This window comes from Syzygium oleosum, unplaced genomic scaffold, assembly GCF_021117445.2.
Source record: "Syzygium oleosum isolate NSW1041296 unplaced genomic scaffold, Sole_v2.1 Sole_v2.01, whole genome shotgun sequence".
NCBI lineage: Eukaryota > Viridiplantae > Streptophyta > Magnoliopsida > Myrtales > Myrtaceae > Syzygium > Syzygium oleosum.
This window is the reverse complement of record NW_026607485.1, coordinates 33835836-33905975: the sequence shown is the minus strand read 5'-3', so window position 1 is coordinate 33905975 and position 70140 is coordinate 33835836. Positions and strand designations below refer to the sequence as shown.

The following is a 70140-nucleotide window of genomic DNA, read 5'->3' as shown; positions in this document are numbered from 1 at the left end:
TCAAGGAGCAGCGGTTCCACTGAAGGGATTAGCTCTACGCAGAAGGTACATAATGAAGATGGCGACGAAGTTCTTCGTCGAGTGGTGAGAGCTTGTACAAGAGGTCCTATGATTCTATTTTGCTAAGGTGCGTCGATGCAACCGAAGCAACACGAATTATGCGAATTGCATGAAGGAGTATGTGGTCCACACATGAATGGACACATGTTGGCTAGGAAAATAACAAGACTAGGCTATTACGGCTTTCCTTAGAAAGCGATTGCATCCGACACGTTCGAAATTGTTACCGTTGTCGATCCATGGAAACAAGATAAATGCCCCACCAACCGAATTACATCGCTTATCGAGCCATGGCCATTTTCAATGTGGGGCATCGATGTGATCGGCCCAATTAATCCGAAAGCATCAAATGGACATCGCTTTATCTTGGTCGCAATTGATTATTTTTCCAAGTGGATCGAGGCTACGTCATATGCCAATGTCGCTTTCTAATGTGATGAAATTCATCAAGCGGGATATAATCGCCCGCTATGGCGTCCCTGGAGCCATAGTTACAGATAATGGGACGAATCTGAACAACAAGATTGTTGATGATTTACTCAGTGAATTCAAAATCCGCCATCCGAATTCGTCTCCTTATCGTCCCCAAATGAACGGAGTTGTTGAGGCTGCCAACAAAAACATCAAAAGATCTTAGCCAAAACTCTTGAGAACTACCGAAATTGGCATGAAAGATTGCCTTTCGCATTAATGGCTTACCAACATCAATTCGGACATCTAAGGGCAACCCCTTTTTCCTTGGTATATGGCATGGAAGCATCCCGCTGTTGAGGTAGAAATCCCCTCACTGCGGGTATTGTCCCAAGTGAAACCGTCTGATGCGAGATGGAAGGCAAAGATTGGAGCACTGAATATGATTGATGAAAGCGATTGAAGGCTCTTTGTCATGGGCAATGCTATCAACGAGGGTAGCCGGATCGTTCAACCGGAAGGTACGCTCCGAGACACTTTGAAGCGGGCGATCTTGTCCTAAGAAAGGTGCTACCACTACCCCCGAGCTTGGAGGTAAGTTCGCTCCTAACTATAAGGGTCCCTATGTCGTGAAAAAGACACTCCCGGGAGGAGCTTTGATTCTGACCGAAATGGATGGACGCCAATTCTCCAACCCGGTCAACTCGGATGCTGTGAAGAAGTACTATCCTTGAAATAACTTCTGTGTCCCAACTTATAACAAGGGAATTGGCAGAAAAATTATTGACAAGGACATTCTTGGTGGCAAATCTAACCGGAAAGGATTTCGCACATGACAAAGTGACTTCAAGGCCGATCCTGACAATCATGGAAGTCTCAATGGTAGTCACGCCCATATCCGTCAAAGACCTTTAAAGCAGAAATTAGCTTTGCTGCGAAGTTCCCCATGCAAGCAATTGCACATGCCTGTGCAGTCGAGAATCGGAGCATCCACAAGAAACTCCTCAACATACGGAGCCGCATTGACATAGCATCCGCCGACAATAGAACCCCTATTCGGGAGTACCTCTAATTATAGAGGATCTCATTCGAGCTTCATGACCAAGAATATGGAGGAGCGGTAGACAGAGAAGGTTTGAACAAAGTAAAGAGGAGAAAAGACTTGCTAGCTTTGAAGGCAAAATGGAAGAAGGGTAATTTGTATCGTTCTCAATTTACCCTCAATCATCTCATTTCTAACATAAGCTCCTGTTTTTGTCAGAAGGGAATTATCGACATCCGAGGAAACTCAAGGAGCTGTCAATCTAATCTCAAATGAAGGGAATTACGAAGGGTAATGTTGTATCGTTCCCAATTCCGTCCCTCAATGAGCAGCTTCATTAACACGGTCTTTCTTATTACTTGGCGGGGTTTGTCTCGCCGCCATTGCGGCACGAGTAAGCATCTCTTTCCCTAAAACTCTTTTCATAAGAGTTGAAAGAATCAAAAGAAAGAGGAAACATGTTAAAGCAAATGAATGCTTAACCCTCCTCTAAGTGCATCGCATGTCATTTGGAAAGAATTTCGCATGATAATTTTACCTGTTTAATTCACCAATTCCCTGTGAAAATTTTGACAATTCGACGAATGGTGTCGAACTACTCCGAGGTATTGAACGAGGTGTGTCAGGATGATGAGAGGCAATCCTTAGCCTATACACATTCTCAAGTACCAAACCCATGTAAGATGAGCGAAAAGGTTCCACTTCTACAAGGTAAAGGGGTTTCTCGCATAAGGTACGGTAGCCAAAATGACAAGAGGCAGTTCATTTCTCCCGCCCCATACACTACCATTAATCCTTTGCTTGACCATTTGAGCCCATACACTTGGAGGTTCCTTTCAAATTACCCCTGTCAAGAACCACTCCACATTGGGGCAGCTTAAGGTAAATCAGCATCATAGGGAGAATTCAAATTCAGAAGGAGCAAGAAGAGCGTCCCTCCTTTCGATCACCGCCCGTGTCTTCGGCCTCGTCGTTTCACGGATCCGGTGGTCCTCAGAGTCTTCCAAGACAAGCACGTCATCGACGGCCGGACAATCGAGGCTAAGAGGGCTTTGTCAAGAGAGAAGCAGCAAACTAAAGCTTGTCCAAAATGTCAACATCTTATTGATAACAGTGATGAGCAAGACAAGAAGGATGAGAAGTTTGTAATATCTAAAATTTTCTATGATCATCAGCTGCAGCAGCTCACACAAGGTGAAAAGATGAATAGAAATTTTCTTGCTCTCATTTGCATTAATCTTGAGTGTTTTTATTGCAGATGAACTCTCACAATAATTTAAGTGCCCTAGGATGACGAAGAGCGGTTCTTCTTCTATCCCATACACTCATATCCCTTGCTAGCCCAATTGAGCCGGCAATTTCATTTCGTACCAACCCAGTTGGTGATCATCCCCTACACCGGGGCAAGGCAAAAGTCACTACAGCTTGAGCATCGGGTCCAAAGTACCGAATCAAGATGAAGACTCCAAGAGCCTAATAACATTGTCTCAGCTCAAACTTGTTTAGGCTAGTCCCGACAACACCAAAAGAGCATAAAAAAATGCTGAAAACTTGGGGCATGAAAAAGCGTGTGCTGGTAAAAGCAAGGCCAATGCCCATGAATAAAAAATCAAAGAAAAGAAAAAGGAGAAGAAGAAAACGATGAAAAAGACGACCCCAAAGGGTTAAACTTGAGTTCTTCTTCGATACAAATTCCTACTTTAGGAACTCTGTCTTGACAAAGATCTGTCACATGATAGATGAAGACAAGCCTATTCTTGAGAAAGCAATTGGAACAGGGATAGAATGGTATCCAGGAAAATGCTTGACGCAGAAGCTCCTCAAGAAAATGTTGTCAAAGATGCTAAAACACGGGATTACCCAGGGAGTTGTCCAAGAGGATCCTGATGATGAAGAAAAAGACAGGTGACAATGCCAAGATGATCACCAACTCTCACCCTTACACACATTTTTTAGCCTAACGATCCTTTCGTTTCTCAACCTATGAACCGAGCCTACGTTACGTCCCTCAGGAAGTCTCTTCTGACTAGGACACTTGAATTAATGTGGAATTTCAAATGTTTATAAACAACGCTCGAGGAAGTGCGAGCAGGACTATTTCTATCTCGTTTTACAGGGTTCTTGACTTGTAAATCCGGAGATGACTACAGAATATTTTCTTTCATGGCCTTGACTTGAACAGTCACCTTCATTAAGCCATTGACCAAGCCTACATTACGACCATGAAGAAGACCTCTCAGATTGGCAGCGTCGTACCGCTTGCGAGAAACTCGACCCTGCGGATGTGATAACGGTCGATTGAGTGTTTTCGATGTTCCCGCATTAATGGACGGGACAAATAGCCCTTTTCAACGAGAGCGAGTGGAAAGTCGTTTCTGACTGAGTATCCCTCGTTCAGCATCTTGAGAAGTCCACCTCCCGAGTGAATATTGTCTTGATTGACCCTCAGTGGATGTTTGGTGATGCAAACATGGCGAAATCATCATGCATGAACTTTCAAATACACATTCTGGGATAGCCTAGCTTGTCTATCCTTGATGAATGCATGCATGTTTGTGCTAACCCTCTTTGATAGCTCAGAGTTCTAATCCCCAGTGATAGAACACGAAAATTCGGGCACTGGAGAAGCCCTGATTATCATCACAAAAGAGATGCCCTGAAAAAGGTCGGGTATTCACAGATGATACATCAAACCTCCGGGTAAGAAATCCCGGTATTTCATCGATTTCTTTTCAAACTACCCGAAGGTAAACAGGGTGTTTCTTTGAAAAAGAAAAGCATCTTGACCAATGGTCAAGATATTTCATACGATATTCAAGAATAGCCTCGGTTGTCTATTTCTCCGATGAATACGTATGTCTTTGCACAAAAAACTTGTCTGACGGGAGACACGCCCTTAAGAGGCAGGAACGTGCCCAGGTAAGTACATTTTACCCATGCCGATTCCAAAAATCCAGGTACCTACGATTGTTATGGTACCCTTTGAACATCGGATTGACCCCATTGTTCACCTTCTGAACATCGGATTGACCTCATTGTTCACCCTCTGAACATCGGATTGACCCCATTGTTCACCCTTTGAACATCGGATTGACCCCGTTGTTCACCCTCTGAGCATGGGATTGACCCCCATGTTCACATCAAATCCTCGGGCGAGGACCCCCAGGTGCTCATCGTTTGAGCTTTTTCAAGACCTGCTGGCGAGGACCCACCAGGCGAATAATCAAATCCTCGGGCGAGGACCCCCAGGTGCTCATCGTTTGAGCCTTTTTAAGACCTGCTGGCGAGGACCCACCAGGCGAACAATCAAATCCTCGGGCGAGGACCCCAGTGCTCATCGTTTGAGCCTTTTCAAGACCCGCTGGCGAGACCCACCAGCAAACCATCAAATCCTCGGGCGAGGACCCCCGGTACTTTGTCAAAACAAAATTCAGGTCACCAAGGCGACCAAGAAAGGTTCGGGTCCTAGACAGGCAAAATCCATCGATCAAGGCGACCGAAGAAAGGTTCGGGTCCTAGACAGACAAAATGAAATCCAGTCAAGGCGACCGAAGAAAGGTTCGGGTCCTAGGCAAGCGATTTCCCCAGTCGAGGCAACCGAAGGTAGATTCGGGTCCGAGACAAATGAAATCCGTCAAGGCGGCCGAAGATAGGTTCGGGTCCTAGGCAAGCGATTTCCCAGTCAAGGCGGCGAAGAATGGTTCGGGTCCGAGACAAATGAAATCCGTCAAGGCGACCGAAGATAGGTTCGGGTCCTAGCAAGCGATTTCCCCGGTCAAGGCGACCAAGAAGAAAGGTTCGGGTCCTAGACAAAAGCAATTCTCGTCAAGGCGACCGAAGATAGGTTCGGGTCCTAGACAAACCATTTTTTCCGTCAAGGCGACCGAAGACAGGTTCGGGTCCTCGACACACAATATCAACTATCTAGAATTACTCTACCCTTCGGCAAGGTAAGTAGCCCCAGGTATGTTTTTACTTGCTTTAGCATGCATCATCTTATATCGCATCATAAAATTGGGACTCCGGTCTCGCCAAAAATAACATTCATTGAACATGCATGGGCCAAATTTAGGTGTCATTTTATCTTTGAACGTAACCTCTGCGAGCTCAATCTCTCGCGAGCTCACCTTCAAAGAGGGCATTGCGACACCTATTTTTAATTTGCCCAAAATTAATTGCACAAAATTTAGGAATTAATTTTCTTTAATTCCTAAAATACTATTTCAATTTAAATGCATTGCATATAGAAATTAGGTACATTTGCACTAATAGAGTCTATTATAGAGTTTAATTTAAAAAAAAATCGAGTCGAGTCGGGGCGGGGCGGACCCGGCCCATTTCTTTTTTCCTTTTTCCCCCCGGGCCCGGCCCCTTTTCCTTTTCTTTTTTTCCCTTTCGCACGGGCCCGGCCCGCTCCTTTCTTTTTCTTTTCTTCCTCCCCGCGGCCCAAATTTATTCTTTTTCTTCTTTCTTCCCGCGTGGGCCCGGCTTGGCCCGCCTCCTCCTCCTTCTTCCCCCGTCGCTCTCGCCGCCCCTATTCGCCTCGTGCTCGACGGCGGCGTGACGCACGGCGGCGCCGCGCTCCTCGGCATCGCTTATCCGGCCGAGCGGGGCCGGATGAGCACGCCAACGGGACCGGCATTAATTGCCGGCCCCGTCCTCCCCATCCTCCCGGCTCGCCCTTATCCCTCCTCTCTCTCCCGGTTCTCTGTTCTCTCCCTCCCGCATCCCGGAATCGACACCCCCTCGCACCGGCCTATGGCCGCGAAATTCGCGGAGCCTAGGCCGGTGCAGGCCATCGTCACGCGGACGCCACGGAGAGGGAAGCCATCGTCCGTCGTCCGGCTATAAATAGCCAGAGAGAGAGAGAGAGCCCCGGTCGGCGAAATTGAGAGAGAAACAGAGAGAAAAATTGAGAGAGAAAGAGAGAAAATAGAGAGAAAAAGAGGGGAGAGTTGGTTCTTGCGGGTTCCCAGCCGCGTCGCCGTCGCCCCGATCAACCTGGAAAGCCCCGCACGCGCCGTCGACGGCAGTGAGCTCTCCCCCACCCGAACCGCCTCGTTCCGCTCTGTTTTCTGCCGGTTTGGCCGAGACTCGCGCCGGCCGTTTCGCGCGAATCCCGGCCCATACCGTCATCCCCGCCGTCCGTGTGTCCTCACCGAAGGTAAGTTGGGTCGCCCGAATCCACCGGTTCGCGGAACAGTCGAATTTGTTGTTTTCGGTCGCGCACACTATCTCGCTCGACAAAAGTCCTCAATGAAACCAGTTTTGTTTTGGTCGCCGGCCGGCGGCGTGATCGACAGTGACCCGATGGGTGGAGAGGCTCGGTTTTACTCCCGGGAGGCCGATTTGGGGGCGGTCTTGTCCTGCAGGTCCGCCGGAGAGGCCGTTTTGGCTTCACGGCAGGCCGCTCCCACGGATTCGGCCGACTGGTTCAACCGATCGGCCCGGTTAACGAGCCGGTCGGATCCGTTGACCTCGGTTCGATCGATCCGGTTCAATTGATCCGGCCGGTCAACAACCGGGTCGGATTCGTTGACTGGTCGGTCCGACCGACCCGATTACTCTGATCCGACCGGGTCAACGACCGGGTCGGATCCGTTGACCCGGTCGGACCCGACACGGACCCGACCCGGTCCGGATCCGCTTCTTTATTATTATTATTTTTTATTTTATTTTATTTTATTTTATTTTTAAAAAAAAAATTTCAAAAAACTTTTTTTTTCTTTTTTCTTTTTTTTCTCCTTCCCTTTTTTATTTATTTTATTTATTTAAAAAAGGTTTTCGTTTTTTTTTTTATTTTATTTTTTATTTATTTATTATTTATTTTTAATTTTTTAAATTTTTTTTTTATGTGATATATTGTTGTTATTTTAATTTAATGTGATATTATTTTGTAAGTTTTTGTCTTGTTTAAATTAGACAAGCCTGAGGTTGAACGGTAGTATTTTGCATGTTAGTTTTTATTACCGTTGTATTGTTATGCATGTTTTTAATACAATTGCATGAGTGTTGTGTTTTTGAATGTCATCGGCTTAGTTAAGGTTAGAACCTTAGGGTGCATGAATTTTTGTGTTCCTGATCGCCGATCGTTCCCGATTATGCACTCGCTTGATCACCTCACATGTTAGGAGAAAGGTCCTAAAATCAATCCAAATTGTCGACAAATGTTTTCGAAATGAATAGGGTAAAATGGACCGAAAGGGCATTAGTTATCCAACTAGTGTAACCAAGTCCCCGAATTCGCTTAATCTCCGGTTCGTAGGAATAGGGTGATTCTCCCATCACCCTATTTGGGTTTCTAATCGGTCCACCCCAAATCGATTAGTGGCGACTCCTTGGTATAAACCACTTGCATGTTAAATACTTAAACCCTAAGTCGCGATATGGTATGGGCTTGGGAGGGCCCGAGTTAAGTCCCGAACCTAGACTTAGCACGTACCAGGCGAGCCCCCCTTTTTTGCATGTTGTTTAAAAAAGGGCTCGGGAGTTCGGTTGCGACAAGCGGTCACTTCAAGGTTATTTGAGTTGTTGCTTGTGCTTCAAAGATGCTTCTAATCCTCAATTAACAATAGCTCTCTCTCTCTCTCTCTCTCTCTCTCTCTCTCTCTCTCTCTCTCTTGCTGTGAGCCGGAGACTCGATAGGCAGTCGCGTCTATTCTATTGCCATTGGCAGAGTTTGCCCATCAAACACTCAACTAAAGTCACATACATTATCATCTCTTTAGAGGATTACTTTCACTATTCCTTCATTTTATAATGATGAGGGCAAATTCGAAAAGAACCTTCGGATTCAACCTTTTTTTTTTTCCTCAAAAGACCCCTCGAGTGGGATTTTTCTTAAAATACCTCCCAAAGGGTACCACACCTCGTCGCTCTAAAGCACCTTCCAGTGACCATGAAGTCAAGTGCCCATTGGGCAGGGGTAATTTTATGCCAAAAAAATCATTTTCTTCCCAAGCAAGTCATGTGAATGGCAAGATAAACCCTTAATTCCCCAATTGCTTGGCCGAGAAACCCTTTGTCGAAATTGAGAGAAAAGAAAAGGGCGATTGTAGATCCAATTGGAGCAATTGAGCGAGTCCTCAAAACAATCGAAGTTTAGAGCGAGTTCTCAAGCTAGGTTTCACTGGACTTGGATATGTTCGAAAAAATTCTTTACGAGGGTAGACTTGGATACGTTCGAAAGAACAATCGGTCCGATTTTACCTTCTATGGAGAGATAGGCATTCCTCCTGCTGTTCCAGGTCGACTAGGTTATTCTGTGGGACGCGGAAACTTTGCCCCCCCAGATAATACTTTGTTCAAATCTATAAAAAGACTATAGTCAATCGCATTGACCATGGCGATTACTCTACTGAAGCCATTCCACTTGCGGATATATGATAAGCACATCCTCAAACAAATTCCTTACAAACTTGTCTTAATCACTTATTGATCAGCATCATGCAAGTCTTACAAATAGAGGGTCATCTGTTCTCGCAAATCCGAGGAAGCTGGTTGAATTCATTGCTCCGCCCTCTGAGCATCCATGGCAAAGGTAACTTCGCGTGCATGTGCGTGCTCTCTTCCCTCCATGCGATCAGATCTTGCATTTTTTTTTTCTCAAACCAAATCAACCTTCCAAACACTGACGAACTTCTGCCGTCTCTTTATTGTTTTGCTGCGTCGTGATCGCACAGAAAACCGTGATAAAGGCGAGCGTTAACGACGAGAAAGAGAAGAGGGGAGTACTGAAAGCGGTCACCAAACTCGAAGGTATGAGGCCGTGCTTATCTCGGGCAAATCATAGTCGAAAAGTTCGAAACTGGTTAACCACATAGGTATCGGCTGCAGCGCACACAGTGAATGATGATATGAATGTGCAGGTATCAATGAACTATCGGTGTACGTTGAGAAGGGGACGCCGACTGTGATAGGTGATGCCGACCCAGTGTGCATCATCACGTGCCTGAGAAAGAAATGTGGGAAGTGTGTGGAAATCGACGCTGTCGGACCGCCGAAGTCACCAGAAAAGCCTAAACCTAAATGCCTGTCCCCATGCCGGCTCCCACCAGGCCCTCCGTGCAGGCTCCCACCGTGCCCTCCGTGCCGGCCCTACCCATATTCTAGCTGTGGCGAATACGACACCAACACTTGCTCCATCCTTTGATGAACGCTTAACAATCGATTTGTTTCTCCGGAATCCATCCTTCAATGGAAACATGAGTGGCTTTACGTCCATCTTATTTGGTCCCAAATTTGTAATTACTGTTTTGAGATTGTGTGTTCCTTGGTTTATTCTCCTGTAGCATATAACGTGTGTAAATAAACGATGTCATTATGACTTGTTCCTATTTTTTTATTTATTTACACAAATCTCACTAATTTTAGTGGCGTCACTTATTAATCGGATGATAAGCTAGGCAAAATTTCACTAAACTTAATTGCCTTCCGATATAAAAATGGCGGCCTAATGATTAGGGAGGACAACTCATTAGTCTTCAACCAAAGAACTCCGACCCTCAATGAAATTAACATTTTGTAATATAAGTTTAGCGTCCCATGACGTTGGTCGGCCCATCCACTAGTTAATTTAGAATAATTGTCCAAAAAGTCCTAAAGTTGTTGCACTTGTGCCAATTCAGTCTCCTCTGCCGGATGTGACCCTAGTTTAAGGATAAACCAGGATAAAATATTGTGTCTCGATTTATCTTTTTTGCCTTTGCTCTCTATTTCGTTGTGTTTGTGTGCCTAATCCTAACACATCAAACCAAAAAATGCAGACTTCTTGCTCTTAAATATGCTAGAGAGTGCTTTACGTTAGATTGTCGGAGCTCGCGGTCATCCTGCTCAGTGGAGTTCTTAGTGACGCCGAGCTCAACGACATTTCTAGGCAACGATGGATGACGGAGTAAGTGTTGGGGAAAAAATCAAGTCATCGGGAAAAAGAATGGAGTCAAACTTTGAGGCGTGATAACACTATCTTGAAGGAATTATTTGCCCCACAACGTTGCTAATGGTTACTGGTAAAAATCCTCTAGGATATAACAAAGTCTCGAAATGAGAATACCATATAGCAATTCTAGTACTTCTCCAAGAACTCTAAAAAATGAAACAATTGGAAAGAAAGTTGTATCTTTTGAAAAAGAGATGAAAAATTGAGAGAGATAGTTATTAAACTAGAAACGTTGACAATATATAGCAAAACTCTTTTGTGAACAAACATACTGATTCAAAAGAACACAACTATTCATTTTTAAACTGTATATTTGAAATTAAAAATAAATAAATAAATAATTGTAAAATAATCGCCACTCACATCTTTTCGATATGAGACAAGGACAAGGCACCTCTTTGTTTGTTTTACAAACAAATTACCAACAACACCCAACTTTGTTTGTAAAACAAAAATTACAAAATAAAATTTTAAAAATATACAACCAAAATTTCCATAAAATTAATAGACATACATAAAGGTCTCTTTCGAGTTAAATATTTATTTAGTGCAAGTATCTCAAAATTTTATAAAAGTTTCAAGTAGTTGTAGCTTTAAACTTGCCACTTTAATAATAGAATTGGATATACCGCACATATACTAACATCTTATTTCAACGAAAAATTCTATAATTTACTTAGTACTATTATGGCATTGTGCTTATTCATGCTTCATGAGCTCTTTAGAAAGTAACCCTAATTTTTGTAAAAAAACGACACCACTTCTAAGCTCATAAAGATGAAGTATCTACCATGTTACTAATTTGCATTATACTTCATTCAGAATATAACTCAGCCTACAAAACATAACAGACCATACTGGCTTCACATGTCCGGGCTAATGTCAGTATCAAAAAATCACTTTAAGTAACTTGTTCTTACCAATTAAACCTTATAACTAGTAATATACTAGTATTAGATTGGGTTACCATTACTGATGATTTTAGTCAAAGGATTTCAACCCCATTTCTTTTGAGGTCATCTTTACCACGTCTCTTGGTAAAGCCTTTATAAAGGGATCAGCCAGATTATTGCTTGACCTCATATAAATAATTGTTATGGTACCATACTGAATCAGTTGTCCTACATACACTGTCTTAGACTGATATGTTTAGACTTGCCATTATAAGTGCTACTATACACTTTTGCCAAAGTAGCCAAACTATCACAATGGATAGAAATATGAGGCATAGGATTAGACCACAATTTGATGTCCAACAAAAAATTTATAATCCATTCAGCATCTTTTCCAATTGCTGCTAAAGCAATGAATTCATATTCCAATGTTGAGTGAGTTATACATATTTGTTTCTTGCTTGTTCAAGATATAGCACATCTATGTGAAAATCCATCCACAAGTGGAATGTTTATCTCCCACATTTGTAATCTAACTAACATGGGTGTATCCTTCTAATATAGCCGAATAATCAATGTAGAACAATCCCAAATTTTTAGTTCTCTTAAGACAACAAAAAATTCTAGTAACAGAATTCCAATGTTCTAAACTTAGATTACTAGTATGTCTACTCAACTTACACACTGAAAAAGCAATATCATGTCTTGTACAATGCATTGCATACATTAAAGACCCTATAGCATTCGCATATTCAAGCTGTGTTGCTGTTTTACCAGTATTATAATTTAATTTAATACTGAAATCAAATGGAGTACTCATTTCTTTGTACCCAAGATGTTTAAATTTATTTAACATCTTTTCAATGTAAACACTTTTGCTCAAAAAATAACCCCCACTATGTTTTTTGATATTAATACCCTAGATGGTATCTACTTCACCCAAATATTTCATTTTACAATTAAAAGTTAGATACTTTTTAGTCTCAATAATTCCAGTCATATTGGTTCAAAAAATAAGCATATCATCAACGTATAAACAAACTAAAATACCATAGTCTTTAGCAAATTTAGAATAAATACATTTATTAGCACTATTGTGTTTGAAACCAGTAAACAATATGACTAAATTAAATTTTTCATGCCACTACTTAGCTGCTTGCTTAAGCCCATAAAGAGATTTTAATCAATTTACATATTTTCCTTTCATTTCTAGAAGAACAAAACCCTCTGGTTGTTCAATGTAATTCCCATCTAAATCTCCTTTTAAAAATACAATTCTAACATCCATTTGATGAACACAAATATCATAAATGAATACTAATGCAAAAAGAATTTGAATAGATGTTATGAGTGCTACAAGAGCATATGCATCAAAATAATCTATTCATTCTTTTTGTCTATACCCTTGGCCACTAATCTAGCCTTAAAAGCTTGGATAGAACCATCAAAATTATATTTACTCTTGAAAACCCATTTTCACCCAATAGGTTTAGATCCTTTTGGTAAATTTGCTAATACCCAAGTTTTGTTGGACATAATTGAGTCCATTTCATCATTTATTACTTCTTTCCAAAAAGAAGCATCTCTAGAAGGCATAACATCACTAAAACTTTGAGGATCATCTTCTAGATTTAATGATAAAGGATATTTATTTACCACATTATTATCTACGTCTCCTTCAACAAGGAAAACATGAGTAATAAAGTATAGACCTAAATTTTTCAATATTTCTTTCTCTAGTGCTTCTCTTAGGTACAATCATGTCTGTAGAATCATTTGTTTCTTTCTCATGAAAATCTACTTTTTTTTTTTGTCGAAATGTGAATCTACTTGAGTTTCTATAGGTTTTTAATTATTATTTCCAATAATTTCAAACCCCGTAAAACATTTATTCTCAAAAAATTCAACATCTCTTGATTCTACAATGACATTGGACTCTACATAAAAAAGCTTTACTTTTTTTAGTATATCCAAGAAAAACACTTTCGATAGCTCTAGGACCAAGTTTTGTTTTCTTAGGGTCAGATACTCTGTAATAAGCCAAATACCTCCACACTTTAAGGTATGACAAGTTTGGTTACCTTTCCACAATTTATAGGGACTGATGTTATTTCTCTTGGATGGTATCCTATTATGAATGTAGCATACGATAAGCAATACGTCTCCCCAAATATTAATTGGTAGCTTCGAATTTGAAAGCATACAATTGATCATTTCTCCTAAAAATATATTTTTCCTTTCAGTCAAACCATTTTGTTTTGGAGTGAATGGTACTAAAACATGAAGAATAATAACATGTTCTTCACGAAATGATGAAAAATCATTTAAGAAATATTCTCCACCTCTATGTGAACGTAGAACTTTAATTTTCATTTCTAATTAATTTTCTACTTCAGCCTTGTATTTCTTAAATATGGTAAATGCTTCATTCTTTGATCTCAAGATATAAACATATAAATACATATTACAATCATCCACAAAGGTAATGAAATACCTTTTGCCATCACGAGTTAACATGCCACTGAATACACATATGTCACTATGTACCAAATCCAATAGATTCGAATTTTTTTTGGCACTAGGAAAATGTTTCTTTGTTAATTTAGACTTAGCACATATTGTTCTCAAAAATCATTGCCATAGAATCATTAATTTTATTAGAAATATTATTGTTTGAAAACATGGTTGAAATCATGGCCATGAAATTCTCTTCAACCACAGATGCATCTACCTTCACCTTTAATGTGCTCATGTCCTTGGATGTGTTCTTGTGGTGCCTACACTCCTCTGCATAGTGACCCACTTTGCCATAAACAAAACAGCCACTCTTCTTATTCTTCTTCTTCTTCTTCTTTTGTGTCATCTTAAATTTCTGCCCTTTCCTGACTTTCATGTTCCGATGGTTTTTGGATTGAAATCGATTACCATCTACAACATTCACCTTGGTTACTCTTCCTCAATTCGAAGATGTTTCTAAATTTGATCCAAAGTGATGTCCTCTTAATTGTGCATTGGCCATTTTCCATAACCTTTCCAAGTTGGAGGCAATTATGCAATAATTGCTCCAACTTGACAGGATTCTGGAATGTCAATTTTGAGGGCAAAAATTTCGTTGACAAGCACTTGTAATTCATGGAATTGCTCTAACAAGGGTTTAGTATTAATAAACTTAAAATCAAAATATTTTGTGATCAAATACTTATTGGTACCTTGCTACTCTGCCTTGTACTTGAATTCAAGTGCATTCCATATTTCTCTGGCAGATTTCATCTTAGTGAATAAATCATATAATTGGTCGGACAATGTTTCAAAATATGCCCACAACTGAGCAAATCGTCCTCTTCACATTTCTTCCTCTCATTGTTGACCCTTTCAACGGCTTCTGCACTTGACTATCATCCTTCAGTGGTAGGCTTTAGATCCTCTACAGGCATCAAATTGGGATCCATAATGTAGGAAATCTTCAAGGCAGTGAGAAGAAATATCATCTTTATCTCTCCAACGAGCAAAATTGTTGCCATCAAATCGGTCCAGTTTCACCATGTATTGATTCATGACTTTGAATAACTCTGACTCCATTGTTGCCGATATAATTACTTAGAATTGTTGGGAAAAAATCAAGCAATCGGGAATAAGAATAAAGTCGGACTTTGAGGCGTGATGACACTCTCTTTAAGGAATTATTTGCCACACAATGTTGCTAATGGTTACTAGCAAAAATCCTTCAGGATACAACAAAATCTCGGAATAAGAATATTATATAGCAATTCTGGTATTTCTCCAAGAATGCCAAAAAATGAAACAATTGGAAACAAGGCTATATCTTTTAACAAGCTATATCTTAAGAAAGAGACGAAAAATTGAGAGAGCCCGTCACGACAAAGGCTATATCTTTTAAGAAAGAGACGAAAAATTGAGAGAGGCAGTTATTGAACTAAAAACGTTAATAATAAATGGCGAAACCCTTTTGTGAACAAACATACTGATTCAAAAAGACACAAATATTCATATTTTTAACTATAAATTTGAAATAAAAATAACTAAAAAATAACCGCCACTCACATCTTTTCGATATGGGACAAGACACCTTGTGATGCCCCAGAACGTCACACTCGACACATGTCTCTTATGGTTATTGGTTATTAAACTTTATTCATAAGTAGGCAAGCGAAAGTTAAAAGAACATTTCTTAACCATAAAAATTGCACGAGTATAGATTAAGTACTTATGCTTCTTTATTTACATTACTTATCATATTTACATCTCCATTCAAACTTCATATAATCACAAAAAACAAAAGTCTAGGTAGGTCGAGGTAGCCTATCTCCATACTATATTATACTTCAAAAGTATGCCCGTATAAAAGATTGATGACGTCATGGATCGATAACTTCGCCCTCCATTGCGAGACCATCATCATCAATGTTGAAGCCCCTCAATGGGCCAACTAACTCACTATCGAGGTTACAGTACCATGCAACGAATCAATAGGGAACCCACTCCATAGAACCCACATCGATCCACATAGTAGAGCTACATTTAGTATATAGTACTTCGGATTCAGGTACGAACACATTTTCATAGACACCTTCATAATACACGGGGACTCCGAAACACAAAGGTTGTGGAACATCCATCCTACACGTTTGAAAAATAAAGGGATGAGCCGAGGCTCGGTAAATGAAATCTCTAGTTTTAAGTTAGGAAAATCATCTTACCACTTCACCTGGCACAAACAACGTCAATACATAACAACCAGTAAGTATGTATAGAACTTGAATAAATGTTATACCTTTCCCATTTGGATATGCCACACAAATCAATTCACTTCATTATTCCACAATATTTTAGTTCAGACGCAAGCATATGGTATATAGCACTCATTCATGTGTTAGGTTCGTTACTTCTCCGCCTGAAGACTCCCGGGTCATCCCGACCAATGGGGCATCTCAACTCCAAGACATCCTGGTACACCCTCCGGGGCATCCCGACCAATGGGGCATCTTGACTCCTGGGGCATCTCGGTACACCCTCTGAGGCATCCCAACTTACAAGACATCCCGACACACGGAGCATCGTCACAGTTGGTTTGTGGGTGACGGAAAATATATCATTCTCATGCAAGCCATGATAAATATTTGCATACATATGCTAACCATCTTTTTACATCATATATCCCTTAAAGCAATGAAATGCATTATTCAAGCAAGTAAGTACGAAGCAATATGTGATCGGACTCAAAAAGCTAAAAGCTACTCAATTTCAGGAAGTAAATCTACTCGATTCATAAGGTAAATTTATTCAAATTTAGAAATATCTATTTCTAAATTAGAAAGTAAATATACTCAAATTTAGGAAGTAATCATATTATGGTTTAAAAGTAAAATCTATTCGGATTAAAAAATAAGTATGTCCAGGTTCAAATTTAGAAATAGATATATCCATATTTAGAGAGTAAAATCTACTCAGGGTCAAAAATAGACATAGACAGATTTTGAGAGTAAAATCTACTCGGGTTCAGAAATACATATATCCAGATTCTGAGAGTAAAATATCTTCGGGTTTAAAAATAGATATATACATATTTTGAGAGTAAAATTTACTTGGTTCAGAAATACATATATCCAGATTTTAAAGAGTAAAGTCTACTCGAGTTCAGAAATACATAAATCCATATTTTGAAGGTGAAATCTACTCGATTCTGAAAATACATATATCCAGATTTTAAGAGTAAAGTCTACTTGGGTTCAGAAATAGAAATATCCAGATTTTAAAGAGTAAAGTCTACTCTAGTTCGAAATACATAAATCCATATTTTGAAGGTAAAATCTACCCGATTCAAAAAAAACATATATCCAGATTTTTAAGAGCAAAGTCTACTTGAATTCAGAAATACATATATCCAGATTTTAAAGAGTAAAGTCTACTCGAGTTCAGAAATACATAAATCTAGATTTTGAAGGTAAAGTGTACTCGAATTCAGAAATCAATATGTCTAGATTTAGAGAGTAAAATCTACTCGGTTCAGAAATCAATAGATTTTACGAATGACGGTTAAGTCTGAACTTATAAATCTGGCTTTACTAAGTTCAGATTCATCATTTTCACTCAACAAATGTACTCCACTTTTCTGACCCAAAAAAAAATGTACTCTACTTTAAGTAAAACGATTAACTACCTTTTAAACATATATAAGACCAGCAAGACAAATTCAACGACCACCTCAAAGATAACATTTCCAAGTTAGATTTAATAATTGCACTTGCCAACAATGCCATACTTTAAGAAAACAATTTACACACATTTTGAACATGTACAAGGCCAGCAAAACAAATCCAACAACCACCAAATCTACCATATGATAGCACTTCAAAATGGCGTATCGCAACCATCCAAGTTAAAAGTTTCAAGTAGATTAATTTAACTTAACTCTAGAGTCTTCACTTACCTCGCGCAAAATCTAAACACCCAAAGTTAAAGAGCTTTTGTATATTTTGGATTGGTTAGTGGTGAAAGTAGATTATTTTTTAGAGTTGAAGGTGGAGAAGATAGTTACGGCCAAGATGAAAATTCTTTTCGATGTTACCAAGATGAAAGTGAAACGTAGGAGTAGATTTTAGGTTGAAGAATGCATGAAGTCACAAGTGGCAAATCTTCACTTAATCTACAGCCAAGTGTGAGAAATCAAGACTTGTTAGAGATGACTAATAGCCAAGGTAATGATGGCTTATGGCTATGTGTCTTATTAGTGTAAGAAGCTTAGCTTAAGAAGAACACGTGGCATGCTTGAATGCTCCAAATGTGGCATGTGGTCATGCATTAATCCCTCAATTACCACGTGAGTTCTTGGTATCTTTAAGGGAGATTTTATGAGAATAATTATATTGAAATCAGAAAATCCACTCCCTTTAACACCAATTAGCACATAATAAATTATTAACACTAATTAACTAGAGTTTAAACTAATAATATCACACATTGACTACTAAGACGACGGTAAATTAATTAACACCGCTAGACTATTAATGTACACAACAACGTTTATAATTTTTTTCAATATGTCGAACTTGGAATGATTACGTTCCCGAATCCGCGCCTCATAAATTTATGGTTCAACAAAGATTTCTACTCATCCATACGAATACTAAGCTAAACAATACTTAGCTGTACAATCTAAGTGTCATTATTGAACACGGAAAACTTCCAATGTCACATACATATTATTTCGAAATTTCCGGATGTTACGCACTTCTTAGTTTGTAAAATAACCGCAAAATAACTACCACTCACATCTTTTCAATGTGGAACAAGGAAGGACAAGGCACATCTTTGTTTGTCTTACAAACAAACTACCAACAGTAAGAAGAAGATTGGTTCCCTTTTTTGCTTCTATGTTCAGTGAAGATGGAGGACCAAGAAAGAAGAAGGTTGAACAGCAATTTGGAAAAGAAGGAAAGAAAAAAAGATAAGGAAAGAAAAAAAGAAAAAAAATCAGAAAATTAAAGGAAATTACAAAAATTATCCACATCAGTTCCAGTCATACCACATAGGACGGCCGGCGTCCACGTCAGCGATTTCTGACCAAAATTGGCCAAAATAACTGCATTGACAGATTGTAAAAATGTTTATAATTAAATTTACATCATTGAAAGATTTAGGACTGAATTAGCACAAGTGTAATAGATTTAGGACTTTTTGGACAATTTTCCTAGGTAATTTTGGTCAATGACATGTTGAATATTAAGCCTGCACTTGGATATACATCTTTCCTCGGATGGTGTAACATCGTTGAGGCATGCGTAAGTCATTAGAGTGTAAGTATTGAGGTACAGTATACGCCGAATTAAACTAGATTATCTAAATTAAAAATATGTCAACTAAAGGACAAAGTAAGTTATAGTGAATACTAGCAAGGAATCTATTCTTTCTAAACTTAGATAAAATTATATGTGAAACAAAAGCATGTACATAAGTTCGGGAGAGCAATGACGGACCGACGGATGGGCAGATGGGGGTCATCGCCCTCTCGATCATTTGATACTTGATGCAGTTTTTTTAGATATATGTTATCATCTATGATATTTCACGTAGAATTTCTATGTTTTGTCCACGACAACCCCTTTCCGAGCAATAAATTGTAAATTTTTTTGTCTCGCCTCGTCGGAGCTAGGTTTTTGTGTGCGACACTGCCAGAGAGGAATGACCTTAGATTAATACGTATGTATACGAATATACCGACATGCATATCTAACTAGACATAGTCTTCAATCATGCACGGCCACACAGAACATGTGACTGAGTCTTCACTTAGTTGATGGAACTAAACCAATCACAAATCGTTTGGGACCCACAATATAGACCCTAGGCATGATATGCACTGTGATTGGCTTGATTTGCCAGACCACTGAATCTATGCATCAACTTCCCTACGAAAAACACGTCACTCGCTCGAGAAATTTGGTCCACGCCATCCTCCAAACCAAGAAAAAATGGGGGAAAGAAAGAACCTTCCTCAATCTCTATGTCCTGGAAACCATACTGTTTCAGTGCAAAAGTCACAGCCTTCCTCTTGCATAATATAATGTGTATGGCCGTCCAAAGTCATCCTAGGCGGAATCCTAACACTTTGTCTGTTCTTCACTTCTTAATTATAAAATTTTACAGGTCGTGTAAAGCGCATAAATAGGGCCTTTTGGTTTCGCAAATTAGGGAAGCTGGTCATATTTCCTCCGTCCACCCCCCTGCTGCATCCATGGTCAAGGTAATCAAATCGTGTCCTCCTCCATGAACAAGAGCTAATATGTATTGGCATTTTCTCTCTATCAATCTTCGTAACTGTTGATGTAGTTTTATCTTCTTTCTCCGTCTTGCGGCGTCTCTCCGCCTTGCGGTGTCCTAATCGCAGATAATTGTGATAAAGGTCACCATCAATTGCGGGAAAGACAAGAAGGACATAATGAAAGCGGTCGCCAAACTCGAAGGTATGATGATCTCCTATACTCACCTTGCCAAACGAGTGTGGACGAGAATACATGTAGTTGTGAGTAATTTCTTTATAGTCTCCCTCAACCAAATTGATTACTTGATTATCAAAGAAGACATACATACGAATTCAAGGTTTGTGACCCAAATATGCAGGTATCGACGAAATGAAGATAGACATTGACAAGGGAATGTTAACTATCAAAGGAAACGTCGATCCAGTGTGCGTGATCAAGGCTCTAAGAAAGAAATGTGGGATATGCGCGGAGATCGAATCGGTCGGACCACCACCAAAGCCTAAATCACCCGAGAAACCTAAATGCCCTAAACCTAAATGCCCCAAACCTAAATGCCCTCCACCGTGCCCCCCTTTGCCGTGCCCGCCTCCACCATGCCATCCTCCAACGTGCTGTAGTAAGCCTCGTCCCCCTTGTCCTCCTCCCCCTTGTCCTCCTCGTCATTGTGATTACGATGGGAACTCCTGCCCCATTCTTTAAACGATGACTTGGTGTTGGCCACCTTCGCGAAAATCATGTGTTCTTACTTATGTCAAATTCTGGCGACAGGACAAATAAAGGGGTCGTCCCTTGCCAAATGTTTATTGTCTTTCCAAGATATCTGCTCCCCAGCATAATTCATATACATGCCTCGTAAAGGATAGTTTATCATATGCCGCAGCTGTCATTGACTTATCGATGTGACATGACTGATTTTGCCCATTTGTTCTATCGTTGTCACGCTTAACAAATTAGTCACTGGCATCAGTAGAATCTTGCGATGAGTTCCCCAGTACGTAGGAAGTAGCCACTGTACCAGGAATTTTGAATGGTAAAGAGTGTATGAAAACAAGATCAGCAGATGCTTTAGGTTTCTCACCTTCTTGTTCTAGATTTTGAAGTACACTGAAATTGATCGATCAAACTTTCATCAAATGAAAAGACGACGCAACAGACTTCATCCATTGCCAATGAAGATGAAGATTAGAGCACATGTTTGGAACCAAATGCTCCCAACATTTTGATTACAGAATAATACCGAAACCAAAGATGCGCCAGCCCAACACTGTCCAGCAATGATTTGGGAAGAGATTATCTCTTTCTATAATCAAACCTTAAAGATCTCCATCCCTCAACTAAACACTAGGATCAGCATGAGAGTGTAACAGAATCTTTTGCTCTACCAGAAAGTTAATACTTTTTAATCCCCAAAAGGACACTTACATACCTGCTCATAATATTTATGAGCCTGACAAACCAATTTCACCTAATTAATTAGGTCCAGGACAAGGACATGATCAAGTTGATAGCACCTTGGATCCTTCTTCAGTTCGGATGGTACTTAAATCTCTTCGAGCCTTTTAAGTAAAATCCCCAGTCGAGGTAACAACATGACCTAACCAATCACCCACTTCATTGCAATTGCCCATTTGATCACCAAACTAACCATCTTTTTTCCGTTATAGGATATGAAATTAATCATTAACATGTCTGCTGAAGAAGCTGCATATATCAAGACGATATGAACTATCGTGCATAAAACTTTAGGAACGAGATTTCTCACTGAAACAAGACATAGTGTACATAGATTTGGCAGATTAAATTTTGCAGGATGCAAAAACCCACTTCCACCTAAAACGTTACATACTTGTGGTTCTTGCATAGCACGGAAAGGCACGCCAAACTAGAGCATTGAACAACATCCTCAAGCAAACTGCAGGAAGCAGACAAGTTCAGAGTCTTATGTGATTTAGTTGTCGATATATGCTTTAGTTAGTAGCAACAATATTGGGATAAAGGAAGTCACCTTGTTAGTTAGTTGGTTAGTCTGCAAAAGTGGGTACGCTGAGCTGTCTATTTCCTCTTCTTACCACCAGCAGCCTTAGTCTTTTTGGCACTTTCTTTTAGAGCCTCAGGCATTTCCTGTACCGCATCAAGAGTTTTGCCGCATGAAAGAGCTGACGAAATCGAATATGACATTGCAAGGGATGTTTTCCTCCCACTATACATGTTCTCACTCATTTTCAAGCAGAGGAAAGCTAATATCTATATCTTGGAAAGGATACTCCGTTTCTACTCTCCAAACACATGTAGCCATGTAAATGAAGCTTGTATTTCTGCAACTTTGACTTAGTTACCCACAAATAAAGCAAGAGTAAGATGAAGGTAGCAATGATGCTCAGCAGCCCACATACAGTCACCTCTACGTGCTGAAAATAATGACATACTTACTGAAAAAAAAGAAAATAATGACACAGAAATGTAACGCACTGAGCTTTTATATCTACTTTCTCATCATAGACAAAATATCCATGGTGGTATGCAATTATATTAGAAAGCCCTCTCTTATACACAACAGGAGAGAATTAAACAAGAGTATGACTAGGTTGAGGCCGAGGGTTGTAATGCATTGAGAAAGAACAATACCTTCCTTTTAATTGGTGCAGATATGTTGACAACTGGCTTGAAAAAGGATTCTAAACTGTACAAGACAATGTCACATTAGGCTTTAAAAGAGAAACACGTTTACCAAAATATCAATCATTTAAGCATTACTTACCGTCCTTGTGATGACTTGTTCTTGGCAGCCTTAATCTTCTCTGTGGCCTAGCTCAATCAATGAAGTCAACATGAATAACGTGTCATATTTTTACTGTGCACAAAGAAAAGGTGACTACTGAAAAACTTCACGATCATACCTTTGTTACCCTGTCGCTGTTGAATCCATTCTCGTTTACCAAAAAAGAAATTAGCCCCTAAATCATAGAAAACTCCTTAGAAAACATGCTTAAATGAGAAAAAACGTTACAAGCTTAGGTGATCATTCACCTCGTCATCAGGAGCATTCCACTTGAGTTCAGGTTCCTCATTTTCCACAAACACCAAGGGCTCTTTAAAAAGTTTCCGTGCTTCTTTATATGGCCAGTCATCTGGTATTTGATACCTAAGTCACAAAGACCAAAAAAAAAACTTATCAGAAACGAGGAAGAATACATGAGTGCCTCCTCATGAGAGCAAAACAACAGTGGTTAGAAAATTGGGTGGATTTGCATGATGCAATCTGAGCAATGTCGATTGCAAGAAAGTGCATGTCCACGACAAACATGGGCTCATTGGACAAAGCATGGTCACTAAAGAAAATCAAAATAAACTGGTCATCAAGAATCTCATCAATATATGCTCAATTAGAAACATAAACATGAAATATGAAAAAGTAACGCACTTTTCTTTGTTTATGTTCTCCAGTATATTTTCTATTGAGCCATGTTGACGGATGAGCTTCAAAGCAGTCTGACCCCCAATGCCTGTGATATAGATTTATCATCATACAAAAAGCTAAATTCCTCAATCCAAGTAGAAGAATGAAAAGGGATAACTTAATCCAAATCCCATAATACCTCGAATACTCTCACAATAATCACATCCAGATAGGATGCACACATCAATGAATTGATCCATGTTCAGATTTAGCTCCTCCAAAATCTGTATAGGAAGAAAGCAATTCCCCATGAAACGGCAAAAGGAATAAGAGATATCAACTCGTAGATAATTTGTACATGGGTTGGCATCGTCTCGGTGCCTCTTAATGATATACTTTTAAAGACAAAAAAAAAGAGATATCAACTATACTCTTTTACACAAAAAAATTAGTTATCAACTTTAAGTTAGATGTTCTACTACCTTTGCAACTTCAAATTCCATGACTGGAATTTTTCTTGAACTGGGATCCATCAAGTGACGGAGAAATCTTGGAGCTCCAAAGGTGAGGGAGTCCATGTCTTCAGAAGCCACAGCATACACCTGAAAATCATCAACAAGAGCTCCTAAGGTATGAGGTACAGAACAAAAGCAAAGGCAGATAAAACTTTATGCAGCAAAATGGTAGTCGACATCACAAGTACAATAGGAACCAGCTCCAATATGATCGTGTAAAATTACATACCTTTCCTGATTTGCAAAGCGCCGCACACTCAGCCTCCGCTTCAGACGGAGCCTAAAGTATAAGAAGAGCTGTTACAACATGTTTAATCGTTCATACTATTTGCTATTTGGAGATGGCATTATTTACTTGTCAACTGCCAAGATATGTCACCTCAATAACAGGGACTCCCATGAGTCTTAAGAGTCTTTTGCAATCTTCATTGTGCTGCTTTGTAACCTGTAGGACATACATAAGAAATTGATCACCACATGACAATCCCGCAATATTGTGTACTTTCTGGTCCAGTAGAGCTCCACTATTTCTGGTGGAGATATGAAATGAGTAGTCTGACAGCGATTATTAGTGGACTTAGATTCAAGAACTTAGTACACATAACACAGGGAAAGAAATGCACGCCAGTAACGTACCTTCACTGTTCGCTTACTGAATTTCTCAATGTCTTCTTTACTTCCAATCTGCAAAAACAAGAAAATCATGTGCCAAGCCACTTGAGCTACATTACAAAAAAAAAGGAAGATTGAAAGAATGAAAATAAATAGGATTAAAAGAGATTTCAAAAAAGAAAATACATGCCTCCTTGATTTCTTCCAAGTCCTCTGTGGCATCTGCCCTCTTTGAATAGCTGCACCATCGGTTTCGATTGAAATCATCAATACCCAAAAGTAAAAGAAAACTATCATCGACGCGATCATGTCTATGTTAACAGAAATCAAAAGATTGCAGCCTATGGGCGCCGATACCGTTTTGCAAGCTCTTGCTTCTTCAGGTCTGGAGGTTTCCCATCGAAAACATAGCTGAATTTCATAATTAGACAGATCGTAAAAGAACCAACTTCAGCAATTAACATAAAAACAAATTGAAGTTCTAGCGAACGAACCAAACCATATAAACCCACAAAGTAAGAAGAATTTACACTGGCTTTATTCCAGCTTCCAAGAGCCTAATTGTCCGATTGAACATGCCTTGCAAGTGGCTACAACCATCAAAAGCACAAAATGCAACTCGGGTATCAGCAACCGAAAGAGGGAAAAGACAACCGAAAGGGTTATAAAATCAAAATGGGCAACCCAAAAAACTGGAATTCTCAAAAAAGAACAAAATATTTCCACAAGAAATCGATAGCATTACCTCGTGACCTCGCCAGCCTCATTCGTGAGCATCTCGGTACCACTCCGACCCACAACAATCTGCAAACCATTGCATTTCCCACACAAAACCCACAAATTTAATCACACATTCGTGCACATAGCAACATCAAAAGACAGACATCATCAGCGAAAGAAAGTAAGAGAGAGAGAGAGAGAGAGAGAGAGGGCGAACAAGGAACTGGTAGATGCTCATGCTGGCATCGATGGCGATCTTGCGGCCGAAGTAGCTCTCGAACTTCTGCTCCTTCATGGCCTTGGGAGCGTTGTCAGCGAGCAGCTTCGTTAAACCCTACAAAGCATGATGAATCTTTCAAATGGGTAAACCCCAGAAAAGGGAAAAGTGGGGAAGAAAATCGAAAGAGCGTGAAGACGGGCCGACCTTTATACCCATCTCGAGGACGAAGACGGATGGAAAATGCCCCCACGAAGAAACTCTTCTCAAGAGCTGTGCTGAGTTGAGGGGGTGAAGGAGAGGAACTGAGAAAGAGGGAGGAGGAGGAGGAGGAGACTCGAGATGGACACGCTCCGCTCCGATTCCCGCCCGGTGCGCCGCCGTGTGCGGGCGGTGCTCGCGCGTGTGAGCTCGGCGTGGGACGTGGATGGGATGGGCTGTGTCCTCCATGGTCCGCGGCGGAATTCTTGATGGAGCCCATCAATGGCGCTCTGTAGCCTCCGTGGGCTCATAGCCCTTCAAGCTCCTGCTTTGCCTGGAGCGATGAAGGCCCGGTTACGGAGAGACCAGAAGACGAAGCAACCCGCCAGCCTTCTTGGGCTGGTCATGAGTTCTCAGGACACGGGCTGATCATGAGTTCACCGACATGGTAAACGGGTCTATGATGTGACGATAATCAATAGGGCCGATTGGTTCCTGAGTTATCCTGCAATCGGGAACCGGATCAGAGAGACGGGTTCCTAGTTTGTGGAATTGAGAATCAACCCACCTGATCCTAGAATTTGATCGGTTCGATTCGTTTCTTGGGTGGGTCCAAGGAACCGACATGTCCATTTTCTTTTTTGGTTAAAAGCATCTTTTTATGAGAAGGATGTTAAATTCCGCCCTTTTTCGTTAAACCCAACAATGTAGATTGCACATGCTTAGCCTATATAATGTGTACGATGAATGGCAGAAAAACTGAGTATTTGGATAGTTACCTTGATGAGATGCGATTGAGATTGCGATTGGCCAAAAATAGAGCAAGAGAGGGAGGCGAGAGTCAAGACTCGAGATGAGACCGCGAGAGAGAGGCTCGAGCGAGAGGGACACGACTCGAGTGAGAGGGAGGCGTCAAGGTGACTCAGGCGAGAGGGTGTGGCTAAGAGTGAGCGTCATGAGCATTGAGCGAGGCTGCGAGAGGCATGAGATTGAGCGACCGAGTGTCGCGACTTGTGAGCATGGGCAAGCGTGAGTCATGACCGAGAATTTGTAAAGAAAGGGATTGGGGTTTTCATCTTTGTGAAAGAGGCGCGAGTGAGCGCGAGTTGTAAGCGAGGTCTGTGAAGGATGAGATTAGGGTTTTCAAGTTTGTAAGAAATAAAAAAGAAAACAATCGATGCGATCTAGGTGAACGAGTTCACATCTAGAGTCAGTCAGCTCAGTCTAATTCGGGCGATTTCTTAGCTCAACCTTAATCAGAGGATCGATCCCGACTGAATTGCCCCGCGCACAATTGGTTGAGGGAAAAAGACATGGAAACCGAGAGGAGAAAATGGGGACGACAAATCATGCAACGCACCACGTCGTGCGACGGATGATTGTCGACCACGGGAGAAACGAGAACATGGCCCCGACTGACAAAGACGTAGATTTCACGTCATTCTATGTCACTACCTGCGTTGCTGCGGTCCAGCTAAAACCCAAAACAGAGACGACAGAGAGAGAATTTGCACGTGATCACGGGACCATGCCCTCACGTGCATGCCTAACTTCATGTCATCTATGATTACACCACTGCCACCATCTTTTGTGCATGTAAGCATGTGAAAACACGTTGTCTTTCTCCAATTTCCCGCGCGCGCCATCTTTTTCCTACCAAAATGAAATTTACCCTGCCCATCTGTACTTAACTCCCTTGATTTTGCTCCAAGCCCAGATGGATGTTTATGTTTGATGATGTAACTCTCGCGATGTGTTTACGACGATCGACGTTAGTGATGGTCGGACGCCTTAAGAAGTGTCCTTCGATCTCGGCACAGTCCCCCTCTACCCTTTCTTTTTTCTTTCTTTCCCGACGGTGATCGATGTAAAGTGTGCCTCTTTCTTAAGAGAGATGTGATGGGCTTCGATGAACTACTACGATCCTACTAAGGCTGAAGCTCGATTTACGGATCTATCAAACGGTTGATGTCTTTTTAACCTTTTTGGAAGTGTGTGTGAAGGGTGGATTTATGAACTTTTCTAGATGTTGCAGAGCTCTTCAATATGAAGACCCGTTTTCTAGCTGGGTAGCACTTCTTGAGACTATGCATTTTGTCATATCAAAGCTCATAAATATGGACTTATAAAGGAAAATTAGGTATCATCATGTATTCCATCCTAAATGATAGTCTTAAAGGAAAAATGGAATTGTTAGGTTAGGACACAAGAAAAGAGTAATATACTTTACAATATGTCAACAATGGCCCCGACGTGGATCCTACAACTTGACCATTGTGATCAGACACAAATGTTGATCATCATGCTTGACAAACTATTAGGGCATGGGGCCATCTAATCGTGCAAACTCATCGCCTACCAGATAACCAAAGGGTGGTGTTTCGATGTAACGGCATGCTAGTTCTCGGGCATCTTACCACAAAGTTGCGAGGACAGACTAAATTGTGGGGTAGAAGTTTGGAATCGAAAGAAGGATTCGAATTGGCACAACACACATTTCATGTGCAAACGCCAATTAGCAACTTGGGATCGGGATGTATACACAAGGACCCGCTCAAAAGTTGGCACCATCGGCCCTCAACGAAAGCGAAAGCTCTTTTGTCTTTGTAGACTTGCCTTTCTCAATCTTTGCCCACTGAAATCATAAGGTCTGAAATTGAGGCTGCTCTCACCTTCTCTTACTTGTCGGCAGAGTCAAAATTAGAGACTTTCGAACAAAATGGCACCGACCTAGCAGCCACTTTTCCCAGGCTTGTTATGCTATAACTGCCCAAATTTCCTTTCCCTTGCCTAAAAAAAAATAATAAAAAGAGGCTTGGTTGTTGTGTTGTTTTGATTCAAGAGATTCTCTCGAAACATGAGAACAGATCAAGCAAACGAGAGATCACGACACGAGAACCTGATCATGCGTTACACATGATGCTGATGGTTTCGTGTTTCTATTAAAGCGAAGAATGCTAGACTTGTAGATGTGTATGATATATCTATTCGTGTTGCATAAAGAAAGAACTCCTCGATCATCTCTATTAATGAAAGTGTGAGTTTTGATACGTAACACTTCTTAAGTATTAGATAGAATTATTTTTCATAGCTAACCATAGAGGCTTCTCAGGAAGGATTATGATCTTTAAAAGCCTAAGAAAAGGAGAGAAGATCACATCACAATGTGGGTTCAACCCTATTAAATCCTTGATGTAACATAGCAAGGTGAGATAGATTGATTACCAAAAACGAAACATGAATATCAACACGTCCTGGCTTGAGCAGATCCGCATCCTAAGGTCACAAAGCATCTGTCAAATACTAAAAACAACTGTAGCTGTCAGATTAGCTTTCTTTTACTCTGCTGAATCCAACACAAGATTCCAAAAGTACATTCAGACATACTTTATTTTATTTTCATTCTTAATATTAAAATGCCCGGCAATACTACATTGTTCTCTTCTTCCCACAAAATTCCCTCTCTCTCTATCAGACACACATACACAGCAGCAGCTGCTTTAAGACTCAATTTGTTTTTTCTTTCCTTAAAACAACATTGATTCCATTTTGGGAGATTGCTACAATGCACTAAGTTTGTGCACTTATACCGGCGAAGTTGCGAGCTTTTTGCTGATCTTGTCTCTCCACCATCTTCCCTTGAAATGGGTTCTAGAGTCAGGGGCAGGGAGAGCATGAAAATGAAGCTTTTCTGGTTTTGGGTGGTCATGGGAGTGGTTTCTTGGGACGTGGTTGATGGGTCCGAGCTTCTTCATTTCAACGGAACGGAGCTTCCATATTTGGAATATTATGGAGTTTCTCAAGTTAATAATCCAGTCATGGTTGGACTCACTCTCATTACGAGTGCTGGAGCTAAAGGAGCTGGTAACTGTTGTTAGCCTCTTCTTCTTTCAGTAATTTCTGCACCTGATTTTCCTGCTATCTTCTATCACCTTCGCTTTGAGTTCATTTTTTTGTGCTCATGCTGGACTGAACTGTGGCTGGTAACTTCTTTTCCTGTCCTTGCATTTGATGGATTTGCATTCCTTTTTGGTTCTATTTCTCATGTTATGGTAAAACCAACTAAAATTGTGCATCAGGTTCTGTATATTTCAGTCACTGTTTAGCTGCCAATTGAGTTCTTGTGGCCTTGTGGGTGGTGCATACGCTCAGGAATCTTGATTTCCTTTAGTTCGCTCTCTTTATGGGGTGTACGTCTTCGTTGCATTTACTACATATAACTGAACAAGGCAGCTAAACCTACTACACGACTTCAGTGATTTCCTTTAGTTCGCTCTCTTTATGGGCTGGTCATAATACTTCTCAACCGATCCTTTACTTTGGTTCTGTTTTTCTATTTCTACTTTTTTTTGTCCCTGAGCATTCATGATGTGTTTTTGCCTTTTCCTTTTGCAACCCCTACTAGTACTTGACTCGAGCCTACACCAACCTGGTTGTGTTCACCTTCAAAGATTGTTGGGCTCGTTCATTCACTGGCCAAATGTTACCGAACTTAGTACTTCCTTGCCAATTTGGTAACGCACTTCGTGTGTGGAGGCACTCTTTTAATCTGAGAAGCTCTTGGTCTAGGCACTGAAGTGAGTATACTCATCCCATCTTTGGCCTAATCTCTGTCCTTTGTATCTTGTAGTCTGTCTGGACGGAACTTTACCGGGGTATCATTTGCACCGAGGATACGGGTCAGCAGCCAACAGTTGGCTCATTCAATTGGAGGTCTGCCACTTATCTTTATAATTTCTACTCGTAATGGCTTAAAAAGGATGTTCCTGGTTTTACTCATTTTTGCTAAAGTTGAATTCGTAGTTAACTTGTTTGATAAAAAGAAGCAGCCACAGTTGATTCAGTTTAGGTCATGGCCAATCAAATTTTATTTAAATGAGGATCGTGAAAAATCTTGAACCTTTATTGTTGCCATTTCCAGTTTTTAACAGACTCAGAGTTGCAGCTATCTACCACAAACTTATTGGGTCCTATCTAAGCTGAATAGTGAATACCTAAAAGTTTTCTGCATCGATCATCTGAACTGAATCGATGCTGTCAGCAGTAACTTGACAATGTAATGCATATTGTTGCAGGGTGGAGGATGGTGTAATAGTGTTCGATCTTGCATTTACCGCAAGAAAACCAGACGTGGATCATCTACGTACATGGAAAAGCAGCTTCCTTTCACAGGAATACTGAGCAATAAAGCTGAAGAGAATCCTGGTACTATTCGAACTTTTCCGACGTATATTGCTGGCTTTTTCACCTATTGTTAGCAGTCACTCAGCATTCTGTTATGCCGGTCGCAGATTTTTTCAACTGGAACAGAGTGAAGCTCCGTTATTGCGACGGTGCCTCATTTGCTGGGGACAGTGAGGATAAAGTTAGTGGTACTCTGGACATTCTTTAAAGAAAATGAACTTCCCATGTTGTTTGAACATAGTGCTACTGATAAAAGATGAACATATCGAGATAATTTGGTTTCGTGATAGCATCCATGGACTACGTAATTTGGGTTAAACAATGGTTCTAGGAATACAGTTTCTCTCAATGTGGAAGGCATCACCCAGTAAAGCATATATCTGCATTCTTTATTATCAGAATCTATGTCCAAGCGTTCATCTGCTCCTCTAGGTAAAATTTGTCCAACACTTTGTTGCCTTAAAGTTTTCATGCTAATCAATCCGCAAAGGCTGGAAGAATTGATAGGAGAGGAGACTCAGACATAAGTACTGTTTTCAATTGTTCAATGTCTGTGGAACATGTCTGGTATTTGCAAAGTCAGGTCTGTGGGTAATATCTTTTTTCCATAGCTAGAGTTATTTGATCACCATCATCACAAGTTTTTTCATGATTCTGTTCAGGCTGCCCAGCTGCAGTTTAGAGGACAACGTATATGGTTAGCTGCTATGGAAGATTTGATGTCAAAGGGCATGCGCTATGCCAAGCAGGTTATTTTATGCATTGGACATATATTCTTTTTCCCTCTATGTCTTCATCCGCTTTATGGGAAACTTGGCTTGATTCTGTTGTGATGGTCTACCGTCTTCAGGCTCTTCTTTCTGGGTGCTCTGCTGGAGGCCTGGCATCTATATTGCATTGCGATGAGTTTCGGGATTTATTTCTTGGAACAACAAAAGTGAAGTGCCTGAGTGATGCTGGAATGTTCCTTGATGCGTAAGTAACTTCAATGCTCCTAGCAGTTCTCCTCCACTTATCTATGATAAATAACTTGAATAAAATCTTTGAAACACAACTCTGTGCTGCACCTATGGAACTGCAGGGCTGATGTTTCTGGTGGTCACACTCTCAGAAACATGTACAGTGGTGTGGTTAATTTGCAGGTATGCTTCAATGTTTTCCTGACAATATGTGTGCTTCTACTTGCCTTAATTCTCCTTTTGGTATGGATTATCTGATTTTGCTACTGGGGAAATTATAGGGGGTGAAACCAAATCTTCCACGTGTATGTACTAACCATCTTGATCCAACATCGGTACGACTTCTTCCGTAGTTCTCCATTGTTGCTTTGCTTAGATAAGACTGAGTGAAAGCTCAGCATACTTGTTTTAGACTGCACCAACTTCATTCATCTTGCTCGAATCCTTTCCAGTGCTTCTTCCCGCAAAACCTGATCGCCAGCATCAAAACACCACTGTTTCTTCTCAATGCAGCCTATGATGCTTGGCAGGTAATTGCTTCTTTCAGCAGAAAATTCAACGTGTATAACATATAATTCTAATCTGTCCGTGAGTTGCATAAAAAAGGCATCAATGGACTGAATGAACCATATGACTCTTTGTATCTTGAATCAGCTGCAAGCAAGTTTAGCTCCCCCATCAGCTGATCCTCATGGATATTGGCGTCAATGCACATTAAACAATGCAAAGTGTTCCCAGTCGCAGGTTCAGTTTCTGCAAGGTGACTTCTATTGTTAAACTAACTTTTGAGAATTTCTATTTCTAATCGATCAACTTGATAATTTCTTACTGAGCTCTTTCTTTGATTGGTGTACAGGCTTCAGAAATCAGATGCTGAATGTAATAAGACAATTTGCCAGCTCCAGACAAAATGGCCTTTTCATAAATTCATGTTTTGCTCACTGCCAGTCTGAGAGGCAGGACACATGGTTTGCCGATGATTCGCCTACAATAGGAAACAAGGTACGCCGCAGCTTAAGTTCTAGCTAATCCACTTATTGTGCAGCTTATTATGAAACTCAAAGCCTCAGATTCTTTTCTTACGTTAGCCTTACAAAAAAAAAATGCAAGATTTCATTCTTGCCAATTAGCATCTGACGAGATTGTTTGACCTGCAGGCAATAGCTCTAGCTGTTGGTGATTGGTATTTTGATCGAGCAGCCATCAAGGCCATTGATTGCGCCTACCCTTGTGACAAAACTTGCCACAATCTGGTTTTTCACGAGTAGGCCATCATTTTTGCTGCCATTCATTTACTAAAATCCATGAAGCAATTCATATATTGGTTTCGGATAGATCTACAATTCATTAATGAAATACACTCAAGAAGAATAAGATAGTCGTCATCAGGCTCTTCTTGTCGTAATAGTATCATTCCGCATATTAGCTGCTTGGTGTGGCTAATCTTCTTCTTTGGATGTCGACATCGGCTGATGCTTATGCTTTTATTCACATACTTTATGAGAAGAAAGATTGGGACAGGCAAACGATCTGTTCTTGCGTGAGTTTACTGTGCTATGGAGACCTTTGCTCAGATCATGGCCCATTTTGTGAAGCAAAAAAGAGAACTCTCACATCTTTCTTGAGTTGTCACCCTTAACCAAGCAATCTCCACCAAAAGGCTTTTGACTTGCCTGCATTATCTTCTGATGATCAGAGAAAGAAAAAGAGCTTGAAAGCATGCTAGTGCTTAAATCAAGCTCTCCCATCATCTGAGCAATATGTTATAAAAAATAGTACTCTGAGTTCTATATTTAAAAAAAAGCAAGAAAAATTATCCTTCTTGGGCTACAGGTATGTGCAATGGAGTGGCATATTGGCATATGATAAATTTTTTTGCCAACAAGCTGCAATGGGCTTATTCAAATTCAATCAATCGTCAAAGTTCAAAATTCCCAATAATATAAAGGCTTAGTCAAGTCGGTAAGCAACTAAACACATGTTTTGCGCATTTGTCTCAAATCAGACGTTGGTGGCTCAACATAACTTCTCCAGGTCAGGGAAGTGATTCCTCTCGAATCTCTCCCAATCGAAGTAAATGACCGATGTTTCAAGTAGACTTTTTTAACATAGACTAATGTAGCACGCGAAGATAAATTTTGGACTGTCCCCTAAACTGCCATGTATGAAAAGTTGTTAGAATCGAAACTCACAAAGTCAATGCAAAATAAGTTAAGACCTATGATACAATGGTCTGTCAACCTTAGAATTTGTCACAAGTTGATGAACAATAACGTTGTGAAATTTGTAAAGAAACCATGCTGTTATCTGCCTGTACACCTTCACAAATTAAGCAGATTATTAAATGAAAAGAAAAGGTCAGAATTGCAGCTGCAGATCTACAGAACAAAAGCTGCAGCTGCAATGGTTGTGGCAGAGTTGACATTTGTCTTGAATTATTGGAGAATTATTAGAAGATTCCTCATATTTAAAACTAGCCTACAGATAAGTATAAATCTTCTTTGAAGCGAATATATTGCTATGTAAAAATCGAAAAATTTGTTAAAGTCTTCTTTGATAAGGATTTTCAGGGCATCCTATGCTTGTTCATACTTAGCCTGCCAATATCATTTTTTTTAATAAGTCAATTTCCCACGGCCAAGCCAAATAAAGCTCCTCGTCCTACAAGACTCGCAAACATGCATGAGCCGTTTATCATTATGATAAGTGTCAAGTGGAAGCATGCAACTAAGGTAACCTAAATCCGACCAAAAAACAAAAAAACTAAGATAACCTAACAGACCGGTGGACTTTGAACTTCGTTCCGACAAGACCTTATCAATCTAATCAAGTATTCGCCATCTATTTTCATTGTTCAACTCTTCGACAACACGATCTTTATACGGGAGTCCTTTTTCTATTATTTCTTTTCGAGTACATGAAAAATGAGCAGCATACGACGCACGACAAGGAAATGAAGTATAAGGATGAATGAATTTTCTCGAAACCTTATTCTATTTACCTTTCTTGAATAGTGCAAGGCGACCGAACTCTCGGCTCGATCAATTTCTATGGATACAAAGCATCTAATTCGAGCTTATAAACCATTTAATCAAGGGTTAATACCACAAAAAACTCCAAACTGGTACATATGTAATAATTTTACCCCAAAGTAATTTTTTACCACAAAAAACCCCCAAACTGATATACACATGATAAATTTACCCCAAACTAATTTTTTGACCACAAAAACCCAAAAATGATACACTTGTGATAAATTTACCCTTCGTTAGTTTATGTTAAATTTGGTTAATATTGTAAAAAAACTATAAACCGGTACACCTATGACAAATGAGGATAAAACTCCAAACTGGTACGCTTGTCAACTGTCACGTATTATCCAACTCAGCAATTTGACAGTAAAATTTAATGAAAACCTAACGGAGGGTAAATTCATCACAAGTGTACCATTTTGGAGTTGTTGCGGCCAAAAAAATTAATTTGGAGTAAATTTGTCATAAGTGTATCAGTTTGGTGTTTTTCATTGCATTAACCTTTCAATCAATCCATTCATAACTGTTCAATATGCATTCATTTCCTGTCTTTTTTTCTTTTTTTTCCTTCTTTGGTATCTTGGGGCATTATTTGCAAGTCTGTAGGACCACAGCCGCAGCCACAGCCACAGCCACAGCCGACCTCACTCCAATAATTTGGTTCACATGCTTCCATTCAAGGCCTTGACATGTGTACATGTTTTTCCCTTGCATAAAAATAACATCATCAGCAAATTTCTTTATTTGCTGATGCTGAAATTTGCTGATGCTGCTTCTTGTTGTTGACGTTCTATTGTGACAGACCAATGCCAGGAAATTCTTCTCGTGTTCTTTTGTTTTATTGAGGTGCGCACATGCAGAGATGCGGAGGTTTGCTGGGCATGCCTAATAGAGAATGAATGGTGGTGACCCCACCATCACTTGGCCCAAATTGCATAAATTAATTAAGCTGAAAAAACCAGATGAAGGCTAAACCTAACAAAATTATTCTAATCCGGGGCCGGAATAAGTCGAAAAAGAATGAAATTCTATAACTTTCTAAATTTAAATTCAAAATAATTATCGATTACTTAATAAACCCTTTCGTATATCCTTTTCTTTACGTAATGTTTTACTCTTTATTAGTTTAGTTTCATGTTTTTTTTTTGCTATTTCTCATCACCACGGGCGGCGCTGGTTTTATTTTTCTAGCATCCTAATTTTTGGCCGATATAGAAGGCGCTCTATTTATTGTAATTTCCCTAAAAAGGAGTCAAATATTTTCATCCCAAAAGTAGATTTAATTCTTTTTCCTTCCTTTTTCTTTTTTCCACATCAGTCGATGCCCCATGAAAAGTCTCAACATGTGTTTTTTCCTTTCCTTTTTCCTTTTGTCCACTCGAGAAACGTGGTAAGGAGTGGCGGATCACCATACATACCCTTTCACTGTTCTCTACAGATATTCACGCATCTTCATTTTAAAATGATTGCTTGTATTATTTATAAAAATAAATAAATGAAAAATACTTATATCATCCAAGAAATTATTTAGACATAAATTATGGTCGGTAATGAAAATATTTTCCATCAATATTTTAAGCGATGCAAGCGCTTCTTTTTATAAAAATATTTTTAAAATTTTTCACATTTAGCGAAACAAACGAAGCCTATGTGTAACATTATTTTATGTGGTTTTAGAAGTGCAAAGTAATTAATCTATCTCCCTTTTTTTCATCATACAAAGAAATGACATCACCATTAATATGGGATAAATTTAGGAAATTGAGAAGCAAAAGGACAGAAAAGACATGCATAGTTGATGGTTTTCGATAAGGCCGCCAGCGAGTCGAGGCACTCATGAGCTACTCATACTCGACTCATCGCCAAACTCAAGATCGGCTCGATTTTTTTCGAGCTCAAGTAGATAGTCAAGTCAAGTTTGATCCTAAAGATACTTAACTCAATGGCTCACGAGTCTAATCGAGTATTTCATTGTTTCATATAGCTTTTTTGTTTTGTTTTGGTGACAGATAATGTTAAAATAAGATTAATTTATCTTCTACTATGCCATTAGACTTTCACTTTTTTAAAATATTTTCAAACACAGAGAAAAAAGGTTGAGTGTCGGTATTTTGAGTCGACACAAGTTTGATTGGGTGAGAAAAAAGTTTAAGCATGTTGAATTTCATATACTTAAAATCAAATCAAGCTGAATCGATTTTGAATATGTCAAGTTTCGTGTCAAATCGAGTTCGAGCAGGGAAAAACATACTCAATCAACTTTGAGTCGAATTTCAAGTGTCGGGTTTATGAATCGAGTCGAGCTCGAACTTCGCACCATGTCGGCTCGGACTCAATTGGATCCCGCCGCTGGTATTCGACCGTTAGGCCCTGAAGGGGAGGTGAAGAGACTTAAAGGTTGTGGAAAAAGGTGAAAACTATCACCATCTTTAGGGAGACAATGATGCGACCCCCATCCGATTACCAAGTTTTTAAGCTTTTTTTTTTTTTTTCTCTTTTTGAGAAATTGCAATTGCTTGCTTTGCACATATTGCACTTCTTCGTTTTTTCTTTTCCCTTTTCAAACGACAAGAAAAGTAAGCAGATCAAGGTGGGAGGTGGGATTTTTTCTATGTGAAAGGGATCAAACCAGAGAAAGAGATGGATAATAAGAGAGAGGCAAAGGTGTCCCAGGAAGCCAAAAGATGAAAAGGATATTGGTACGAATTGGGTCGCTGTCTCAATGGACTAATCAAATGTTGTGGAACAATACAGCTAAGGTCTTCTTCTTTTAATTATACTCATTAACAATACAAAAAGAATTATAAATTCGCTATTTGACAACCGAACAAGAAGATTACAACTGGGGAGAAGACCAGAAAAATTATATGAGACAATATAATAATGGACATGCAAAGAAACACCAAGAACAGAAGCCTTATTATCTGAATATAATTTCATGCAGAATGGATACATATCAACACATGTGGGTATGGCTCAGTTTAATCTCCTATCTTCTGTAACAAAAGGGGAAAAAGGGATGCAAGGGGAAAAAAAATCTGTCTGTGAGACTCATTTACAGAAAACAAAAGAAGAACTATGCATTCACACTCCTCTCTAACCATATTGCATAATTTCATGGGGGGTTTTTTGTGTTTATCAAGAAAAAAGCTAAAGAGTTTGACCAAGAACAGCGGCAGCAAAAGTGTCCGGATTGGCTTGTTGGTGATGTTTCTGTTGCCAACTAGGAATGTTGTTCAGCCCATCCATCAACTGGAAGGGTGAGACCGGTTGATGATGATGAGAGGCTTCGTTGTTATTCTGAGTCAAGCTTCCCAGCAAGATTGGCAGCTGGAGATATTCAGCCCATTTGCTGTTGTTTTCTTCTGTTGAATTGCTTCCTATGGGGTGGTGAAAGGGGACTTGCTTTTCGAACCTGCTTGTATTAGTACCCTCACCGAACCCCCATGAGAAACAATAGTTGCTCTCAAAGAATGCGGTGGTATTGATGCTGCTATTATTGCTTATTAATCCATTGCCGCTAGGACTTCCATTGCTACAATTATTGTTACCTGATGATGCTTCCCAACTTTGGACTCCATTGTTGACCATGAAAGCAACTTCCGAGGGAAGGTTAATGGAAGGCTTTACACGAGCCGAAGTTACTGGGACGGCGGTGCTTGAGCTCGACATGGTGGGTGAGATGATACTGGGTGTGCTCATGTCTGAACTGAACTGAGACATTATATTCTCAGATGATGACCTTGGATGGAAGCAGAGAGAGTTGCTGCTTTGATGAAGACTAGCCGAAAGCCCAAGGCTTGTCCCGTAGTTCATGTTCGGCTGCTGGAAAGTGAAATCTTTCATGAACATCTCAGAATAAGGCCTCATCTCTGAGCTAGCAGGAACTTCAAGGGAATTCTGCTGATGATGATCTTTGAGATTGTTAGTATTCAATGCTGGTTCAAAGAGGATTGGTTTCTTGCATGATGCAGTGGTACTAGATGGTTTCTGGTGATGATGATCATTGTTGTTGTGTTGGGTGATACTGGGAATGATGAGCTTGTCTTTGTCTTTATGATCATCCTCATCAGCAACCTCGGAGAGGGGCTTGTGAGTGGTGGGGTCAATCCCTCTTTGTCTCAGCTTCTTCTTGAGGGAAGAGTTCCAGAAATTCTTTATCTCATTGTCAGTCCTTCCTGGTAAGTGAGCTGCAATCTGAGACCATCTGGATTACATTGTAACACACAACGAATTGTAAATGCATAAGTTGGATTTAGTTTGTTCCCAAATTAGAATTCTCAGAAAGCGTCCCCCCCAAAAAAAAGAGGAAAAGGGTAATTTGCCATGGAATGATAATATGTACCTGTTGCCAAGAACAGCATGAACCTCAATGATGAGGTTCTCTTCTTGCTGAGAAAATGCACCTCTCTTCAAGTCAGGCCTTAAGTAATTGATCCATCTCAGCCTGCAGCTCTTCCCACATCTTTGCAAACCTATCATTATATTCCGAGATAACCCAAAAAGTTTTAGTGTTTACTACCCTCTAATTTACATAGGCTTGGGCTTGAGGGCATAATTAAAAGAAAGGAAGCTTTTTGATCATGAAGATGACTGGTAAGTGATGCCTCACCTGCTAGTTTGGGGACTGAGCTCCAACAGCCATGGCCATACTTGGTGATGTAGTTGAGGAGCTTCTCATCTTCCTCGGGTGACCACAGGCCTTTCCTAAGCTTCTGCTTGTAACAGCAAGAGTGTCTTCCCATGTGAGAAAGTCCCCACTGCTCCCAGTCCTCGGCCTAGCCCCACCTACACGTGCAAATGCTGTCAGATAACGTTTTCTTGACAGTGACAAGGTTTTCCTTGAACTTAATCCAAGGCCAACCCACCTGCAAATTGTAATGGAGCTTCTCTCACAGAGAGAGAGAGAGAGAGAGAGAGAGAGAGAGAGAGAGAGGTGAGGGTGAAGCAGTGGGAGGTTGGGGAAGGAATCAAATGAATAGGATAGGAGGAGGAGGAGCCTATATAAGATGTGATGGGAGAGTGGAGACTATCAGGCTCAATTAATTTAAAATATCTCTATCCTAAGATTAACTTAATCAATTTTATTTTTCTAAATTATGATATATTCTGCTTATTGTAATTTAAAAAATCAAAATAAACCATTGAGAAGAAGCTATGGGTATGGTATTTATTTAAGTCGAAGTCAAATAAACAAATTAACTTTTCCATACTGTGTATTCGGGTTAATTTTCCTTTCTCTTAATTTTTTTTTTCATGTAAATAATGACGAGTTTGCTAAGACGAGAATTACGTGCTTACAATTGATCCATGTCATGATCCTACCTCAATAGGATGGGTCTTTTGACGGCAAGCGGTTCCGAAGAGTGCTTGTACAAGAATCGAACAAGTCGGTAATTATATGAAAAATTAGGAAGATATTACTTAAGACTCATATTATAAATTCACTTATCTCTTTATAAATAGTACGGCAAGCCTATTTATATTTTTAATCAGAAAAAAATGTTCCCGTTCCATCAAAATGTTTTAGAAAATCACCCAAAAAAAGAAGAAAAGAAAAAACAAGTCCTTGTCTGTCGGTTGACTTTTCTGTTCTTTGCAAAAAACCAAACAGCGCATAGAATAATCATTTCTCCTTTTGCCTTTTAACTTTCTGATGAAAAGCATTCTTACAGAAGCAAGAAATCTTCCAAACATACCCTACACCAAGAAGTTGCAGAATGCCAGAAGTTGAATGAACAAGAGATTTTTGGACAAACTTAAGAACTACAAGACATACCCAACAAGACAATATCAGCAATGAATTGGTTGATGGTAGGACTCTTTCTTCCCCATCTCTGATATGCTCTCTTAAATTCGGAGAGTGACCTGGGGACCGAAGATTTTCCCATACAAAGAAAGTTTATCGAAAGGAAATGTTCCGATTAAACCGTCATTATTACTCTCGGTTCGTGCAGAACAATGTCAAGATGAAGAAAAGGTATGTCAAATGTCTTATTAAGTCCCCCTGTTGCCGAAAACAAAAATTATAGAAAACACGAAGGTTGTTTCCTTTGGTGTCTGAAACTGAATCGGTCAGTCTTCTTTCAGTGGTGTCATTCAAATTCTTTTTCTGGGCAGTTTGTTTGCCATACTACAATTATACTTTGAATGGCAGAGGCTGACAACATATATGCCTTGGGTAAAGTACAAACTCCTCAATATTCTTGGTGAAATTTATAGAACATCCTGCCGGATCAGAAGAAAGAAGAAAATCAAAATATTCTGTACAAGGGAGAGAACATCAGCTCCATTACAATATCGAGAGGAAATCAATAATGAGATAGCCATTTAAGCTGTCTAATTTTTGTAATCTTGTTCAACCATTATGAAGCTTCGTCGACCTTAGCAATGTCCTAATTCAGCCATCCTTACTGGCTTTCTGAAATTTTATAAACGAGACATCGGGACAAGATTCTTGTCATCTCATCATTTGAAAGATTAAGAGCTCGAATTTAAATGAACAATATGAGCTGTCCCTACCAAGTCAACTGTTGCTACATGCTTATTCCCTTTGTCCTTAAGAATCAATCTTAATCTAATCGTTTTGTTAGCATTCTGAACATGCTTTTACTTTCACCTTTACATTGACCAAATGGGGAATATGACATCTGTTTGCACTGATTTGTTTAGAATATGATAACACGTTCTATATTCTCACATTTTGTTAGTGTTTCTTTGAACGCATAACATGACTTCCTCGGATGAAGCATGGTCACCTCTCTCTTCATTTACCTGACGAGACTCTCTGCGAGGTGGAGTTTTTACAGATCCAGCAAATCAGCCTTGCCTGGAACATGATCTCTTGCTAATGATCTTGCTGGAATTTTATTTTGTTGCTTCATTCCAAAAGGCAACGGATTGTTTCTGCATTTTGATTTCTGTTCTTATTTTTTACCTGCCAAAAGTGTTGGTGTTGCTTGAAATCATGTCTGTTCAGGATGACCATGAGTCTGATCTCTTAGTGTCGGTTAGTGGCTTCATTAGCAGTGGTTGGAAACATAAGCACATGCACACTTCATGAGTTCAACTTAATTTTAAGCGTAGGCTTGATAATTGTGTGCCCTCTCAACAGAAACAGAAAAGCAGATTCTGATTAGAAACACATGCGTCGCTATCAGCAAGAAATTCGAAGATCTCTGCAGCAACTGACGGATATAGACGGTTGTTCTTGATCTCCAAATATCATATATGATCCATACCGTAATTGTCCAACTCAATTATTATGAGCGGGAGAAAGAAAGATGTTTAACAGGGAAGAAAAGCTCTTAAGTCTCCATGGAAATCATACTTTATTAAGGAGGAGACAAGATAAGAGGTCCTTTATCCTTTAATCACATCATTGATAACGAGCTCTATAAACTTCAAGCCCATCAATCATTCAGAAGTTTTGGCTTAGTTGAAATGCTTCCTTGTCCCCCATATCTGAATGATTACATTCCCACTATTCTTTGCACTGTGAAATCATGATAACTTTCCCATCACCAGCGTACACTTACGCTGATCAATCTGGTTGGGAGACCATTCCCATGTCCATACTGTTTCTAAATCTATTAGATAATCCACAGAAAGCTTCTTTTTTCAATCCGTATGTCATTGCAAAGAATTTCGCATTCGATTATACTTAGACCACAGCTTAGGCTTGCAGAATTCAGTTATCAAATGCTCAACAAAATTGCTGAAATGGGACACCCTTATGGTGATGCCTTAAAATCTTAACTGGGTGCGAAGATCTAGAAAAGAAACATGGAACACACTCCAGGGCCTAATCACCAAAAACAGTTATACACGGGATCACCGATTCACCTCTATTAGCATTTATTTCATGTACCGAGGTTTAACTGAGTATGCATATCGTGGAAGAGACCATTCCAAAGATGCCAAAACTGTAAAAAAGGTCATTTTTACACTAAACAAACAAGCAGAATAAAGGGAGAAAAAAAACTTCAAAATCCTGTTATAAGCGTCAACCTCCTCGGTTCAAGAACTCGGCGCCTCAAACTATATTCACAGAGAAGGCAGAGAAGCAGCGGCATCTGTAGCCTGTCAATTAGATTCCACTCCTCTAACAAAATTTATACTACTCACAAATCAGGATCTGCAAAAAGAAAAACCAAATGAACATCGAAACTTTTCTTATCTCTATACCCAAGAAAGATGATACTGGCAAAAACCTACCTGCAACTTGCTTTGCCGATTCAACATCATTTCCAGTGGACTCAATAGCCATGCTTCCATTAACATCCAAGGTTTGGCAGCTACTTTGTGCCACAGCAGACTGCTGGAAACAACCACATTGCTTAGGACTATACCAACTTAGTACCATACAATTACATAATATATAGCTAATGCATTTGCTGGAGAGAATGGAATTTATTGCTTCCTTCCATACAAAATATCAACAGTGTTTACTCTCTACCATCAAATTCTCGTGGAAAGTTCATGACCAAAATTTCTTCTATCAAGTACATCCCTCACTTTAACAGTACCACTCTTGTAGAAATGTCCCAATATACAGAACTCCCCAGACATGAGAGTAAACTAGCATTATTAAAATACTTCACATGCCCAACTCGAAATTACTTTGAATGCTGCCAAACCGAGTAAGCAAAATTCTGTTCATGAACTGCATAGCCTTTTAAACACACTAAAGGCAAATCGTGCATCAGAACATCATGGAGAATTATTTGACTAAGAGCGAACGAAATTTTATGCAGCATCCAATGTCACTCAACAGTACATCTATGGAGAAATGTGTTAGCATTCTATTTGCCCGATATAATCAATCAAAAGACTTCCAATGTCATGAAATTTCTAAACAAATTAATTTAGTGTAACATTGATTTGCTTTTCACTATCTTCGAGTTTGGTAGGAGGGTATCGATGCTGATATCCCAACCCCACTTGCTCATGCATGTAAACCTAAACATTAAATGTTAATGTTTATTCTCTCCGAAATTATGGGACTTCAAAGTTGCTGACAAACCTGACTGGATGACTGGTTCTTCAAGCAAATGGAAGCGGAATTTTGCAGAGCTTCCATATTAATGTTCTGCGGTGCTTCCTTTGATCTCGAGGCAACAGTTGAATCTGGATTTTCCATAGAAGTCGGTATTCCATAGGCACCAAGTCCCACCGCAGGTTTCATCACTGGGCCCCCAGGAAAAGGAACTAGCGGTGTGCGAGGCATCGGTAAAGGAATTCCTTGACCAGGAAAATCTAACATCTGGAGATTCGCTCCCGCCATCCCTGCTGACATCAGTGGGCCAGGAAAATGTGGACCTTGCATTGGGGGAACTTGAACCACTGGTCGACCAGAAGAATGGCCGTTCATGTCAACCATACCCATTCCAAATCCGATTGCTGATCCCATTCCAACGCCAAAGGGTGAGAAATGCGGCATTTGTGCTGGATGCATTCCAGTGGGTAACATCATAGGTGGCATGTACAGACCAGCTCCCATTGACATCATCTGCTGGAAAAGTTTAATGTGCCTCAGAACTTGTCAAAGAAACTAAAAGAATCAAACTGACTATTTTGCAAAGATATATCTGCCTGCACTTGAAGCTGAAGCGTCTTGAGATACTCGATCGCCTCATCAAGCATCGAAGCTTTGTCCACCTTTACAACGGCAAAAAGCCAAAATCAGTGAAGACAATCAGACAAGGAGTAAGAGTATCGATCATTAATTGGCTCATTAACTTCTTGTGTCTCATGACACTGGTGAGTTTACGCTAAATGGAAGCCAATAGACATATGAACTGCTGGTCAATTTTTCACATCCCACAAACATGGACGAAACAGATACTCGAACAAATTCACGCTGTCTCTCAGCCTAGATCCCTAGATCTAGAGCAAATTTGATAAAGTACCATGTAGATTTTAGGAAGATATCTTAAGTAGAAAAGCTCTACCTTATTGCAATTTGGGATGAGCTCCTGTAGTGCACGCATTTTCTCATTTATCCTGTCCCTTCGCCTCTGTTTCAAGGAAATTCAAAAAAGATATTGAGACTTGCACAAACTATACATAACCTTATAATTGTCAAAGCAGTCTTCACGAATAGATTCTCAATCATTTTACTCACCCTTTCAGATAAATTATGCACTTCTGCTGCTCGGCTCCTTTTTGAAGTACCTTGAGCAGGGTTTTGCTTCTTTTTGTGGGTCGGATCTTCTTCGACATCCTGCATTCAACATGTTTTTTCATGATATGGACCAACATATGCCATCAAAACTAGTCCTGGAAAAGAAGAGTACTAGAAAAAATCCTAATATACCTCACTGGGACCATCAGACTCATCAGTCTCATGAGATTTCCTCTTCAAATTGCGTTGGGGGTCATCTAAAACTCTTTCCACACTGTTGCCTGAGCAAACGGAAGAAGAACCACCCACAAGCTCTGTGGTCTTTTCACCCTCAGTTGATCCTTTACAAATACTTGCTTGATAATTTTGACAAGAAAGCTTAGCATTCTTAGAGGTGTTCTCCAGGTAGATAGTCTCTGAGTGCCCAGCAGAAAAATGTTGCTCATATTTCTTTCTGTCAAATGGTTTTGAGGAATCAATCTTTCTCTGCTTCTGCACACCATCGCTTGAGACAGCAAAATTTGATCCACTAAGGGTGCAATTATCGATAGATGAAGCCTTTTCCTTACTGACTGATCTATCTGCACTCGACAAACCGAAACCAGCTGTTTGGTCACTGCTCTCAGCATTATTAACTCTATATAGAGAAGCAGGTTGTGAAAAACTGCGGGAATTCGTAAAACCGGAACTCTTACTTGAATGCCCTAAATCCTGCCTCTGCACCTTTACAGTAGAACATACTACCGCAGAGGTTGGCAACCGAGCTTTATCCCCACAAACAGCTTCGGAAGTGCTACTGCTTGTACTTGTGCTCGCATTATCCAAGGCTCTTGATCTAAAACACGTTAATGGCAATAAGAACTGCTGGTTCGGCAAGTAATACAGTTGACTGGAGTTAGTTCTATCGATTACAGTTTCGCCAGCTGCAGAAGAAGAAAACTTCGATGCATTTGGTTGTCCCTGACTATGAACACCATTATCAATGCCACGGGACTCCCTATATATCTGACTAGAACTTTTGTCAATCGACCCAAAATCATTTCCAGGGGAAGTCTCATTTACTGCAACTCCAGTCAGTTCAGGCAAGAAATCAGAACAGTAATCATTCTGTAAAGATCCAGTAACAGGGAAACTCAACCAAGGCACCATGTCATCCTCCTGTCCCAAACCAATGTCACTCGACGGTTCAGTCACTGGAAATTCACTTAATCCACATTCAAGATTCCTAAACTTACCGGACTTGGGTCTGGTATCATCACCTGAAGCTCCTTCTCTAGGTTTTGATCCATTAGAAGGTAAATTATTACTGAAGGGGCTCCTTTTAGCTCGACTAGATTGACCTTGTAACACAACCTGACCATTTTCCCATGTTAACTCTACAAGCTCGTTTTCAGGTCTGCGCACAAAATTGAAGGCCATAACTGACAAAACATTAGAGAAAAAATAAACTCATAAAAGAGCTTAAAATGTGAAAGATTTGGCAAGCAATTAAAAAAAAAAATCGAACTTACACAGAAGAAAGATCAGTTGAAGAAAATGTGGGTTTCTCTAGGCTTGAGTCAAGCTTAGCTTTAGCCATCTTGAAGAGCTCAAACAGCGGCATGGTTAAGAGCTGGTCACACCTTTTAGCTTCTTAGAAATGTCCCAACCTCGAGCCCTTAGCTTCTGTATGCAGCTTCACCACTCTCCAATAGAATTCAAAGAACCAAAGTTGTAGATAAACCTTCGCCCTAGAGTGTTAAGGCGTCACATTCTGTGCCAAAACCCCCACAGAAAGACAAACTCAGTCCAATTTATAGGGGAGGTAGAGTAGAGAAAAAGATCATTCCTTTTCACCGTTATGATAAACAAAATAAACCTCTGTTTTTTAATATGATGGTCACCATCAGCGAGCAACATAAAATACTATTAACCCGTATTTGAAAAGAGTAAAGTGCTAAAGTGCTCAGTTCTTGAAGAGATTCAGAAACCCTGCTATTCGTTTATACATAAAAATTCTCCCTTGACAACTTCCAATCATGCAATACCAAACTTTATCTTGTTTCCCAAGAACCCTTCATCAGAAACTTCATAGAAAGGAAAACATTCAGATCTTATATTTGACAGATGGCTTATCTAGTGATGAAAAGGCCCATAAATTTCTTACCCAACAAGCACATGACTCTTGGTTGAATCATGACACCTCGAATGACACGAGCAACACTAATCCAAATGCATTTAAAGGGCGAATGATTGCTCTTGCTCGTATATCACGGTTTGGAAAATCCTCAAAAGGTAAATTTTTAAGCTCGGAGAAAGAGAGACACTCTGGAGAAATTCACGCAGAGCAAGGAGGGTGCAAAAACCCAGCTGGACTGTATTGAAGAAGGTGAAAGGTTGGATGGTGGGAACAAATGAGGCAGGGAGTGAGGCAGAGACGAGTACAAAAAGGCTTTAAAATGCAAAATGGAGGTCCAAATCCCAAAGCTTTAGCCGCCCTTGTTGCTCCCTGCTTTTGGGGGTCTCTCTGACTTCCCACTAATAGCAGTCAAAACGGTGAATTACCAAAGGAAGCAAAAACAAGAACAGTCAAATGCCTCAAACTGGGTATCTTCCAATTCCATCACAGATTCTTGATTTCATTTGAGAAAACAAAGTGGGGCCACGAAGAAAAACAAGAATGCAATTACTATTATTGTTCCTGCTGCTGAATTTGACTATCTGATCTTATATATTTGAGAGCGGAGGGAAGCCACTTTGGTCTGTAAAGTGTAGCAGAAACACAACTTACGCTGCTCGAGATAGCTTATGTTATCCTCTGCTTCTGGGGATTTTCGTCACTTACCATCTCCTACCATCTCCCATGACAGATTATAATATAGCATCCACATTGATAGTTTGAAAAATAATAAAGACTTACGGTGTTGAAAGCTGGAGAGAAATTATATGGGGATGTGGGGATTGATGAGGCATGACTAGTGCTTGAGCTCAATGCATCACGACGGGAACTTGGGGATTTAAACGATTTCTCATCTTCCAGTTGGAGAGGCCTTTTATTTGAAGTGTAATTAGTGGATGTGTTAACATCTCCGCAATGGTCGGAGCTGCTTCTTTTTTTTTTATTTGGTTCTTTGTTCTTGTTTTTCTGTTTGGCACTGTTGATCCAATCCCTTTGGGGGGTGAGGGACAAACAAAATTTGGTCGATAGTGAGATTAAAACGAAAGCCAGAACTCAGAAGGGACGGGGATCCTAATCTTGAATTGGCAGATGGCATCACCTCCCCCTTGTACACAGAGTGGCCGACCCTGTTCTGCTACAGGTGCTTGATGAACATATCCACTTCCGTCAACAGTCTTGTTCTCTTTCTTTGATAAAATCTTCTTCACAACCTACTTCTCAGGAATAGGTCCAAAACAGGTGGCTTTATTCACGACTTTTTTAACATTTACCTCGTCGATTCGATGAATCAGATAAGCCAGAGTCGGTGACTTAACTGGCCGAGTGGCTTAAAGAAACCGTTTTCTGGATCAGTAAGTCAGCTCGCAGAGTTTCGCTCCGTACGCCCTGTGTCTCATTCAGTTTCTGTTAAGGCTGTGATAACCCCGGAATAAGCTAATTAGCACATCCAGAAGGTGGTTTGAAATTGCTGTCCATCCTCTTGGGAAGGGAAGAGGAGAACTTGTGCTGATGTCTTCCTCTGTTTCAAATGACAGAATCAGAACTGGAAACGCCAAACTGAAGTTGCACGTGGACGAAGAGGCGCCCGCCTTGAGATCAGCGCAGTTGGACATTCACCGCACAAAGCCATATGGAGAGCGCTGGGGATGACACGAGAGGTCCAGTCCATCCATGTCCTCTTGTTCTGGTTCCCGTTCTCTTGGTGTACTATTATTTTTTTGTTCTAAGGACGATGTTATAATTTTCATATGATATTTATTTGAGTGTTATAACTTTGTTTTTGATTATTTAAGTATCATAATATGACACTCACTGGGATTTTTTCTTTTCCAATCACGTGAGTGCCGGGAAAAGTGTCGGAAAAGTCACAAACCTATTGCATTGGTATCAATTTAGTCATAAACTTTTTTTTATGCTATTCACTCTTAAATAAATCTTTGTGCTAATTCAGTCATTCTAGCTAATTTTGATCGAATATTGTTGACATAGACTCCGGTTGATTTACGAGGCACCATCGACGCTGACGTAGACGATTTTTAATAATATTTTAATATTTTAGGAATTTTTTTAAATATTTTTCTTTTCTTTTCTTTTTTTTCCTTCCATTTCTTCTTCCTCTAGCCGGTTGCCACCGACTGGATGCCAAAGTTGGCGAGATCGACCTCGCCGGCCATTGGTGAGGCTCGCCGCTAGCAGCCTCGCCAGCAACGGCGAAGGTGCGCCTCGCCATGGCTGGGGCACGACCTCGCCGGATGCCTCATCCATGACCAACGAGGCTCGACCCTCACTAGCCCAGTGCGAGGCCGCCCTTGCTGCCATCCGGTGAGGTCGAAAGCCACGATCTCGTGGCCTCTGGTGAGGGCTCAAGCCTCGCCAGCAGCTGGGCGAGGCACAACCTCGCCAAGGCTCGACCCTCTCTAGCCCAGTGCAAGGCTGCCCTTGTAGTCATTCGAGGAGGTCGAAGGTTGCAACCTCGTAGTCTCTGTTGAGGGCTCGAGCCTCGCCAGTGGCTGGGCAAGGCACAACCTCTCCAGCCCAGTGCGAGGCCGCCCTCACAAAGATCCAGTGAGGTGGCCGCGAGGTGGCGAGGGCTTGAGCCTCACTAGCAGCTGGGGCAGCCATCCGTCAAGGTCGAGCCTTGCCCGGCCATGGTGAAACTCACCGTCGCCGGCGAGGGCAAGCCTTGCTTATGGCCGGCAAAGTATCTCGTTGGGCCTCAGTGACCGGCTGGAGGAAGAAGAAAGGGAAGGCAAAGAGAAAAAAAAGAAAAAAAATTAAAATAAATAAAGAATTCGAAAAAATATTAAATATTATTAAAAGTTATCCACGTTAGAGTTGACAATGCCACGTAAGCTGGCCAGCGTCCACATCAGCAATATCCGGCCAAAATTAACCAGAATGATTAAATTGGCATTACATTAAAAGGTTTAGGACTGAATTGACATAAAAAAAAAAAAGACTTAGGACTCAATGCAATAAATTTAGGACTTTTCTAACACGTTTCCCCTTGATTGCCATATGACATTTCAATCGATCACTTGAGTAACGTAATTTTTTAAAAATGTTTACTACAAATACTATGCCAAGTCAGATTTTCAGCACTTGGGTAATCATTTAAAAAAAATTTGGACATCCAAGTGATCGATTTAAAGTCACGGTACCCAAGTCACCGTTTTTTAGAAATTAAGACACATAAGTAGTCGAAAAAAAAAATTATAACCCTTAAAAAGAGTGTAGTACGAAGTTACAGCGGTCCTGATTTTTTTTTCGTAATTCAGGGAAATGCGTGGTCACAAGCTCCTCCCATACATAGGGGGCTCTGGAGAAAACTATGCACATGATTGACATCTGTCGCAAGGGAGACAGGAGGAGGCACATGATCTGCTCCCAAGTTAGTTAACACACGAGTCAGTGCCTTCAGACCCAAAAGAAAAGAGTAATGCGCAAGAGGGCTGAGTTGCTTGGGCTATATTAATTTGAGCTACAGTCTGGAAGCTAAACATTTTGGAGAGTGGACATTTTATAATCGACGAGGAGGGGAATGCGTGGCATCTTCAAGAACTCGAATTAAGCAAAAAAATGCAGATTATAATCGAATTAAGGGTCAATTAGGAAAATAACTTCTCTTCCAAATTTTTTGATGGAAAAAGAATAATCAGATGGACACGATCTACGGTAATTTAGCAAGTATTTGAATCAATAGGCCACGTTCAGGTATTCGACTAAACTTTTACCAGATCATTCTGTAAATCGATATCGATGTAGATATGATGTTGGTCATACATTTATAACGTGGCTTTCGTCACTTGGAGTCGAGCCATGTTGAATAGTCAATGTTCAAGAAGCATATCGGTCGCATTAGGATCATGTGCCATCTCTTTGAATAAACGGTGCAGTATATATAGGTGATCTTGAGATGACAATCATTATTCGTTAATTCTTAGTAGATGAATAAATAAAGTCGGTCTCTTCGAGAAACACTTCCAACCCTTAATGACGTTTGATATTTTCGACATCAATTCTTACGTAAAATAGTGATGCGGCACTTCTCTAACAACTTAAGCCGAAGGCAATACGGTTGATGATGCATAGATATGGCAGGTTCACAATGATGTAGCACTTCTCGAAAACCTAAAATTTGTGACTGATACGGTTGATGATGCGTAGATATGGCAATTCCCTTATGCGAGCGCATAGCATATCATTTGTAAAGAAGTCGGGCCTAGCTAGTTGGGTAAAGCACTTTACATACCTTTGCACATTATGATACTTGTGTATGCATATGGAGTAAACTTGCCAAAATGGGACATTAATCCATTTCTTAATCCATATATGATGGGCTGAATCATTATATAGATTAGTTCTATTTAGTAAAGAAATGAGTTTTGAATGACAAAGCTCAAAAAATTTGAGTGTTAAATGGGTTCACAATTTACCCAACCTACTTTTGTGACTCTCTTTTCATCTTATATGAGAAAATAACAGATTCCTTAGACTGTTTCAAGTTCAAAAAGTCTTGGTAGGCCTGCAAGATGGGCCCGACTTTACCATTATTAAAAGGGTTAATCCACGAAAACCCTAAAGCTGATACACATGTGACACATTTACAAACTATTTTTTGATCATAAAACTCCAAACGTGGTACACTGTGACAATTTTACCCGAACTATTTTTTGACCATCAAAAACCCCAAATACATCGTGACAATTTTACCACGAACTTACCACAAAAACCCCAAATTGGTACATATGTGACAATTTTACCATGAATTAAAATTTTAATATTATTTTTTATTTTTTTCGAATTTTTATTTATTTTTTATTTTTTTCGTTTTATTTTTTTCTTTATCTTCAACCTCGGCGGTCGCCGGTCCGCGTCAGGCCCGATCACGCGGAAGCCGGCGAGGGCCGCCCTCGCCGGCGTCGGGCGAGGCCGCCCTCGCCGGCGTCGGGCGAGGGCGCCCTGCCGGCGTCGGCGAGCGGCCTCGCCGGCGTCGGCGAGGGCGGCCCTCGCCGGCGTCGGGCGAGGCGGCCCTCGCCGGCGCGGCGAGCGGCGGCCTCGCCGGCGTCGGGCGAGGGCGGCCCTCGCCGGCGTCGGGCGAGGGCGGCCTCGCTGCGTCGGCGAGGGCATCCTCGCCGCCGGCGAGCGACCTCGCCCAGGCTCGAGCGAGGCGACCCTCGCCGCGTCGGCGAGGCCGCCTCGCTAGATCCGGCGAGGGTCGCCCTTGTCGAGTCGAGCGAGGGCGGTCCTCGCCGGCGGTTGCTTTGAGGGCGCCTCGCCGGCCTCCAGCCTCTGGCTGACGCGGCCGGCGGCCGACCGTGAGGTTGAAGTGAAGAAAAAAAAAAAAAAAGAAAAGAAAGAAAAATTCAAAAAATAAAAAATAATATTAAAAATTAGTTGGGGTAAAATTGTCACATGTGTTTGGGGTTTTTTTGGTATGTTCGGGGTAAAATTATCACAGTGTACTCAGGTTGTGGTTTTATGATCAAAAAATAGTTTGGGGTAAATGTGTCACAAGTGTACAAGTTTAGGATTTTTCGTGGTATTAACCCTTATTAAAAATATCAAAACGGCTTCTTTTTCCCCTCTATTTTTTTTATTTTAATTAATCTTGTAAGTTTCGCCTGTTAGTTATTGGAGTTTATCTTTCCTTGGTTGCATTTGACATTATTATTTTTTACGTAATATTCTGATCTTAGTTTTTGTCATTACAATCCATGGTCAGCATAAATAATCTTATTCAATATCTTACTTCCATTTAATTAAAATTTTAATTCCTCCACATTATTTGTTGCCGTGATTTTATAAATAAACTACCAAGTACTAATTTCTCTTATTTTCATTGAGAATCGATACAAAAATTAAAAATTCTATGCAATGTTGAAATCCAATTTCTTAGTATCTTATAGTCAAAATAGTGATTTTATTCAAGTAACATATACACATGAAGAGCTCAAAGTGAGTTAACTAGATGGATACGGATTTTCATGAGTTAAATTAAACACTTTAATATGGATTGGGTTAGGTACGGATACAGGTACGGATTAGATTGAGTATAGATTACTCAATTTGTATTGTATATAAATGGGTCAATTTGCGTCGAACCATTTTCGATCCAACCCAACTTAACCTACCCATTTGATGGCTCTAATATGGAGAAAGTTTGATGAGCCTAATGGGTCTTGATGTTAGGGGCTAAGTCTTTAACAGTTAATATGAAGTTTATGAACATCTTAGTAGGCCTTAGTATGGGAGAGTGGGACCACATACGCTATTGTCTTTTCCTTAATTATTAGGTCATCCGACTATAGTGGGTCAACTTCCATGCTTAGGAATGGAGGCTTTCAGCCCATTGAGCTCCTTGATTGCCCAAATTACAGCCCATCCTAGATCAACCATGTCGGATTTACACACAGAGAGAGAGAGAGAGAGAGAGAGAGAGAGAGAGAGAGAGAGATTATGACAAAATAAGCTCTTCTTTATCTTGTGGTTAGCTGTGGTTGTGGATATGAATCCACGTGAGCTAGGAGTCGTGCATGAACTGGACTCGCCCCCACATTCAACGGGTCAACACAATGGATTAGGATGGAGAAAAGAGCTGACACCGCATCCGCGAGCGAGCGTGAGGGTTGCGTTGCCTTGTTAAACTTTCCTAATAACAATGGATTACCCCTAAGGAATATGGGGGGCGCCATGCCACGTTCCAAAAGCTTATTCGAGGCAGCTGTAAAATTGGATTCTACGTTCTAGAATTCCGCAGAAAGTAATGCATAACAACACATGGAGATCGTCCCAATGAGCGAGGCACACGTAGTGGGGGGGTGGTCTCTATAAAGACAGAAGCATCACCATTCCAGTTTGTTCACGCTAGAGACCCTTGTGACCACCACCACCCTCCCGCACAAAAGCTCAGATTACTACAGCTTGAATCGAAGGGCAGAGGAAGAACAGCAATGTCGGACAGCACCGCCACATGCGTAGACCTCCTCTTGGCCATCATCTTGCCTCCTCTCGGTGTCTTCCTCAAGTTTGGCTGCAAGGTCAAACCCCTACACTTACACCTTCTTCTTCTTTTGATTCTTTTGCTTTAGCTTCCATGCAAACTTGGGTTAGTCAGTTCTTGGAAATTAACAGACTAGAAAGTAAGCACGTATTCCTTTGTCTCTTCTGAGCAAACTATGATGGACATGAAGGGGTTTCCATATGTAGGAAATCAGATGTTTTATACCCATGTTGGTCCTCTTTCTCCTTTTCTTTTTGTGTGGTGAATTACTAATTGGTCACTCGTTGTGATGGTCAACAGATCGAGTTCTGGATCTGCCTTCTGCTGACCATATTGGGCTATATTCCCGGGATCATTTACGCTGTCTGGATCATCACCAAGAATTGAAAAGCACACCCTTGGGTAAGCCCCCCATCACTCTTAATTTAACTTATGGGTTTCAATCCTCACAAGCTTCTTCGTAGTCGAATCGAGGTTTTCTATCTCCAGTGATCATCGAATACTCGAACTGCGTTAATCCATTTATATATTGTTTATGCAAATTACTGCATTTTATCATGAAGAAAAAAAGGGTTCGACTATGATCATGATGGCTAATGTCACAGAGTGGCCGTCGTTTTCAAATTTAAAGATAGATGGGAAAGTGGATGGGCCCTGTGTGACTAGACATGAACCCACCTTATCGTTAATCAGACTATTTCTTATAAATGTACTGATTTAGTCTTGATGATACTTTGGACTGACTTTAGTTTATGCGATGATCATGGCTTTGGACAGGTGGGTCGATTCAAAAAGAAATAAAGTGTGCTTGTATCATCAAGAAGATGGGACCTTTTATGCCCCAGTTGATGGTGATCCATATAGCTGATTAATTGTGTGTGTATAAACTGTTGATTTTTCACTCTATATCGGTGTGTCGGTGTTCCTTTCATTTAACCCAGTTTGAATTTGCGATTTGGGTTCCCTTTTGTCAGTTTAAATCGAGTCGTCGGGTGATGTAAGTAGGTCAGATTTGTACCATTGTTGACTGTTGTAAACTATTGTCATGTGAGAATTATTATCTGTAACTGGTGGATTGCTTACAAAAAATATTCAATTGGCCAACATGGTGGATGGTGAGAATAATCTCAAACTTAACGAGCTGCTTCTGGACTGGTGCTTGGTAAGGATTCCTCTTGTATGCAGAACCGCAGCTTCGTGTTGTTCGTGGCATATATTCTTGAAAGTGGGATGAAAAGATGGTTCCTTTCTGAACTATCAGATGAAAAAGGAAGAGAGCATTGTCAAAATGGGAATATTCTCAAAGATAGTAGATGATTGCGACTATTGGTTACGCTCAACTAATCTGGATTTCTAAAAAAACCATGGGCCAATCTGATCTTATCTAATCTAATCCGGCAATTGTCAAAGATAGTAGGTTAACATTTTCACACTTAAATAAATATAATCTAAATATAAGTCTATATCCATTTTAATTTATCTTTTTTTTTTAATAATGGGTGTTCGAGATTCTTTGAGCACTCGATTAAATCTCATCAGGCGTTGCGGCCTCCATGTGCCACACAAGTCAGGCAATTATCGGAGGCACGCGAGTCTGTGCTCCTTGGGGTAATCTTAAGAGAATGTGCTCGAGTTTGTATCTTCAGTGACAAGGGTACATTAATTTATCATTAGCCAATCACTGTTTGATTTGAATCTCATCCAATCGATAAATATTCCAACACATAAATCGTACACTTATTATGATGCAAATTTAATGCTAGCATCTCATAACTAAATCTACTTAATAAACCTACGACAAATGCAATATTGGGACAGTGTCCTCGTACAACATATATCAAATCAAACTGCCAAAAGTTTTGGCACGCCTTATTTAATTAATAAACTTATGAACAACATGAAAAAGTTTACAATCAAAGAAATTGTACTTTCAGAAACTTTCTTTTATAATGAGAACGACTGATAATAAATTCATTCTCTCATTAATTAGTTTTAGCGCCGAATCATAATATTCACGAGAATCAAGTCCTAGACAGAAAAAAAATCGCGACAAGTTTTCAGTAAGGCAATGCAAATTTTGCTACATAATTTACGAATAGAAGAAATATATTTTCTTCCAAACAATCATAAATAATTTTATTTTGGGTTCATGTCATTGATCATTCATTTTAAACATATTTTTATATTTAGTTATCGCAACCCATCTAAGTATCTCAATATAAAAAGGGATAATTAAAAAAAATCATAAATCTATTGTACGAATACCAATTCAGTTATCAATATTTTATTTGACCAATTTAATTCTAAACCTTTTGACGATTTGCCAATGTAGTCATTTCGGTCAATTTTGGCCGGCAATCACTGACATAAATGATAGTTGTTTTACGTGACATGGCCGGTGCTAATACAGATAATTTTTTGCATTTTATTAATTTTTCTGAATTTTTTACAATTTTTTCCTTTTCTTTTTTCTTTTTCTTTTCTGTCTTCCTCCATCGGTTGCCATGGCCAACAACCTAGGGAGGAAAAGGAAAAAGAAAAGAAAAGAAAAGAATAAAAAGAATAAAAAAAACTCAAATAAATAAATAAATAAAATAAAATTTTCCATGTCAACATTTCCTGTCCTACGTGTCACGCGTAGGACGTCGGTGTCCACATCAGCAATTATCGGCCAAAATTGGCTAGAAGAACTGCATTGACAAATCTTCAAAAGGTTTATGACTAAATTAGCCAAATTAAAAGGTATAAGATTGAATTGACATGCGTACAATAAGTTTAGAACTTTTTTGGTAATTTTCCCATACAAAAGCTGAGCGTGTAACTGTATAAATATATTTATGCATTAACACATGTGCATAGGCTTTATCCCACTATTGATGTAATAATAGTAATAACATATCAGATAAGCATGGTTGCAAAACTAATAAAGTCCTTTTGTTTCCCCAAAGCATTGTTATTATCATTTGATTTTCTAATCTAATTTTATTTATAGAAACTATAATTTTTAGACTTAAATATGTTGGGAGCGCATAGGAGAAGCTCGATACCTTCACTGGGGCCAAGAGGAAACTAAGTTCCGAGCCCGTCAACGTATCTAGTTGGACTCACCTTCATTCAAAAGCTTAAACTAATTAATTATGATCCTAGTAAGATATATTAATTACTTTGCACTATATTAATTATTCGATGTGCAACTTTTCTAATACAATTCTTGCATCACAACAAAAAATTATTAATGGAGAGTGGACTCTCTCTCTCTTTCTGATCACGGGCGCGATGTATGTTTAAAGATCAAATATACTGATTGAGATGATGTATGACTTGTGCGAAGCTGCTCGCGCACGTAGTCATAATAGAGTGAAAGATGACTAGGCAAAGTCAATGATTCAGTTTCTGATAACAAGATGCTTAATTAACTCATGACATTAACGCAAGCCCTCCTGACCACTCTCCTCTTCATTTGGTATTGCTGACTGTTGAATGCTATGTCGAGGTAACCATCAAATTTGCTTAGTTGATCATGCTTTGCCAATGATATACATAAGGGAGGGTGTAGTTATTCAATGGGATAATGACACAAATGGTCCATGAACTTTGCCTCAATGTGATCATTGAATTTACATTTGTTCAATGTGGTCTCTGAGCTTTAATCTGATTTGCAGTGCCGTCCATGAATATTCAATTTATTCAATGTGGTCCTTTTTGGTACATGTTTAATTTAGTTCTTGAACTACATGAAAATGTTCAATGTTGTCTTTTCATTAATTTAAGTTTAGAGACAACACTGAACATTTTCATATAGTTTAGGGACTAAATTGAACATCTGTCAAAATTTCATGGACCAATTAAACAAATTAAAAGTTCAGAAACAACATTGTACATTGGATTAAAGTTCGTGGATCACATTAACAAATTTAAAGTTCAGAGATAACATTACACATTGGACCAAAATTCAATGATCATTTGTATCATTTACCCTCATTCACTATACCGGAATGAGCACAAACAACCCATCTTCTCATTCCTTAAGACTAAGGGCCCGTTTGGCAAGTCGTCAAATAGTGAAAATTTCTGTTCTTTTATTTCCAAAATCAGTTTGGGAACAGAAATCCGTTTGTTAAAATTTTTGTGCACGGGCACAAATTTGCAAAAAACTATTCTTAGAATCAGTTTTGGAACAGAATCAAGAAGCAAAAAAAAGTAGTTTTTTTATTCTGGAAACAATTTTTTCATTTTTGATTCTTCTTGGTTTTCTTCTTCCTCTTGGTTTGTTGTTCTTTGCCTACCGCCGACCACCGGCGACCGGCCACAGGCCAGGGCTAGCGAGGGCGACTCGCGGCCGCGACGGCGAGGCTTTGGCCAGCCATGGCGAGGCCGACCTCGCCGTCGCGACCCAGGCGAGGGAGATGGGTCGCGAGGGCAAGGTAGGCCTCGCCAGATCTGGGCGAGGTTGAGCCTTGCCCAGCCAAGGCGAGGCCGACCTCAACGTTGCGACTGACAACGGCGGCGATGAGGGCCACGACGCCCTCACCGGCCTTGGCCTATGGCCGGTCACCGGCGCTGGTGATCGGCCATGGCCAAGGAAGGGAAGGAAAGAAAGAAAAAAAGAGAAAGAAATATTAAAAAATTCAAAATATTATTAATAAAAAGATATTTTGTGTAGTTACCAAACACATTTCTCTTCTTTTCCTATTCTAAGAATAGAAATTATGGGCAGTTACCAAACGCCTTCAAATGCTTAGAAATTGTTCTCAAGCACGGAATAAAAAAAAATCATTTCTGAGTAGAATCAATTCTCGAGCACAGAATCGTTGTCATGCGCACCCTAAGCGGAAAAAACTTGCCGTGCGCCCGAAACGTTGGAGAGTAAGCAGCACTCCCGCGAGATGAAAGGCAAGTGGAGGCTTGGAAGTCATAGCTAAATTGCTCCTCGGGTATTCGGAAAGTTGTGGACTGATTTAGGAGGATTTTGGGTGGGGAACGATGTCGAGTGCGTGAATAGATACCAGAAATGGACCACCATATCAGCTTCCCTCCAGTAAGGGGACAAAAACATCAAGTGCTACCTCTTCTGATATCACTCAGATGAATCCAGCACTTGGTTCCAAAGTCAACATACTATTCAGGCAAAAGGAACGGTCGAACGCCACTCGTTAGGATCAGGACAGGATTTGTCATTCCTTACATGGGAGGGAGACCGAGAGACTGAAAGACGATGGTCGTGTGATTATGGCGACGGATGCGAGAGCATCAACCTCGAGACTCATGTTGGTGTCTTTTCAAGATTGACGACGGTCGTGTGATTATGGCGACGGATGCGAGAGCATCAACCTCGAGACTCATGTTGGTGTCTTTTCAAGATTAACGTTAGTACCTGACAATCATATGGTTCCACTCCACTACTCAGAAACCCCCCACCACTGAAGGCCAATGGACCTGTGCCTGTGCATGTCAAGAATATGTTTACATTAGGCAGGTTGGGTAAAATTAGAGAATTTTCACATATGTAAATAGTTAATTGAGTTCAATCAATTATTAGTAATTCAAAATTATTAAAAATTGTATTTACCTCCGACCCCTTTCAATGATTTTTTGTTTAAGCTCTATTTTTCATCTGTAAAACTTATTATCAAAATGATTTTTTCTGGGTTAATTTGTCTTGCTGCACAAACAAGGGTTAAAGATTTAACTTTCTATATTTAGTTAAAATAATTCATTTTAGATTCGAGATAGATATTATACCTTGAAGAGGGCACGTGTATTAGAATTTTTCTCCATTTGGTGTATTATTATTATATTAGAAATCGAACATACATAAACGTTATACATAAAAAGAATATCAGTCCAAATGGCATACGTACCTAAACAAAGAAAAAAACGTGCCAAAAAATTGTAGGATCATCAAGGACATCCGGCGTGCGGGAGAGGTGCCAGGCACCATGTGTCAGCACCTCGACAACTTTCTTGAAACCTCAATTTTACTATTAGGTTAGGAGGTTTTTACTTTGGAGGGAGTCCGGGTATCATTTTGTCAATCAAGCCAAGCATTATTGGGTAGAAAAAAGGAGGAAATGTGCTATTGATGAAGAGTAAAGAGGGCTCTTTCCTAAACAGTGGCCCAAGGTTTTGCCTAATTGGGCCAATAGACGATAATGGGGCCAATTACCAACCAATTGATATACAAATACAAAAATAAAAGAAGGAAAATCTCAAGTTTTGGTTGTTGCACTAACCCCTTGATAAGATTTCTTTTTTGTAGGTGGGTACCTCATATCTTAAAATGTCAAGAAATACTGTTATAGCCCATGGCAGGTACCTCTCTGAAATATAAATTAGTTGTATATTTCGCGATCACAATCCTCGAATATTTAAATTTTTGTGGGTCCGAGCTTAAGTAGTATTTTAACTTGATTAAAACATGAACTATGATAGGATAGCAAATTACAGTCCTCAAAGTGTCTCTCTCGCACCCTGTTGTGGGTTAATTAGGGGGTGTTTGGTTCGGCTTTATGAAGGAGCTTTGAGCCTCCAAAGCCCTTTGGGGGAATTATGGAGTGTTTGGCAAATTATTTTTGGAACTCTTTGGCCAAATGTTGGCCTTCTCAAGGCTGAAAGCTCAAGGCACCCTAGGGGGTGCCTTGAGCTTTCAGCATTCTCGGAATGCGAATACCCCAATTAATGAAAATATGTTAGTTGCCTTTTTTGCCCTCAAAATTTGTCTAAAAACCCACTTTTGCCCATTTAAAAAAGAGAAACCCTAGTCTTCTTGTCCCCTCACCTCCTCACTCTCTCTTCTTTCGCTCAGTCACGCTCACCTCCCTTGCTCACCTCGCTCATCGATCTCCCTCGCTCGACTCGCGACGCCTCGCTCGCCTCACTCTCCGGCCTCGCGTCGCCTCCTCTCCGGCCTCGCGTCGCCTCCTCGCATCGCCTCCTCGCTCGGCTTGCCAAGACTCACTCGACGACCTCGCCTCACTCTCTGGCCTCGCCTCGCCTTGCTCGCCCGCCTCGCCTCGCCTCCTCGCTCGTTGAACTCTCTCGCTCGGCCGCGCCTCGCTTGGATCGTCGCGCCTCACTCGACGACCTCGCCTTGCTCGCCGGCCTCGCCTTGCTCGCCAGCCTCGCCTTGCCTCGTCTCCTTGCTCAGGTACGCTTAATTTGGGTATTATCTATTATTCTTGGTGATTACGGTTCTGAATTATTTGGAGCAAATCAAATTCTGAAGGAGGATGTTCGTCAATGACATGCTAATGTCTATGTTATTGAGATGGAACTCCAATATTTGATGCTTTCTGTGACTTTGAACTCCAATTTAAACTAGGATGAAGCTTTTTGTTGCTAAACCTCTGTTCAACTCTGTTCGCGGCGACTTCGCATCAATCTTGAGCTATGAGCTATTAGCTCAGTTGTTGTTGATTGACGTTCATTCAGTTTCATTTGTGTTTATCATAGCTGAGTCCGAAGCTTGATTCAGTTTCATTAAAATTTAAAAAAAACATAAATTGGTTACACCAAAGGACTTTCCAAATATATATTTACCAAACATCTTGCATTTTTCCAAAACACTTTTCAATGGATGTTTGCCAAACAGTCCTGCATTTCCCCAAAGCCCTTTGTGCTAAATGTCTTTGCATTTGGCAAAAGGCTTTCCCCAAATGCCGAACCAAACAGGCCCTAATCGGACAAAAATAAGTGATTAGGATCTAGGCCCCTGATGTGGCCCATATAAGAGCTCGGATAGGATATGGTTATCCACTTAACATTGGGTTGGGCAACAAATTTTTTTTTTTATAACAAAGGACTTTGAAAAAGGCAAAAGAAAGAAGGGCAATCACGTCGAGGCTCGGAGGATAAATGGTGGTGCCACCATGTGGGAGCCACGGTGCTGCTTGCAATCACTGTGGGGGTGATCGAAGATTTCAAGCGATCGGCCATCACGGTGGAAGCTTGGGATTTTCGGTCTCTCTCTCGTCTCTCTCGTGTGTGGAGGTCAGCTTTGGACAAATCTGATCATCGTAGACCGCTATTGTAGTTGTTGTGCTTAGGCGGCTACCCTAGGGTGGTTGCACCCTGAAGTGATCGCTAATGGTCACTTGAGTTACCCCCTCTCTATCTCACGGTGCCACCATGACGAACACAAATCACCATGACAGAGGTTATTGTTATTAAATTATGTCCTAAATTTGAGTTCATGTACAAAATCCGATCAAAATTGGAGGACATAGATCAGTTCGCAACATATAAACGACTTTTAAAGTGTGACGTTTACAAGTCTTTTAAGTTTGTCAGAATTCTTTGACCAACTTTATGAGAAATATAGGATGTTCCTCTTTTAAGACCACACGTGTTCCTTCCCAGTCTTGAAATGATGTTCTGCTGAAGGGGCAATTTATGCCTTCTAGTGCTTCCCAACATGGGAAGCTTGACTTATCCTCTGAAAATGTCTTCCCTCCTATCCCAAACTGTTGTTTTGCTCATCTCTGCATCTCGTTACACTTATGTATGAATGGCGGGAAAAGTATTAAAAAAATTATTAACCAATTATTTTTGACAAATTCAATCTCAAATCTTTCAATTAAACCAATTGATTTTAAACCTTTTCACATTGATATCAATTTAGTTCATCCAACCAATTTAGGCCAGAAATTACTGACGTGAATGTTAGCCATCTTACGTGACATGGTGTAGGATGACCGGCAAGAATAGGACGGCCGGCACTGACGTGAACATTTAACAAAAAATTATAATTTTTTTCTTTCATTTTTTTGTCCTTTAGTTTGGCTGGCGAGGAACTTTGCTGCCCCGACGCCGCAGGCACGAGTCGGGCCAAAATGAAGGAAAAAAACGAAAAGAACAAAAAATTATAGAAAAATAAAAAATTTATTGAAATATTATTAAAAAATATCCACGTCAGCACCGATTATGCCACATTGGACGACCGACATCCATGTCAGTGATTTCCGATCTAAATTGGTATCAATGTGAAAATGTTTAAGACTAAATTGGTATCAATGTAATATATTTAGGACATTCTTGGTACTTTTTCCTATTAATGGCCAATGGAAGAAGTAAGAAGTTTGGTCATCCTCGTGAAGCTCTCTACACCAAAGAAACAAATCAACCAGAGAAGCATACATTCAACTAAGGCGTTTTCTTCTTAAAGATGTGAGTATTTCTAGTCGCAAGTTAATTCTTCATAATTTACTATGGGAGAAACGCACTAGAAATTTTAAAATTTATCACGAAAGTATGATTGAATTCTAAAACTTTCTGCACTAGAAATTCTAAAATTTATCACGAAAGTTTGATTGAATCCTAAAACTTTCAAAAAGAGAAGTCCTACAAAATTTGTCAAATTGATGCAATCAAGTCCGTTTGTAAAATTTATTTTATCGAGTAATTAAGTGAGGTTCAATAATGGATTTAGGGTATAATTTAGGATTGAATAACACTTGAATATGTGAGTGATTGTAACTCTGTAATTCTCCGATTTATTAGTCGATTATTTATGGCCGGCTCCATCCTATAGGTATTGACACTTGGATCGAACCATCTAAATTTCTTATATTCTTCATTGTTTCTCGTTTACTCTTTTGGTAATTCAATTCTTTGCATTTGATTTAATTGCACAATCCGTTAGGGTGCGGATAATAACCATTCTGTTCCAGAAATCAATTTCTGGCCACAAATAGATTTTTCCATCTCTATTCCATGGACAAGTTTTTGAGCAAAAATACGCGTTTGATAACGTCACAAAATTTCTATTTCTGAAATAAAAATTCGTTTGATAATGACACAAAATTTCTCCCTTCCGAGGGGCCGGCGAGTGGACAGCAGGCGGGCGGAAGAGGACGGCGGGTGGATGGCGGGCGGATTGCGAGCGGGTGGCGGGTCAGCGGTGGAGGACAGCGGTGGGAGGCGACCGGCATCGAGCGGCAGCCGACGTCGGGCGGCTAGGAGGTGACAGTGGCCAGCGGTGGAGTACAGCGGTGGGAGGTGGCCGGCGTCAAGCGGTAGTCGACATTGGGCGATAAAGAATGATGACGGACAACGGCCAACGAGTGACGGAGGATGTCAGCGGGAGGCAGCCAACGGCCGGTGGTGGGAGGGGGCCGGTAGGCAATCGGCTAGTAGCAAGGGCGAGTGATGAGAAGAGTATTTATTTCTCATTTTTGTTCTAGAAATTGAAAAGTAGAAAATTTTTACTTTTGATTTCTGTTCTAAACCTATTTATGGAGTAGAAATTTATTCCAGAAATAGAAAAATGAAATTGCGTTACTAAACGGATTTCTGTTCCAAACATGTTCCCAAGAATAGAAAAATAGAAAAATAGAGAAACAGCATGATTATCATGCGTCTTTAGTTTCCCCATTTATTTCGCAACAATCGGTATCAAAGCTAAGGTTCAATTTTTTAAAAATTTGATTTGGGGTTGTTGCTTCATGATGACTGCCTAGAAATTTTGTTTTCACAATTATGTCAGAAGCAAAAGTAGAAATTGAGAAGGCAAAGAGTATAATCTAATTGAACCTATCAAGGTGCTAATAGAAGTGGCCGAGTAAAAGGATGCGGCAATGCAATGGGAAAAACTTATAGCATTCTATGTAATGAAGGGTCCAAATAATCGCCTATACATATTAAAAAGAATGATTTAGATTCAATTTACTGAAGGTTCTTCTAGTAGAGCCTAACTGTTGAAAAATAGGGCATGATGTTATTGACGTCTCTACTAGAATCATGGGAGCACATTACCGATACACTATTATAAGGGCGTATAATTACCTCGGAAGAGGTAAAATCCACATTGATAATGAGTGGCAGATGAAGTTGTAAGACGATAGTGTAGCACAGGATGTAGTGCAAAAACTTGTGATTCTAGGTAGAAATGAACATTAGGATCCATCAGTAGAGGTAAAAGCAGGTCAAGTTGCGATGTAGAAAGCCCAAGGGTCACATGAAGTGCTTTGAGTGTCACGATAAGGGGTAGATGAGGAGAGATTGCCCAAAGTTGAGTAGCAGAAGTGGTAAGCAAAATGCCACAAGTGGTGTGGCAAATGTTGCCCAGGAGAGCACTAGTGATGCGAAGATCATCTTGTATATGGCTACAAGTTCATTGGAAATGAATGGATACTAGATTATGTATTCTTATGATATGACACCTCATAGAAATTGGTTTACTTCTTACCATACTTAAGATTGTGGTAGATTTTTTAGGGGCAATAATGCGGTTTGCAAGGTCGTGGGAATATGGATAGTTCGGATTTGGATGCATGATATAGTAGAGGGCACACTAACAGATGTCAGACATGTACCAAAACTTGTGAAGAACCTTATTTTTCTAGGGACACTCAATGACATCGGGTGCAAGTACACTACTACAGGTGAAGTATTAAGGATCTCTCGAAGAACATTGATAACAATGAAGGGAAAGAATCTCTATATCATCTAGGAAAGACTGTGACAGGAGCTACAAAAGTTTTATCATGTGAGTCAAATTCAGAATTAACTCAGTTATGGCATATGCGGTTGTGGCACATAAGTGAGGTAAGTATGATGATGCTGAGTAAGAGGGGGTTGTTAAAGGATTTGAAGACGGGAAGCTAGACTTGTGTGAGCATTGCATCTTTAGAAAACAACAATGGATTAAATTCAGTATAACCATGCATTTGACCAAGCAATTGATTACATTTCATTCAGACACCTCGGGCCATTTTCGGTTCCTTCAACAAGAGGTGTCTGATATATGCAGACATTAATAGATGATAATTCGATGATGGTATGGGTATACTTCTAAAGCACATATCTAAGGTGTTTGATCAACTCAATAAGTTCAAGGCACCGATTGAGAAGTAGTCGAGTAAATAGATCAAGTGCCTTAGAACCGATAATGACATAGAATTCAGTTGTAACAATTTTAGCAAGTCATGCCAAAAATAAGGCATTGTGAGATACCGCATAGTGCCTGCAACACCAATGGCGTTGCAAAATGTAAGAACATAACTTTAGACGAGCAAGCTCGTTGCATGCTCGCATGTAAGACTAGGTAAGGAATTATGGGTTGAAGTTGTAAATATAGCTCGTTGCATGGTTAATCGATCTCCATCATTTCCTACTGAGTGGAAGACTCCTAGGAAAGTATGGTAGAGGAAACATGTATTACTCTGGATTATGATTATATGGATAGCTTGCATATGCTTCTATGAGTAATGGTAAACTTGAGCGAAGGGCGAAGAAGTGCTTTTAGGTTATGCACATGGGGTGAAAGGTTATCGGCCGTGATGCCCTAATCCTAGATAACATGGTTTTCTAGTTAGCAAATACGTTATCTTCAACCAAGACTGCTATGCTTCGACAAAAAAGTGAGACACAACAATTAGAGCAAATGGATCATTGCGTCAATAATGAGGTGGAGCCTATGAAGACCTCGAAGATAATAGAGCTTGAGACTACATATGAGGTCGCAATGCCTGATGTCGATGATCCAAACAAGCAACAAAGCTACATCACAGTATAGCCACAGGCATACAACAAAGGCAAATCAAACCATCCGTACATTGTGGTTATATAGATATTGCTTATGATTTATTTGAAGGTGATGGAGTAGAGACAGATGAGCCTCCGTCATACTTTGAAACGATGAGTAATGTAGAGTTGTTGCAGTAGCTCGCAGCTATTTGTGAAGAGATGGAACCACTCCATTGGAGTCAAACATGGGAGCTCATCAAAGTACCCAAAAGCTGGAATAGAGTCGGATGCAAATGGATCTACAAACAAAATGAGGGCATTCTTGGTATCGAGCCAACGAGGTATAGGGCGAAACTTGTTGTGAAGGGATATACTTAGCAGGAAGATAATGACTACAATGTTTTATTATCTCTTATGGTACGACATACTTTTATTCGAGTATTACTTGACTTAGTTGATGCACATTATCTTGAGCTGAAGTAGCTAGATATAAAAACGACATTTCTTTATGGTGAGTTGGAGGAGCGGATTTACACGAAGCAACTAGAGGGACATCCTTATTTGGGCTAAGGAAGACCATATTTGCTTATTAATTATATGGCTTAAAACAGTCTTCTAGGTAGTGGTATAAACATTTTGATATATTTAGGACTAATCAAGACTATTCAAAAATACTTAATGAGATTAGAGGATGGGTCTTTGATTTATTTGTTATTATATGTCTATGACATGTTGATAGCAACTAAACATATGTCTAATATTGATGTGTTGAAAGAGCAGTCGAGTACTAAGTTTGAGATGAAAGATTTAGGTGATGCAAAAAAGATATTTAAGGGCAAAAGGACACTACAAGTGTCATAAGTTGTGTACGGAGGATACTTTGGTGCCATAACTTTTTTTCGGAACACTTTGGTGCCAAGTCGGAGGAAAAGAGATCACTTAAGTGCCAATTTGACCGGAAATCCGACATGGCATTTTTATTAATTTTTGACGTCAACGTGGCTCGCCGGAGGATGAGTCGGCGTGTACGATCAGCATTTTTTATTTTAAATAATTTTTTTTAGCGTGTACAGATCAGTATTTTTATTTTAAATAATTTTTTCCTTTTTTTCCTCTTCTTTCCTTTTTCCTTTCTTTTCTTTTTTTTCTTTTCTCCCCTAGCCGGCCGGTTGCCGGTGGCCGGCCCGGCCACCGACGAAGCTCGGGAAGGGCTGGGTGAGGGTGGCCTTGCCCATGGCCGGCAAGGGCGGCCTCGCCCATGGCCGGCGAGGGCGGCCTCGCCGGATCCGGGCGGGCGACCTCACCGGCCATGGGCAAGGCTGCCTCACCCAGCCCTTCCCGGCTTTACGGGTGGCCGGGCCGACCACCGGCAACCGGGCGGCGAGGGAGAAAAGAAAAAGAAAAGAAAGGAAAAAGGAAAGAAGAAAAAAAAAAAAGGAAAAAATTATTTAAAATAAAAATGCTGATCAGTACATGCCGACTCATCCTCCGGTGAGCCATGTTGGCGTAAAAAATTAATAAAAATGCCACGTCGGATTTCCGGCCAAATTGGCACTTAAGCGATCTCTTTTCCTCCGACTTGGCACCAAAGTGTTCCGAAAAAGTTATGGCACCAAAGTGTCCTCTCAGTACACAATTTATGGCAGACTTGTAGTGTTCTTTTGCAGATATTTAAGTATGGAGATTTCACGTGATAAGGTTGAATGAGTTTTCATCTATCTTAAAAGAAAGATATTAAGAATGTTGTGGCACATTCTCACAAGCAGTCAACTAAATTTGTGAGTACAACTTTAGCCAAACAATTTAAACTTTCTCAAAAATTATTACCGTAGACTGAGGAGGAGAATGAGCATATGTCTCGTGTTCCTTACTCCAATGCTATGGGTAATATTATATACACTATGATATGCACTAGGCCCGACATTTTATAAGCCGTGAGTGTTGTTAGCTGTTACATAAAACATCCTAGTAAGACTTATTGGAAAGTTGTGAAATTGACCCTCATATATTTGTAGGGGAGAACAGATGTTGGTATAGTGTACTAGAGGACAATAATGGCAGTGAGACGATAGGGTATATGGATTTGGATCACACTAAGAACTAGGAAGATTGTAGATCTTTAGCGGGGTACCTATTTTTGTTGGCAGTTGGTGTAGTGATTTTGATGGCGTCCTTATAGGACTATGTTGCCTTGTCATTGACTGAGGTAGAGTACATGGTATTGGCCTCAGTAGAGGAGAAAATAGGACTAATGGGTTTGCTCTCAGACTTTGGATTGGAGTAGAAAAGCCTTATTATATACTATGATAACCAAAGTGCGAAATCTGATTTATAATCCCATTTGCTATGAGCAAATGAAGCATATTGACATCAATTACCATTTCATCCAAGATGTCGTGGCAAACGGCAAAGTTCTTGTAAAGAAGATCACGACAGCAAAGAACTCAACAGACACGATAACAAAGCCCATTCTTTTTAGGAAGCTTGAGCTGTGCTGGAGCTCAATTGGCATTTGTAAAGAATGAGCACCCGTCAAGACGTTAGGAGAGCTGGCATGAATGAGAAGCACTATATCTTAGTTGTAAATATCGAGCCAAAGTGAAGAATTGTTAGATAATGTCTCTAGTTTGAACTTGTGTGCAAATCTCGAACAAAATTGGAGGATGTGGATCGGTTCATAATATACGAACGACCTTGAAAGCGTGACGGTAACAAGTCTTTTAAGTTGGTCAGAATTGTTTGATCCACTTTGTGAGGTATAATGTACAGTCCCTGTTATATGTCACACGTGATCCTTCCCATTCTTGAAATAATGTTTTGCTAAAGGGGCAATATATGTCTTCCAATGCTTCCCAATATGTGAAGCTTCACTTATCTAATGAACATGTCAACCCTCCTATCCAAAACCGTTGTTTGCTCATCTCTATGTCTCACAAGACTCTTATATGCATGGTCAATGAAAGAACGAAAATCTCTACACCAAAGAAGCAAATCAACTAGAGAAGCTTACGTCCAACTGAGGCGTTTTCTTCATGAAGTTGTGAGTGTTTCAAGCCACGAGTAAATTGTTCATAATTTATTTTATCGAGCAATTACATGATGTCACAAAATGTGGATTTCGAGTGTAATTTAGGTTTGGAAAATACTTGAGTGTGTGAGCGATTGTAACTCTGTAATTTTCTAATTCACTAGTTCATTATTTGTGGCTAGTTCTCATTCTGGAGTTGGTACCAATACTCAAATTAAACCACATAAATTTCTTGAGTTTTCTATTGTTCCTTGTTGGTCTCTCTGGTAATTTCATTCTCTCGCATTTGACTTTAATTGCACGATGTGTTAGCTTCCTTATTTATTTGACAATAGTCATCCTAGCCAACCATGGCCCGTGGTGGTTGATTTTTTAATGGTAGACTGGTTTTTTATTCTG

General features: G+C 40.1%; 6 protein-coding genes across 18 annotated transcripts; 3 read left to right on the top strand and 3 right to left on the bottom strand.

Moving 5' to 3' along the window:
* Positions 1 to 20036: 20036 nt before the first annotated feature.
* Positions 20037 to 21163, top strand: LOC130140641 (uncharacterized). The gene is made up of 3 exons (XM_056320566.1): positions 20037 to 20105; positions 20250 to 20325; positions 20483 to 21163. Exons 1-3 carry the CDS (start codon positions 20097 to 20099, stop codon positions 20821 to 20823), a joined length of 426 nt encoding a protein of 141 aa, XP_056176541.1. The 5' UTR covers positions 20037 to 20096; the 3' UTR covers positions 20824 to 21163.
* A 699-nt stretch (positions 21164 to 21862) lies between these two features.
* Positions 21863 to 26012, bottom strand: LOC115682979 (flap endonuclease 1). Its single transcript, XM_030607357.2, has 18 exons — positions 25793 to 26012; positions 25586 to 25702; positions 25394 to 25452; positions 25179 to 25238; positions 25006 to 25059; positions 24839 to 24887; positions 24673 to 24720; positions 24416 to 24481; positions 24266 to 24316; positions 24004 to 24123; positions 23721 to 23805; positions 23546 to 23627; positions 23152 to 23266; positions 23022 to 23078; positions 22883 to 22929; positions 22750 to 22804; positions 22130 to 22245; positions 21863 to 22036 (listed from the first exon to the last, which is right to left on the bottom strand). Exons 1-17 carry the CDS (start codon positions 25802 to 25804, stop codon positions 22177 to 22179), a joined length of 1146 nt encoding a protein of 381 aa, XP_030463217.1. The 5' UTR covers positions 25805 to 26012; the 3' UTR covers positions 21863 to 22036; positions 22130 to 22176.
* Positions 26013 to 29221: 3209 nt separating this feature from the next.
* Positions 29222 to 33455, top strand: LOC115679929 (pectin acetylesterase 10). The gene is made up of 12 exons (XM_030603651.2): positions 29222 to 29650; positions 30417 to 30499; positions 30862 to 30991; positions 31078 to 31151; positions 31633 to 31719; positions 31821 to 31945; positions 32052 to 32112; positions 32211 to 32264; positions 32382 to 32459; positions 32584 to 32689; positions 32786 to 32931; positions 33087 to 33455. Exons 1-12 carry the CDS (start codon positions 29431 to 29433, stop codon positions 33195 to 33197), a joined length of 1275 nt encoding a protein of 424 aa, XP_030459511.2. The 5' UTR covers positions 29222 to 29430; the 3' UTR covers positions 33198 to 33455.
* Positions 33456 to 37854: 4399 nt separating this feature from the next.
* On the bottom strand, positions 37855 to 39917 carry LOC115679920 (transcription factor MYB61-like). 2 transcript variants are annotated; one of them, XM_056315728.1, is made up of 4 exons: positions 39830 to 39917; positions 39574 to 39749; positions 39307 to 39436; positions 37855 to 39168 (listed from the first exon to the last, which is right to left on the bottom strand). In XM_056315728.1, the coding sequence occupies exons 2-4, from the start codon at positions 39704 to 39706 to the stop codon at positions 38112 to 38114; spliced, it is 1320 nt and encodes a 439-aa protein (XP_056171703.1). In that variant the 5' UTR covers positions 39707 to 39749; positions 39830 to 39917; the 3' UTR covers positions 37855 to 38111. The 2 variants fall into 2 exon arrangements, with proteins under 2 accessions (XP_056171703.1, XP_030459501.1); XM_030603641.2 differs by having other exon boundaries at positions 39574 to 39889.
* A 2877-nt stretch (positions 39918 to 42794) lies between these two features.
* LOC115679880 (transcription factor PIF3-like) lies at positions 42795 to 48330 on the bottom strand. 12 transcript variants are annotated; one of them, XM_056310677.1, is made up of 10 exons: positions 47234 to 47967; positions 46599 to 46840; positions 45280 to 46483; positions 45088 to 45186; positions 44915 to 44980; positions 44556 to 44621; positions 44346 to 44475; positions 43987 to 44252; positions 43179 to 43281; positions 42795 to 43098 (listed from the first exon to the last, which is right to left on the bottom strand). In XM_056310677.1, exons 2-10 carry the CDS (start codon positions 46688 to 46690, stop codon positions 43085 to 43087), a joined length of 2040 nt encoding a protein of 679 aa, XP_056166652.1. In that variant the 5' UTR covers positions 46691 to 46840; positions 47234 to 47967; the 3' UTR covers positions 42795 to 43084. The 12 variants fall into 12 exon arrangements, with proteins under 12 accessions (XP_056166652.1, XP_056166659.1, XP_056166665.1 ...); XM_056310684.1 differs by having other exon boundaries at positions 43987 to 44249; positions 47234 to 47966; XM_056310690.1 differs by having other exon boundaries at positions 43987 to 44249; positions 44562 to 44621; positions 47234 to 47966.
* Positions 48331 to 54098: 5768 nt separating this feature from the next.
* LOC115679939 (hydrophobic protein LTI6A) lies at positions 54099 to 55315 on the top strand. The gene is made up of 3 exons (XM_030603663.2): positions 54099 to 54285; positions 54549 to 54650; positions 55026 to 55315. The coding sequence occupies exons 1-2, from the start codon at positions 54199 to 54201 to the stop codon at positions 54633 to 54635; spliced, it is 174 nt and encodes a 57-aa protein (XP_030459523.1). The 5' UTR covers positions 54099 to 54198; the 3' UTR covers positions 54636 to 54650; positions 55026 to 55315.
* The last annotated feature ends 14825 nt before the right edge of the window (positions 55316 to 70140 follow it).

Bases quoted from the DNA above. Each gene is read 5' to 3' on its own strand.
- LOC130140641 (XM_056320566.1), top strand. The intron at 20,326-20,482 runs GTATGATGATCT...CCAAATATGCAG, and splicing joins AGCGGTCGCCAAACTCGAAG to GTATCGACGAAATGAAGATA.
- LOC115682979 (XM_030607357.2), bottom strand. The intron at 24,317-24,415 runs GTGACATATCTT...CTTATACTTTAG, and splicing joins TGGGAGTCCCTGTTATTGAG to GCTCCGTCTGAAGCGGAGGC. The intron at 23,079-23,151 runs GTGAATGATCAC...TCTATGATTTAG, and splicing joins GGAATGCTCCTGATGACGAG to GGGCTAATTTCTTTTTTGGT.
- LOC115679929 (XM_030603651.2), top strand. From the start codon at position 29,431: ATGGGTTCTAGAGTCAGGGGCAGGGAGAGCATGAAAATGAAGCTTTTC. The intron at 32,265-32,381 runs GTACGACTTCTT...AATCCTTTCCAG, and splicing joins ACCATCTTGATCCAACATCG to TGCTTCTTCCCGCAAAACCT. The intron at 32,460-32,583 runs GTAATTGCTTCT...ATCTTGAATCAG, and splicing joins CAGCCTATGATGCTTGGCAG to CTGCAAGCAAGTTTAGCTCC.
- LOC115679920 (XM_056315728.1), bottom strand. From the start codon at position 39,706: ATGGGAAGACACTCTTGCTGTTACAAGCAGAAGCTTAGGAAAGGCCTG. The intron at 39,437-39,573 runs GTGAGGCATCAC...ATATAATGATAG, and splicing joins CTCAGTCCCCAAACTAGCAG to GTTTGCAAAGATGTGGGAAG. The intron at 39,169-39,306 runs GTACATATTATC...AATGTAATCCAG, and splicing joins CATGCTGTTCTTGGCAACAG to ATGGTCTCAGATTGCAGCTC.
- LOC115679880 (XM_056310661.1), bottom strand. From the start codon at position 46,690: ATGCCGCTGTTTGAGCTCTTCAAGATGGCTAAAGCTAAGCTTGACTCA. The intron at 46,484-46,598 runs GTAAGTTCGATT...TTTTGTGCGCAG, and splicing joins TCAACTGATCTTTCTTCTGT to ACCTGAAAACGAGCTTGTAG. The intron at 43,282-43,986 runs GTTTGTCAGCAA...GGTTGTTTCCAG, and splicing joins AGAACCAGTCATCCAGTCAG to CAGTCTGCTGTGGCACAAAG.
- LOC115679939 (XM_030603663.2), top strand. From the start codon at position 54,199: ATGTCGGACAGCACCGCCACATGCGTAGACCTCCTCTTGGCCATCATC. The intron at 54,286-54,548 runs GTCAAACCCCTA...GATGGTCAACAG, and splicing joins TCCTCAAGTTTGGCTGCAAG to ATCGAGTTCTGGATCTGCCT.